The 70,721-nt window shown below is 45.9% G+C and overlaps 5 protein-coding genes and 2 long non-coding RNA genes across 11 annotated transcripts in view; 3 read left to right on the top strand and 4 right to left on the bottom strand.

Annotated features, from left to right (window-relative positions):
- Positions 1-1,276: 1,276 nt before the first annotated feature.
- LOC127301181 (uncharacterized) lies at positions 1,277-7,889 on the top strand. The gene is made up of 4 exons (XM_051331401.2): positions 1,277-1,690; positions 1,775-2,002; positions 4,648-4,829; positions 7,120-7,889. Exons 1-4 carry the CDS (start codon positions 1,339-1,341, stop codon positions 7,693-7,695), a joined length of 1,338 nt encoding a protein of 445 aa, XP_051187361.2. The 5' UTR covers positions 1,277-1,338; the 3' UTR covers positions 7,696-7,889.
- Positions 7,890-32,696: 24,807 nt separating this feature from the next.
- On the top strand, positions 32,697-35,595 carry LOC139831683 (uncharacterized). Its single transcript, XM_071821001.1, has 6 exons — positions 32,697-32,925; positions 33,016-33,035; positions 33,109-33,243; positions 33,417-33,690; positions 34,571-34,578; positions 35,533-35,595. Exons 1-6 carry the CDS (start codon positions 32,697-32,699, stop codon positions 35,593-35,595), a joined length of 729 nt encoding a protein of 242 aa, XP_071677102.1.
- Positions 35,596-42,247: 6,652 nt separating this feature from the next.
- On the bottom strand, positions 42,248-47,190 carry LOC127301175 (MND1-interacting protein 1). Its single transcript, XM_051331398.1, has 2 exons — positions 45,631-47,190; positions 42,248-43,085 (listed from the first exon to the last, which is right to left on the bottom strand). The coding sequence occupies exons 1-2, from the start codon at positions 47,026-47,028 to the stop codon at positions 42,558-42,560; spliced, it is 1,926 nt and encodes a 641-aa protein (XP_051187358.1). The 5' UTR covers positions 47,029-47,190; the 3' UTR covers positions 42,248-42,557.
- Positions 47,191-47,428: 238 nt separating this feature from the next.
- Positions 47,429-52,717, bottom strand: LOC127301178 (uncharacterized). 5 transcript variants are annotated; one of them, XR_007851899.1, is made up of 6 exons: positions 50,780-52,717; positions 50,537-50,651; positions 48,651-50,446; positions 48,262-48,472; positions 48,079-48,160; positions 47,429-47,750 (listed from the first exon to the last, which is right to left on the bottom strand). It is a non-coding gene; the product is annotated as an uncharacterized lncRNA (long non-coding RNA). The 5 variants fall into 5 exon arrangements; XR_007851898.1 differs by having other exon boundaries at positions 49,252-50,446; XR_007851897.1 differs by having other exon boundaries at positions 48,262-49,668; positions 49,920-50,446.
- Positions 52,718-55,199: 2,482 nt separating this feature from the next.
- LOC127301180 (uncharacterized) lies at positions 55,200-57,439 on the top strand. The gene is made up of 2 exons (XR_007851900.2): positions 55,200-55,494; positions 56,125-57,439. It is a non-coding gene; the product is annotated as an uncharacterized lncRNA (long non-coding RNA).
- A 2,993-nt stretch (positions 57,440-60,432) lies between these two features.
- Positions 60,433-65,168, bottom strand: LOC127301176 (uncharacterized). Its single transcript, XM_051331399.2, has 4 exons — positions 65,017-65,168; positions 62,978-64,007; positions 61,258-62,122; positions 60,433-60,802 (listed from the first exon to the last, which is right to left on the bottom strand). The coding sequence occupies exons 2-3, from the start codon at positions 63,944-63,946 to the stop codon at positions 61,265-61,267; spliced, it is 1,827 nt and encodes a 608-aa protein (XP_051187359.1). The 5' UTR covers positions 63,947-64,007; positions 65,017-65,168; the 3' UTR covers positions 60,433-60,802; positions 61,258-61,264.
- A 2,850-nt stretch (positions 65,169-68,018) lies between these two features.
- The window catches only part of LOC127301177 (uncharacterized), a 6,591-nt gene continuing 3,888 nt past the window's right edge, over positions 68,019-70,721 (bottom strand). Inside the window, exons 3-7 of the mRNA XM_051331400.2 lie at positions 70,074-70,155; positions 69,633-69,808; positions 69,384-69,521; positions 69,158-69,297; positions 68,019-68,623 (exon numbers count right to left, since the gene is read on the bottom strand). Coding sequence (XP_051187360.1) covers positions 68,388-68,623; positions 69,158-69,297; positions 69,384-69,521; positions 69,633-69,808; positions 70,074-70,155 — 772 coding nt within the window. The 3' untranslated portion in view covers positions 68,019-68,387. The remainder of the gene's footprint in view (positions 68,624-69,157; positions 69,298-69,383; positions 69,522-69,632; positions 69,809-70,073; positions 70,156-70,721) is intronic.

Raw genomic sequence — 70,721 nt, 5'->3', positions numbered from 1 at the left:
TGGACTTCGCTGTTGTGCGTACCAGCAAAGGGAACGACGATCTACAACTGCTTAGCAAAAACACTTGTATGGCAACAAAAGCCTCCTCACATATATGGCACGAGCTACTGTCTGGATACCAGCAACCTTTGATTTTTGTTGATCTACATATGTCAGTGGTTGTGGGCTTGTGCCAACAATTAGGGATTCAGTTTTGGTCTCCGCAAGCGCCAACCATCTTAGTCCCATCATGTGTGGACACCGTTTATTTTTCATTTTGTAGCAGATCAAGCTCGGTAGAGAAGAAAAAAATTTACATATTGGAATTTCTTTCTAAATTGTTATGAATAGTCTTTTACATCTTTGAATTTCTTTCAAAAAAATTGTCCCTATCTGTCTATAGTGGTAACGTTTTGATTTATATTTCATTCTGATACTTGTCAATTATTACCTATAAAGCTTTGATACATAACAGAGACCAAAACAAGGATGAAAATGAAAGCTTTGACAGGCATTTCAGGACGCTCTCCGACTCTGTATTCCTCAAGAAAGTATTGATACTACTACCGTGTGTGAATTATCCGAAAAGTTGATTTTTTAGGGCCTCTTTCTTTTAATAAATGTGTCGTGGTTTCATCAGTTTCAGTTTAGTATCTGCATTTGGTAGCACGTTTTGTGTGTCCTACGTATTGAGGATGCCCGTCATCAGAGCCATAATTGGAGCTGAGCGACGAGAGCCAGAGTTCTTACCTGTAAATTTTTGGTAGAGGATGCATACACGCAACCGGAAGCAAATTGAATTTCCTCAAAAAATTAAAACTAGTGACATTTCTGGAAATAAATAAAAAATCGTATTATCAAAAAAATTAGGAGTGCTGTTTCAGAACATGGTAGCGAATGCTCCCTCTATTTTAAAAAAAATTGCATCTTACACATATTTTGATTTTTTAAAAAAAAATTGAAACGGAAAATTTGTAAACATACATTTTCACCTCCTCACAAAGTTGTTTCATAAAAAATCGACTTATCATGTGACGTGTGTAAAAAAGATAAAACTTAGTGCTAAAAATAATGTTTTTTACAAGATAAATCTTCTTTTTTTAAAATATTAGTTTTTCAAATACACGTATATTACGAGGATGTACATGTAAAATATTTTTTAAAAAAAATTCCGACATTTTCACCCCCATCGTCGAACAAATCCCCCTTTTGCTTTCTCTCGCCGAGACCACAAGGGAAGGAACCCTAGCCGCCGTGCATCGCCACTCCCCTCCTCCCCAACCCGCCTCCGCCTTTCTGTCAAAAAAAAAAAAAACCCGCCTCCGCCTCCGCCTCCTCAGAGCAAACCCTCGCGTGGCGATGGCGTCTCCTCCACCAGAAGAGCAGCTCCCGATTGCATCAGGTGGAACTGCTGTGCACGACCTTGCCGCTCACGGCGACGGCTACGCCAGCGATTTCACGGATCCGCCGCCAGACCTAGGCGGCCCCGCGATGAACAATATCGAATCCTGCTACGCTTCTGAGATCGTGAGCACACATGAGGTTATGGATGACGATGAGCACGACGCTGAATACTATTGCGCTGCCATAGAGGGTATCCCTGATGAGGAAATCGATGAGTCTGATGAGGACATCGATGAATATGAGGAGGCTGAATATGATGAGGACGACACCCAATGGAGAGGCACGGACAGTGAGACAAATTGCCCAGGTTACTAACTGTTCCTTCTGAAAAAAGTGTCCTTTTCTACTAATAAAGAGCTAAAATTGATCAACTGCTGATTTTATCCTTTAGGAAAGAACTACTCCAAGGAAGAAGTAGGTGAAATAGTGGACAAATGGCTTTACAGTTTTACAAGACAGTTTGATGAGTGCTTGAAAGTGCGTAAGGTAATTCTAGCCCGGGGTGATAAGAATGCTCGTCTTCCTACTTATCCTTTGAAAGTGCTACCTGAGGTAACACATGAATGCATTGACGGGCGCTGCTACCACCGTGAATACATGACCCATGATACTTCCACGAGTAAGGGCCACTTAGTAATCTGCACTTGTGCTATTTATATATATATATATATATATATATATATATATATATATATATATATATATATATATGGGAAATAGCCAGCTACTCACATTGCTAGCTATGCACACCCATCCAACCATTAGATCAGCCTATAGTGCATTTTCCACCCTACATCTAAACTAACGGCGTCAAGGTCGAAACTCGAAACTCAATTATTTTCCCAACGCGCGGCCACAGTCCCCCCGCAGCCAGTCAACCACCCGCACCTCGCCCAAGCACCTCCACCTCCAGATCCCACCTCGAGATATCCCGTCGCCGGCCCGACTCGCTCCCTCACGGAACCCCTCCCCGCGCACCACCAGCGTTCCTCCATGGCAAGCTGCACCACCGAACCCCGGCCGATTCGCCTGCGCGCCGTCGGTCGGGTGCTCCATGTGCTCCCGGAGGCGGAGGAAGATGGGCCGGCGCAGTGATGGCTTGGGCACCGCCGGCGACGAGGCGCCCTCCCGTCCCGAGCTGCTCCAGGTCGCGGCCCCAACGAATCCATCGCCCCCGCGGGGCAGAGCGCAGGCCCAGATTATGTGAGGAAACTACAGCCTTCTTCCCTGGCGTTTCTTCAACCCGCATCTCCGAAGGCGGCGGCGTCCTGCGCGTGCACGTGTGCACAGCGGGCGGCGCGAGTCATCCCTTCTTGGCCTCCCCAGCACGGAGCTCTTACCGCTGCCCACACACTCCAAATCCCGTCGGATGCGGGGAAGAAGTGGAGAGGGCGGGCCGCGCTGGAGCCTTTTCATCCCCCGTGCCTGTTGTGCGGAAGATGCCGAATTGCCGATGGAGCCCTTCCGCGGGGCGATTCTGCCACCAGGGGCATCTGCATCAGGAACCAGTTCCGTCCTCTCCGCCGTCGCTGGCACACCAGTGACGCCCAGCTCCGCGCTCCTTTCAACAACGGCCCGACAGTGATTATGCTCCACGACATGGGCATGGGCAGCCTATTATTGGTGTTAGTTTGGATTTCTATTCTCGATCTGGATTTGTTTATCTTTGTGATTTTTCCAATGTTGTTCAACGATTGCGGGAATCAGACGGAATCACGCCCATGTGATTTTAGTAGTACTTGGTGAGTTTCCATGATGAGAAGGGGATTTGGTTTCAGTTTGTTGGTCTCATTCTTTTCCTTTTTTCAAGAATTTCCTTTTTTGTTGCCGATCTAATTTTGGTTCTTCCCTGGAGAGAACATGGGAACCTTTTCTGGGCGATCGGTTGCCTTTCATATTCATATAATCTCGTGTTCCTGTTTTGCTCTGTTCCTTATTTTCATTGCCATTGGTGGTGTGGTGCGATGCTCGCGGAGTTGGGGTACAGACCTTGAGCACCAGCGCAGAGTGGGCACTCTAGATTTATGTCGCCTGCTCTGTTGCTCCATGGTTCTGAGCTCCCATAACCATCAGCTCAACTTGAGAGGCGGTTTCTGGGCGGGGCGGCAGGGCGGCGGGAGCGTCCGATACAGCTGGTCCTCCGCTCGTTCCCTCCCTACCTTCGGCGGGATCTTGGATAGAGGTTTTCCAAATTGTTCACAGGGTTGTCCAGATCATGTCTTTTGGTTGGATGTTAGAGAATTTTGTGAGGATTGTTTCTTGTAAATTTGCTGGTTCATTAGAATCAGCTTCACACAGGTTCATTTTCCTCATCTTACATGTTGCTTTGATTGTTCTTCAATCTGTACCGCGATTGTTTTGTTTTCCAATTTTTGTTGTCGCTCAGACCAATATATGAGGTCATGATTTTTCCATGCTCCCCTCCGTGTCATGTTTCTCTCCATCTCTCTTCTTTATGAGTTTCAAGATTCATGTTTTTTCACAGCACGGTTGTTCTTGGAGGATGGAAAGATCTACCAGTGATAATGATGCTATTCGGGTGTTTTAGCTCGTGATGTAGGTGGCGTGGACAATTTTGGCAAAAGATGTAACCTTGCGCGCCTACTGGTTGACGCGCCACTCTGCGCCGGCCGAGGTGACACTGCCGCCGGCGTCGTCCTGCTCGCACAATGTTATTGCTGCTGGGCAGGAGCAGGATGCGTAGCAATACCTGATTGAACCATGAGCTTCTATCGATATTCTTGCAGATCCCCATCCTCAAGAAAACCTGACCAGAAAAGCTTGTCAAAATCCCATCTCCCCTCCATGTAAAACACAAGGCAAATTAATGTAAAATCCGGGATGCACCACGTACCCTTCTTGGATGTTCAGGTGGTCGAGCTCCTAGCGATCCCAGCCACCGACATGGAAACGTCGGGAGCTGCCAGCACGAAGCTTCACGCGTCAAAAAAATTCAAAAACAAAACCATGACGCACGCCAGGAGTGACTGGCCTTGTCCTGCCATGCATTAAAAAATCATGGCCTTGTACTGCCATGCATTAAAAACATCTGTCATGTCCTGTAACCACGACCAAGGAAATAGGAGGATGGATTGGGGTAACGGCGGTGGCTGACGGACGTTTAGATCGCACGAATCGCTGCGGAAGATCCAATGATGGTTACAGCGTGTGTAGCTATCACCCTAGTTAGAAAATCCGCGTCGATATATATATATATATATATATATTTATTTAGCAACTTACTTTTGTCCTCTATATTTGCAGCTGCATCAATTCTTGGGTATCGCAAGCCAAAATCCATGCTACAGGTGTTCTCTTTGCGTTTGGCAAGCTATGAATCTTATCCCGTTAGTGTTTATGGAATATTTGCTGTTAGAGACGATTTGGAACCGCGGCGGAATCTAATCTTTAACTGTCCCAGAGATGCTGCTGTCACGATTGACAAGGTAATTAAGGCCTGATTTGTTTTCATAATGGTTGATTCCTGAACATTGATCTACGTCCATACCAGCTTTATGTCAATTAGCTTCTTCTTTGCTTGTATCCATTGAAATTGTGCTTTGTAACAGGTTAGATTTTCTTTTAGGCCTCCATTTTTAAGGATCGACCCATTATAAGATTCATGCTCTAAACATTCTATGATCACATTGACATACCATCAGATTCCAATATTTTATGATTACACAAAAAACATGCAAGACTGGTCATCATAAGCTTCCTTTATTTGTTTTTCACAAGACATAGGCTTGAAAAGGTCCTAAATCTAATCGGATGGTAGGGGGAGATGATCCTGAGGTTCCTACCTAGTGTACGTCTTTTTGCGATAAGAGATAATGTATGTGAATAGTAATTGAGCTTTGGATTACTCGACTTGTTCAAGTGTCTCAAATAGAACCCTATGCTCTGAATTTTCAAATCTTGGCTAAATTAAGTGGGTCAATCTCCATTCATGACCACATTCCCTTAGATTGTAGTATTTCTTCTTTTCAACTTAAAGAATTGCTGTAGAATTTGGGGGAAATTTTGGGATGCATTGATCCCTTGGGAACCTACGCGTAATACTCAAACTGGGGTGTGCTTACAATTGGACTCGTACGTAGGCATCATCCAACAGACTACTCTTTTTTGTAAGCACCTCGTCAGCCAGGTTCATGGGTTCATGTAGCACAACATCGCAAGCCACACCTCTTTTCTGCTTCACTTTTCTGCATCCACATGCCTCAAACAAACACTGTCAGCCACATGCTGAAATGTATAAATCTTCTCGACAAGTGTGGATGCCCATGCCCAGTACCACTTGGCCTCCCTCTCAGCTCCACTCCATCCTCTCTCTCCCTATGCTCCTTGTGGCAAACCAAGATCAGCAGCCACATCAACCTCAGCTCTTTGCAACAACTGCATGTAGATGATGGGAAATGCTATGGTTAGGGTTAGTAAGAGCAAACTCGAATTGGATTTGGGTAGTCCATGGACTTTGGACCTAAAATTCGATTAATCTTATTGGACTGGACTCTATTGGACTTGGACATCAATAGGACACACGATCCAGCAAGGCTGAGCACACTTTGGACCTAAAAATTGGATAGCCCAATATCCATTGGACTCGAGCCCTCACACGCTTGCTTTCGCGTAGCTTTGGGCAGCCGCCACTGTGTCGCACGGCATTGACCGCTGGCTCCACATCTGGCGCAGCTGCTGCACGCGCCCGCCCATAGCTACTCCTAGTCCCGCACGCAAGGCTGGTGTTTACACTACTATTAGCACATGCACGTACTGATCCATACTTAATGGCTAAGCAAAGTAATTAAAACAATAGCTACTAGCATACATGAGTTGTTGCACCACGCAAGAATTACACCTAGCTGCATACTTGCATGGACAGGCAAAAAGTTACTGCTTGATGATTCCCGCACATGTGTGCCGTCAAGGTCCATTTGGACCTTGGACTATCCAGTATTTAAGCTACTTGGACTGGATGGATTTGGATACAGTGAAATTTAACTTGGACTGGATATGGATGATTATGTTGGAGTGGACATTAGTTGGACATCTCACAATTTGGATTTGGACTTCGATCCAGTTCCAGGCTCCAAGAGCCTGTCTCTGAAACCATGTACAATATGGGGAAATTTTCTGGATGGATCGATCCATTAACCCCCACACCTACATTGGCCGCCAGCAGATCGCTATAAACTTCCCATTAGGACTCCGCTAGACTCGTATTCAACGCCCGTAAACTATGCAACACTTAACTGCATGCCGCAGTTCCTTTGCACTAAGGAGGTACGTTGCATTTGTGACTAGTTCCTAACAATAAGACTGGCATACACATGATCATTTGGTTACAACGTGCAAGCAACTAACCTACTTAATTTGACCTAAATGTGCAAAAATAGGACAGCAGTGATCTGAATATAAAAACTAGGATATCGTTCAACAGTGTCTAGTGGCTGAGAATGTAATTTACTCAAAGGTGAATGTTTGGTCATAAATGTTGAAGTGGGTGGCTAGATAAATGAGAGTGCCAAACAGAGAAAGTGTCATCAATGTCACAAGCACATGCTTTCATTTGAAAATAAATGTTGTACCTTTTGTATTCTGAAACAAAGGAGTATCACTCTATATTTGATTTAATCATGAGCTGGCATATTGTAAGTGCTTATTGTGTCAACAAATACTAATGTACCTGCAAATGGATTTTACTTTGGTCAGTACTGACGAGTTGTTAACTTGTAGGATTTCTTCACATTACCTCTTTGTAGCCCTTCTCGAGGGATGCATGTACTGGATCATGCATTACTGGAAGTTGATCTTTGGGTAAAGAAGGACGGAGATGGATCAGCTGACAAAAAGTTGCTCTCTGCGTACGTTGAGATTTATGTCCAGGCACGGTTTGATCTAATGCGAACAGGACAGATTTCTAGTGACAGTTGCAGCCTGGAGATAGATTACATGTTCCTTTCCTCGAGTGTTGAGGCTGTAATACAAGTCTACTCAAAGGTTGACCATCCTCATCATTTGAGATTCACGGCTTTCAGCAGTGGCTTTGATCATGAGATTGTGCTGTTTGGTGACAAATGTGTTGGGAATGGTAACATAAACCAGCATGTGGTTGTGGTGAAGCAGAAGGGAAAACTGGAAATTTGCTTGAAGCTGGAGAAACATGTGTTTCAGTGGACTTTTCAGGATGGGGTGGCTGGAACCATTAGTTCTCCGGGTAACTCGGTCTTTGAGTATGGCCAGTTTTTTGTGAGGGTGTTATTTGCTCCAAAGAACACACAGGCTAGGCCAAAGAGGCCTTCGTTTGCCTGAAGCTTAAAGGAGAACATGTGCAGAAGTCTCTAATTTAGTAAGCGCTAACGTTAAGGTTTAATTTCCCTTAAGATCTCGGTTTAAAACATGATATGTGTGAGGTCGGACATGTCTGCTGTCCTTTATTTTTATCGAACTTGTGTTGCTGAGAGTTGAAACTGCCTTGAAAATGTTAATGTACTGTACTTGCTTGATTCTCAGCGTCTTGCGGATATTGATTTTATTTTAAGCTGCAGTTGTCTTCAGTGAGATCTGATCATACAGAAGTTGAATTAAAATGAACTTCGATGTAAAGAATCCTAAAGAGCACTAAGCTCCCAGAATCCCAGCGCTTGTGGTGCATCTGGGTGTTGCTATCATCGGGCCGATTACTCGGAAATAAATCCTATACGACCTGGTCGCACACACCCGATGGCTAGTCAATGTCTGGACGCTGACACGTGGCAACGTGAAACTCAAAGCAGCTGGCCATATGGTTATTCCTGGATTCCAGATACCAAATCCCTATTCACACAAGGACCAAGGGCGCGTTTGGTTGCCTGCATCAGATTCCTGCACCACTGGCGTAGCGGAAAGGAATCTCCTGCCCGTTACAGACGGGTCATGGGCCATAAAAGCCACGTTGTTTGGTGGCTTGCATAGAGTATTTTCGGCCCTGTGGAAATTTGGGCTCTGTTTGGTAGATCGGTTTTCAGTCCTTGTAGCAGCACAGAACGGTGCCCCTGTTGTTTGGTTGTAACCCAGAATATGCTTCGTCTCAAAAAAAACCCAGAATATGCTTCTGCTTACCTCTTACCTTCGGTGGTGAGGTTACCAGCGATCAATAGCACAAGCAAGAACACAATTCACAGTTCAGACAAACTTAGCACTGGTCATAGTTTAAACACGGTCATAGTTCAGGACACAGGACGATCATAGTTCACCACACACCATACACGATCATAATTCAACACTAGACACAGACATGGTAGAAGTGACACAGAATCAGGTTAGCTTCAGACATGACTTTGGAAGACGGCACACCTGGTGGGCGTCGCCATGGTAACGACACATGATCATCACCTCAGTGCAGGTGTGGTCGAAGATGACTGTTGTGGGTATACTTCATGGGTGTACCATCGACAGTGCCTAGATCCGGCAAGCCCGGGTGGCCCACAGACGGTGATGAGGCATGTGGCCCATCGGGCGGCCCAGTTGCTGTTGATCATGCAGGAAGAAGTCCAGTCCAGGATCAGTAAGCCGGATCTGTACCGACATAAGAGTAACCCGGATCCATGGAGGCCCATGAGGAACCCGGATCCAGTACGATGTATATGGAAGGCGGATCCGTGACGTGCACGGCAAGATATTGTACCGTAGCTAGGCTGTCTGTAATCCGGCTAGGACTCTCCGTGTAAACCCTAGATCCGTGCGCCTTTATAAGCCGGATCCCGGGAGCCCTAGAGGCACAATCACAACTCATTGTAACAACGCGAAAGCGCCCAGATAATTCCAGACAAGCAGCAGTAGGCCCTGTCATCGTGCAGGTGTTCCGAAGCTGGGTAACTCGCGTACCACCGTCCCGTGTGCACTCCGCCCTATGGCCCCTACTTCTTCTCCCCCTCGTGAGGATCCCTCCTCCGGGGTACCGTCGATTAGGCAACGACAGTTGGCGCCCACCGTGGGGCCTGTGGCGTCTGGAGGCCGGAACCGGGAGGGTTCCGCCATGGGAAGCTACGACGACACCATCGCTGTGGGACGCGTCCTTTACGCCGGAAATCTGCCGATCGTCCCTCCGGATGAGTGCTGGATTCCGGCTAGGACAAACCCCGTCAAGCTCTCCATCGTCCCTATAGGCGGCATACACATCTTCATCGGGGAAACCGTCGATTCCGACGGAAACCCACTGGTAAGTAACGCAGACGCGACCGCCGCAGAGCTGGACGCTGTCGCGAAGATCCGATCTGAGATGCAGGAGCTTCCCAAGGAAGATTCCGCCTTAGATCTGGAAATTTCAAAGCCCACCCAATCCGCCCCTGAGCAGGAAACAACGGTGGAAGACCAATGCAGATCCGCCTGGGTCTCCCAGGTGTTAGAAAAGCAGAGGTGCCACTTCGTACACTTCTTGGCCCATACCGCCGGAACCGCCCCTCAAGAAGCCGGAGCTGGTCCTGAGCAGGTAGAGGCACCGGAAACGGCGCAGATCCGGATCTGGCTCAGCTGTCGGAAAAGCGAAGCTCCGGTTGAAGAGTCGATTTTGGGCAATCTGAGCCCAATTTCCGGAGATACCTCCTCCATGGAGTCTGATGACTTCGTTCGCAAGATAAGGGAATACGGATACAGTGATCAGCCCGAAGTCGACTCCGCCCAGCCTAAGCAGGTTCTCGCAACGATAGCAGCGCAGGGACAAACTGGATCTGAAGAGCCAACCAGCCAATCTGACCCTCAACCATCCCAACAAGGATCTCCAATGTCTCGGGTGCGACCCCACAGGGATCCTTCCTCGGAGGAAATCCTGTCAGCAGAAGAGATGGTCGCGCGAGCAGTCCTTAACACACCTATAACCCCGGGCGACGCCGCAGATCTGGAGGCCCTAGAGGCTACTAGAAAGGAAATGCTGGCCACAGCCAAGAAGCTCGCCGGTACCGAAGCCGCGTTAAGGGAAGAGAGGGCAGAAGGCTGCAGGATTGGCGGAAAACTTCGACAGACAGGACCGCGAGATCGCTGCCACACTCGAGCAAGTCAAGAGCATGAGGGCTGAGTGGGAAGTAAAAATGATCTATGCGCAGGCGGAGGCCGATCGAATTGTTAGAGAAGCAATTCCGCCTCGCAGGATACCCTTCAACACGCCCGCAGAGCACCAGCCGCTGGAAACCCCAAAGGACAACATGCAAAAAGCTGCGGAATTGCTGAAGAAGAAGGACGAAGAGGTTGATATCAACTATCTCCGCACACTTGTCGCTTCAGCAATGCAGCAGCAAAGCAAGGCGGATACTTCGCGCAGGTTGGAATCCAATCCGGATAACTGTGTATCTACCGCGCAGAAGGACGCCCGCGCTGATCGGCATCCCGACGATGAATCACACACCGGATCCTCGGAGCGCAGAAGAAGGAAAGCCAGGGAACACCCAAATCCGATCCCCGTACCATCAAAGACGCCACCGTCAGATCCAAGAAAGGGAAAGGATGCAATGTACTCTGGACGAGACAAATACCGCAACCCCTCTCCTCCGCCCAACGGTTACCCGCGACCCCCTCGCCGCCGTAGTCCAGCCGGAAACACCAGGCCCCCAGGGCATGGTGGGATTGTTATCCGCGACAACGTGCTGCCAAGAAACAGAAATAGGGAGCGCCCGCCGGAACCTCGCCGGAACCAGAACAACGTTCATGAGCCCGAGCCCGAAGGAGTCGGAATGAGGACCGTGGTCCGAACCTCGCCGGAACCGCGATCCGTAACCTCGTCGGAGCCATGACCCGAGCCTCGCCGGAGCCGTGACCCGGAACCGCATCGGAACGACCAGGGCAGCCAACGCCAGGGCGAAGGCAGCCACAGGAGCCGGAGCCAGCACCTGGAAGGCCGAGGAGAGTCAGAAGGCGGAAGCAAGAAATCGCACCGCCCACCTCGCAGGTCTCCCTCACCACCACCTAGCGGTGGAGTCGGAGGTGGAGGCGGAGGCAACGGTCGAAGATCTCGCTCTCGCTCAAAGTCTCATCGCCACGGCTCACGCGACGCACGGGATCGCCTCAACGAATACAGAACCGACTACATTGGTCCGAAGTGCTTTGGCAGGATGATTCGAGAGGAACCAAAGCCAAGGATGAACCTCAAGCTACCCGGAAACCTGAAGCATTATGATGGCACCAAAAGGCCGGATACCTGGATTGAGGATTACTACAATGCTGTAACCTTCGCCGGAGGAACCCCTAACATCGCCTGCCGCATGCTTCAGTTGTACCTTGTAGGTCCAGCCCGGATCTGGCTCAGCGACCTCGAGAAGAATTCCATCTTTTGCTGGTTCGACCTGAAGAACGCTTTCGAGAAACACTTCAGGGGCACCTACAAGAGACCTGCCACAACAAGCGACCTGCAGGCATGTATCCAGAAGAAGGGCGAAACATCGAGGAATTTCCTCACCCGATGGTTGGCATGCAGAAACGAGTGCGAGAACGTCGACAACCGCACAGCAATGCACGCCTTCATTGGGGGCTTGCAGCGAGGAGGATTGCTACGGCACAAGCTAACTTGCATGGTCAATGCAAATCAACTGACGTTGGACGACATGATCACCATCGCCAGCGATCACATCGCCGCGCCGATGACGACGCAGGGCGGTGATCTCGCAGCCACGGCAATCCCCTTGCATCGGCAAAAGAAGAACCGTGACAACGGTAGCAACAGCAGCCATAAGCGCAAGAACCACGATGACCAGAAGAGTGGCGGATCCGAGATGATCGCCATGGCGTTTCAACGCGGAGGTTCAGGAGGCGGCAGAGGACGCGGACGCGGAGGCGGAGCCGGCAGGGGTCAGCAGCATACCTCCGAGGTCACAGCTGGCGGATCCCGCGCCCCGCAAACCTATGAGGAATACAGAGACATGCCCTGCCTGGCCCATCTGGATCCGGCTACGGGGAAGTCCACTCACACCAACCGCAACTGCAAGTGGGTCAATGATCTAAAGAACGACCCGGAGGCAGGATACAAGCGCGCCCGGAAGCACCGCCCACGCGGCAAAGGTGGCAAGGGCAAGAACAAGGACAAAGAAGATGATAGTTCCGAGGCGATGGATGAGGATGATAACTCGCCGGATCCCAAGGCAGGAGCCGCAGGTAAATCCAATCCATTCGACAAAAAGAGCGTGGGGGCTTACCACACTTTCCTCGGAACCCCAACAGTACGCGCCTCCAAGTCAGCTACCCGGATCCTGAACGCCATAGTTCCGGCTGTGCCGCAGTACGTCAGGTGGTCGGAGATACCGTGCACATTTGATAGGAAGGATCACCCCGCAATTGTGCCAAAAGAATGCTACGCCTTGGTTGTAAGTCCCCGCATTGATGGGTATGACTTCTCCAAGTGCCTCATGGATGGCGGAGCCAGCTTGAACATTATGTACCTGGAGACTCTAGAGCGGATGAACCTCACCAAGGAACAGCTTAAACACAGCACCACTGAGTTTCACGGTGTGGTTCCGGGTAAGAAGGCGAACTCCCTCGGCAGCATTACACTTCCCGTGGCTTTTGGCGATGTTCATAATTTCCGCGAAGAGAAGATCACGTTTGAAGTTGTGCCCTTCAAGAGCTCCTACCACGTCATCTTCGGCAGGCCCACCTACCACAAGTTCCACGCAAGAGCGTGCTACATCTACAACAAGCTCAAGATTCCGGGTCCTAAAGGTATGATTACCGTATCCGGAGACTACAAAAAGGCTCATGAGTGCGAGTTAGGCGAAGCCGCCTTCGCAGAGTCTGTGATATCTGGAGAAGAGCTGAAAGGCTACAGAGCCGCGGTGGATCCGACTGAGATGCAGACCACCAAGAAGCAGATCTCCGAGGAGAAAACCTCCTTCAAGGCCGCGATAGAAACCAAGAAGCACGACCTCATCAAAGGCGACTCTTGAAGGAGATATGCCCTAGAGGCAATAATAAAGTGGTTATTATTTATATCTTTATGTTTATGATAAATGTTTATATATCATGCTATAATTGTATTAACCGAAACATTAGTACATGTGTGATATGTAGACGAACAAAAAGTCCCTAGTATGCCTCTTAAACTAGCTTGTTGATTAATGGATGATTAGTTTCATAATCATGAACATTGGATGTTATTAATAACAAGGTTATATCATTATATGAATGATGTAATGGACACACCCAATTAAGCGTAGCACAAGATCTCGTCATTAAGTTATTTGCTATAAGCTTTCGATACATAGTTACCTAGTCCTTATGACCATGAGATCATGTAAATCACTTATACCGGAAAGGTACTTTGATTACACCAAACACCACTGCGTAAATGGGTGGCTATAAAGGTGGGATTAAGTATCCGGAAAGTATGAGTTGAGGCATATGGATCAACAGTGGGATTTGTCCATCCCGATGACGGATAGATATACTCTGGGCCCTCTCGGTGGAATGTCGTCTAATGTCTTGCAAGCATATGAATGAGTTCATAAGAGACCACATATCACGGTACGAGTAAAGAGTACTTGTCAGGAGACGAGGTTGAACAAGGTATAGAGTGATACCGAAGATCAAACCTCGGACAAGTAAAATATCGCGAGACAAAGGGAATTGGTAATGTATGTGAATGGTTCATTCGATCACTAATGTCATCGTTGAATATGTGGGAGCCATTATGGATCTCCAGATCCCGCTATTGGTTATTGGTCGGAGTGAGTACTCAACCATGTCCGCATAGTTCACGAACCGTAGGGTGACACACTTAAAGTTGGATGTTGAAATGGTAGTACTTGAATATGGAATGGAGTTCGAATATTTGTTCGGAGTCCCGGATGAGATCCCGGACATCACGAGGAGTTCCGGAATGGTCCGGAGAATAAGATTCATATATGGGAAGTCATTTTATGTGAATTAAAATGATCCTAAGGTTCTACGGAAGGTTCTAGAAGGTTCTAGAAAAGTCCGGAAGAAATAAGGATGGAAGGTGGAGTCCCAAAGGGACTCCACCCATCTTGGCCGGCCAACCTAAGGGAGGAGGAGTCCCAAGTGGACTCCCCACCATGGTGGCCGGCCACCCCACCAAGGAAAGGGGGGAGTCCCACTCCCCCTAGGTTTGGACACTTGGAAGGTTTTGGTTGGGGTCTTATTCGGACTCTTTGACCTAAGCCTTGGGGCTTCCACCTATATAAAGAGGGGGAGAGAGGGGCTGGCCGGCCACTAAAGCCACCACCATGGCCGCACCCCTCAAGGGTGCCCTAGCCGGCGCCCCTCTCCCCAAACCCTAGCGGTCTCTCTCTCCTCCACCTTATCCCGCACGCTTAAGCGAAGCTCCGCCGGATTTCTCCACCACCACCGACACCACGCCGTCGTGCTGTCGGATTCAAGAGGAGCTACTACTTCCGCTGCCCGCTGGAACGGGGAGGTGGACGTCGTCTTCATCAACAACCGAACGTGTGACCGAGTACGGAGGTGCTGCCCGTTCGTGGCGCCGGAAGCGATCGTGATCAAGATCTTCTTCGCGCTTTTGCAAGCGGCAAGTGATCGTCTACCGCAGCAATAAGAGCCTACTCTTATAGGCTTTGAAATCTCTTCAAGGGTTAGTCTTGATCATCCCCTCGTTGCTACCGTCTTCTAGATTGCATCTTGGCTTGGATTGCGTGTTCGTGATAGGAAAATTTTTGTTTTCTATGCAACGTTATCCTACAGTGGTATCAGAGCCGTGTCTATGCATAGATGGTTGCACGAGTAGAACACAATGGTTTTGTGGGCGTTGATGCTCTTGTTATCTTTAGTTTGAGTACTTTGCATCTTTGTGGCATAGTGGGATGAAGCGGCTCGGACTAACTTTACATGACCGCGTTCATGAGACTTGTTCCTCGTTCGACATGCAACTTGTATTGCATAAGAGGCTTTGCGGGTGTCTGTCTCTCCTACTATAGTGAAGATTCAATTTACTCTTCTATTGACAACATTAGTATCACCGTTGTGGTTCATGTTCGTAGGTAGATTAGATCTCTCTCGAAAACCCTAAACCACGTAAAATATGCAAACCAAATTAGAGACGTCTAACTTGTTTTTGCAGGGTTTGGTGATGTGATATGGCCATAATGTGATGATGAATATGTATGAGATGATCATTATTGTATTGTGGCAACCGGCAGGAGCCTTATGGTTGTCTTTAAATTTCATGTTGAGTAGTATTTCAAAGTAGTTGTAATAGTTGCTACATGAGGTGAACAACCATGAAGACGGCGCCATGAACCTTGACGCTACGCCAACGATGATGGAGATCATGCCCGTTAATGATGGAGATCATGTCCGTGCTTTGGAGATGAAGATCGAAGGCGCAACGACAAAAGGGCCATATCATATCACATATGAATTGCATGTGATGTTAATCCTTTATGCATCTTATTTTGCTTAGAACGCGACGGTAGCATTATAAGATGATCCCTCACATTAATATCAAGATAATAAAGTGTTCTCCCCTCGTATGCACCGTTGTAACAGTTCGTCGTTTCAAAGCATCTCGTGATGATCGGATGTGATAGATTCAACGATTCACATACAACGGGTGTAAGCCATGTTGCACACGCGGAATACTTGGGTTTGCTTGACGAGCCTAGCATGTACAGACATGGCCTCGGGACAACGGAAACCGAAAGGTTGAACACGAGTCATATGGATGATATGATCAACATGTTGATGTTCACCATTGAAGCTACATCATCTCACGTGATGATCGGTTTTTGGTGTAGTGAATTTGGATCGTGTACCACTTAATAACTATGAGGGATGTTGTATTAAGTGGGAGTTCATTAGTAATTAGATTAAAACATGAACTAATTATCATAAACATAGTCTGAGTAGTATTTTGAATTAATTTTGTAGTATTGGCATCCGTTTACTACTATGCGCTAGTCTTGTTACTGAGATAGAAATACTGTTAAAATCTGATTAGAAACTTTACGGATTGGTACCGTATTGTTAAAGAATCAAGAATTGATTAAGTCCTATTGCAAACTTTTAGTAAACCTCACATTGTTGATTCAAAGAGCTATGGTTTCAATTAGTACCTAAAGTTATCTTGTCTCCGTGAAACTTGAAGTTCAAATTTGTTTGAAAAGTAAGGAGCTGAAAATTTAGTTTTCAGAAATAATCAAGGTATGAGATATAAGTGATATCTAAGACCTTATTGCAAGATGATAGAATATATTTTGGTGAGACTACATGAACTCATAAGTTTTATGGGAATGTACGAAGGTTGAAGACGCAAGGCGTCACAATCCTCCAACTATTGGGGCACTAACGATATTCACATATCCATGAAGTGACCATCCTTAATATGCACCGTTGCTAAGACTCGTCGTTTCGAAGCATCACGTGATGATCGGGTGTGATAGATTCTACGTGTGCATACAACGGGTGCAAGCTAGATTTGCACATGCAAATACCAAGGTTAAAACTTTACGAGCCTAGCATGTACAGACATGGTCTCGGAAAGTCATCATGATATGATGGATAAAATTATGAGTGAAATTGTTCATCATATTACAAAGTTACTAATAAGTGAAATATGGAACACTTGTCATATGATGATCAATTTCAAAGTAAGAACCTCAAGGTTATTGGTATTTGACCAACAAACCTAGAAGTTAATGATGTTGAAGTGTTTTTCTGAATAATGAGGAAAGCTAAAAGAGAAACTGCAAAAGATATTTTGGCAAAAAGAAAAGAAAAGACTAGAAAGTCTAGCTCAGGTGTATATAAATGATATACATGTTATGGTTGTATTCCTAGTTAAGTCACACTATGAAATTCTTGGGTATTAGTACTATATCGGTTGGTATGAAGTGTCATACAATACAACGCAATACAAGAATACAATGGCCTAAGTGACTGACAAAGAATATGATAGAAATGCACGTCTGGAACAAAATAAAGTGTTATTATGTCCGTCGTTGGCATTCTATCTAGCCCTTAGAATTTATAATAAAGAACTTAATAATTGTTATTTTGCTCTGGTCAAATGAAAACAATGAGTTGTTCAAATTATGACATTACTCCATATATGATGGATAAGTTATTATAAATCTTAATGGTGAAACACACATACATAACACTGACGCTAAAATGCCATACGGCAAATGATTTGAATTCCACTTATTAGTGGAACCACCATTTAGGTCATGTTAGAAAGGAACGCATGAAGGAACTCCATGCAAATGGATTTTTGGAGTCATTTGATTTTTGAATCATTTGGCGCTTGCAAAATCTTTTCTAAAGAGAATGATTAAAATACCATTCATAGGCCAAGAGTTGAACGGGCAACAAACTTAGTGAAAAAATACATAATGATGTATGTGGTTCACTGAGCATAGTTGTGTGCGGGAGATTCTTCTACTTCATGAAAACTTTCAAACAATGAATTGAGTATATATGTGGATATATTCAATAAGGAAAAGTTTGAAACATTTGAATGGATTCAAATAAATTTCAGCATGAAGTGGAAATCATCGTAATAGAAAAGACAAATATCTATGATTGGATCATGGTGGAAATATTTGAATTACGAGTTTTAGCGAACATCTAAGAGAGTTATGAAATTGTTCTACAACTCACGTTTCTTGGAGTATCATAGTGATGAAGAAGTATCCAAGAGATGTATCCAATACTTGTTGGGTCAATGATGAGATAAAATATTGATGTCATTATATTTTTGTGGATTATGCTTTAGTGACTACCGCTTTTACACTGAATAGAGCATCATCATGATCCGATGAAATGACACCATACAAGTTATGGCATGGGTATAAACCCTAATAGTCCTTTCTTTAAATTTTGGTCTAAGAGTTTACAACCAAAATCGGATGAATGTCTTTGTTGGTTATCCCAGAGAATTTAATTGGGAATTCTTCCCACGAGACAAAGACAAAAGTGTTTGTCAATGTTTCTTATTTCCGAGAAATTGTTTCTAATGAAGTATTTGAGTGGGAGGACAATATAATTTGATAAGGTTTATGAACCTGAGCATAATGATCAGAGTAGCACAACATCGGAATTAGTTTCGGAAGTGGCCACGACGATCATGGCTCCCATGACTACAAAGTGTTTTAGCCATGGAGATCGAAGTACATATTGAACCTTGTAGGTATGGTTTACTTTGTGATCAAATAAATGATTTGTGGACAAAGGATTGATTTTGAACAATGATAAACCAACTACAAACAAAGAAGTTATGATGGGCCCTGACTCCGTTAAAATGGCCATGCGCCATGAAATCCATAATAGATGAATACTTTTTGAAAGTAAATGGATCTATAGACTTGGATGAAATATCTTTGAAGAAGCTCGACTTGTCGAAAAATTGTTTACGACAAAGTTCAAAGAGTTGACTACGATAAGATTAGATCTTCCGTAGCAATGCTTATAGTCTATGTGGATTATTCTAGTAATCACTACATATTTCTTTTATGAGATATGCTAGTAGGATGGCAAAATACACTACTTAACAGAAGTATGTATACAAGATACAACCAAGAGTTTTGCTGGTCTGTGGAATACTAGATAGGTATACAAGCTTCAATTGGATGAAGTAAGTATCACGGAGTTGGAATCTTCACCAGATGAAATAGTCAAAGAGTTTTTGATTTCATCAGAAATGATGAAGAGGCTTGCATTTGCAAGAAATTAAGTGGGAGCACTGAGACATATTTATAATACTTTATGTAGATGACATATAGTTGGTTATAAATAATGTAATTATATACTTGATTAAAAGGTTTCATTGAGAATTAACTTCAATGAAAGGATATGGACTGAAACAAATTTAGTGTCAAGATCTATGAAGATAGATTGAAACACATAAATAAGTTTAAGTCAAAGTACATATGATGGATATTGAAGTAGTTCAATATAGAAATATTAAGAAAATGTTCTTGTCATGTGAAGGTTTAACAAGACTTGAGTGTATCTGACACTCAATGAGTAAAAACACATGAGTGATTATAGATCACGAATAATATGTACACAATCAGATATCATGTGCTATAAAGTGTTATGAGCATATACCAGAATGATTCATATGATGATCATTGGACGACAGTAAGAATATCCTTGAGTACTTTAGAAGAACTAAGGATATATATATATATTTTTGTATGAAGAAATGACAAACAAATCGCTGTAAGGTGTTACACCGATATTGGTTTTGTCACATATAAAATATAATTTCAATCTCAAATTAGACTAAGTGTTGTTTAAAAGGTAGCACAATGAGCTAGAAGTTGTCTATGCTAGATTTAGAAGAGTTCTAAATATTGTGACGGATTCTACAAAAGAAGGCAGAGTATGTCATTGTTTTGACAATGACAAAGGATGTTAAGTCAAGAGGTTCTTTGAGAACTTGGTGTAGTTCCGAGAGTCAGAACTTTGAAGCTATATTGTGTGTGACAATATAAGTGACATATTTCAGACAGCGGAATTAAGGTTCCACCAGAAGATCAAACATATATAATGCCAACTCATTTGGAAATGAGTGATGCGTTGAGACGCAAATGAAATTACAAAATACATACGTTTCTGAGCGTGTCAGATCCGATGACTAAAAAAAAAACCTCTCCCGTGAGCAATACATGATAAAGCACCAGAAGGCCAAGGTGTTATATCTTTACAAATGTAAACTAGATTATTGACTCTAGTGCAAGGGGGAGACTGAAGGAGATATGCCCTAGAGGCAATAATAAAGTGGTTATTATTTATATCTTTATGTTTATGATAAATGTTTATATATCATGCTATAATTGTATTAACCGAAACATTAGTACATGTGTGATATGTAGACGAACAAAAAGTCCCTAGTATGCCTCTTAAACTAGCTTGTTGATTAATGGATGATTAGTTTCATAATCATGAACATTGGATGTTATTAATAACAAGGTTATATCATTATATGAATGATGTAATGGACACACCCAATTAAGCGTAGCACAAGATCTCGTCATTAAGTTATTTGCTATAAGCTTTCGATACATAGTTACCTAGTCCTTATGACCATGAGATCATGTAAATCACTTATACCGGAAAGGTACTTTGATTACACCAAACACCACTGCGTAAATGGGTGGCTATAAAGGTGGGATTAAGTATCCAGAAAGTATGAGTTGAGGCATATGGATCAACAGTGGGATTTGTCCATCCCGATGACGGATAGATATACTCTGGGCCCTCTCGGTGGAATGTCGTCTAATGTCTTGCAAGCATATGAATGAGTTCATAAGAGACCACATATCACGGTACGAGTAAAGAGTACTTGTCAGGAGACGAGGTTGAACAAGGTATAGAGTGATACCGAAGATCAAACCTCGGACAAGTAAAATATCGCGAGACAAAGGGAATTGGTAATGTATGTGAATGGTTCATTCGATCACTAATGTCATCGTTGAATATGTGGGAGCCATTATGGATCTCCAGATCCCGCTATTGGTTATTGGTCGGAGTGAGTACTCAACCATGTCCGCATAGTTCACGAACCGTAGGGTGACACACTTAAAGTTGGATGTTGAAATGGTAGTACTTGAATATGGAATGGAGTTCGAATATTTGTTCGGAGTCCCGGATGAGATCCCGGACATCACGAGGAGTTCCGGAATGGTCCGGAGAATAAGATTCATATATGGGAAGTCATTTTATGTGAATTAAAATGATCCGGAAGGTTCTACGGAAGGTTCTAGAAGGTTCTAGAAAAGTCCGGAAGAAATAAGGATGGAAGGTGGAGTCCCAAAGGGACTCCACCCATCTTGGCCGGCCAACCTAAGGGAGGAGGAGTCCCAAGTGGACTCCCCACCATGGTGGCCGGCCACCCCACCAAGGAAAGGGGGGAGTCCCACTCCCCCTAGGTTTGGACACTTGGAAGGTTTTGGTTGGGGTCTTATTCGGACTCTTTGACCTAAGCCTTGGGGCTTCCACCTATATAAAGAGGGGGAGAGAGGGGCTGGCCGGCCACTAAAGCCACCACCATGGCCGCACCCCTCAAGGGTGCCCTAGCCGGCGCCCCTCTCCCCAAACCCTAGCGGTCTCTCTCTCCTCCACCTTATCCCGCACGCTTAAGCGAAGCTCCGCCGGATTTCTCCACCACCACCGACACCACGCCGTCGTGCTGTCGGATTCAAGAGGAGCTACTACTTCCGCTGCCCGCTGGAACGGGGAGGTGGACGTCGTCTTCATCAACAACCGAACGTGTGACCGAGTACGGAGGTGCTGCCCGTTCGTGGCGCCGGAAGCGATCGTGATCAAGATCTTCTACGCGCTTTTGCAAGCGGCAAGTGATCGTCTACCGCAGCAATAAGAGCCTACTCTTATAGGCTTTGAAATCTCTTCAAGGGTTAGTCTTGATCATCCCCTCGTTGCTACCGTCTTCTAGATTGCATCTTGGCTTGGATTGCGTGTTCGTGATAGGAAAATTTTTGTTTTCTATGCAACGTTATCCTACAACTCTTCCAAGCAGGTTTCGGTCGGAGCCAACATGGACCCCAAATAGGAAGACGCGCTCGTCGAGTTCCTCCGCGCTAACATGGATATCTTCGCATGGCAACCTTCTGACATGTCCGGAGTACCTAGGGAACTCGCCGAGCACTACCTCAACATAAATCCGGGGGCCAAACCAGTGAAGCAAGCTATGCGACGCTTTGGAGATAAGAAGCGCCGCGCCATAGGAATGGAACTAGCAAAGTTACTAGAAGCAGGTTTTGTAATAGAAGTTATCCACACCGATTGGGTCGCGAATCCCGTCCTTGTACCCAAAAAGAACACTGAAATACTAAGAATGTGCATCGATTACTCTGGCTTGAACAAACATTGCCCGAAGGATCCGTTCCCCTTGCCGCGCATTGACCAAGTCATTGATTCAACGGCGGGGGCGGAACTTCTGTGTTTTCTTGATGCGTATTCCGGGTATCATCAGATCCGGATGAAGGAATCCGACCAAAAGGCGACTTCATTCATAACCCCGTTCGGTACTTACTGCTATGTTACTATGCCTTTTGGTTTGAAAAATGCAGGTGCTACTTACCAACGTACGATGCAGCGGTGCCTGAAGGACCAAATTGGCCGGAACGTGCACGCTTACGTCGACGACATCGCGGTCATGACCCGGAAAGGATCCGACTTGATCAGCGACCTCACAGAAACCTTCGACAACCTCCGCAGGTACAAGATGATGTTGAATCCGCTGAAGTGCGTTTTTGGCGTGCCAGCCGGAAAACTCCTTGGCTTCATAGTCTCACACAGAGGCATTGAGGTTAACCCGGAAAAGATCAAGGCAATCCTGTGCATCAAAAGGCCAACTTGTCTCAAAGATGTGCAACGACTAACTGGTTGCGTCGCAGCAATCAGTAGGTTTGTTAGCCGTCTTGGCGAGAAGGCGCTACCTCTGTACAAGCTGCTAAAGAAAACAGACAAATTTGTCTGGGATGACGCAGCTGACGCAGCTCTTCGGGGGTTGAAGGAAATACTTACCTCCCCACCTATCTTGGCAGCCCCAGCAGAGTCAGAGCCAATGCTCCTTTATCTGGCAGCTACCAACAAAGTCATCAGCCTCGTCATCGTGGTGGAGCGAAAGGAAGAAGGTCATGAATATGACGTCCAAAGACCTGTCTACTACATTAGCGAGGTGCTGACGGAGTCAAAACAAAGGTACCCTCACTTTCAGAAGCTAGCCTATGGTGTATTCCTAGGCAGCCGGAAGCTGAGACACTACTTCCAAGAGCATCCACTAACAGTTGTGAGCAAGGCTCCGCTGTCAACAATTCTCAACAACGCTGACGCAACAGGACGTACGGCTAAATGGGGCATCGAATTATCCGCCTTCGACATCGCTTACAAGCCCAGGACTGCGGTAAAATCCCAAGTCTTGGCAGATTTCGTCGCAGATTGGACAGAAGCTCCGGATGCAAGTCTGGAGCCGGAACCAGAGACATGGGTCATGCACTTCGATGGATCCAAGCAGCATCAAGGCTCAGGAGCCGGAGTCACCCTGAAGTCCCCTACCGGAGAAGAACTGCAGTATGTTCTGCAGATCCACTTCGAAGCTACTAACAACATGGCGGAATATGAGGCTCTACTACACGGTCTGCGCATCGCTAAGGAAATTGGGATCAAGCACATCATATGCTGTGGAGATTCCGACCTGGTGGCACAACAAGTAGCCGGAACCTGGAACGCCAGAAACTCCGTCATGGCGGCCTACAGAGACGAAGTTGATGAGATCGCCAAGTGCTTCCTCGGATACGAAGTCAAGTACGTCAGGAGAGACGATAACACAGCGGCAGACATGCTATCCAAGCTCGGATCCGGCAGGAGGCAAATTCCGCCTGGCATTTTCCTGGAGCATCTCCGGATACCCTCGGTGAAGGGCGCTAACCCGGAAAACCCAGAGGTGGCAGTGTCTCCGGCTAGGGAAGTGATGGCTATCATTCCGGCTTGGACACAGCCTTTCCTGGACTACCTCATCGATCAGAAGTTGCCAGAGGACGAGGTCCTCGCACGACAGATCGTCAGACGAGCCAGAACCTACACAATAGTTGATGGACAGCTCTATAAACGAAGTGCAGCAGGGGTATTTCTTAAATGCGTCTCCAATCAAGATGGCATTGAAATCCTCAGAGAGATCCACGCAGGGGATTGCGGGCATCATGCCGCTCCCAGATCACTCGTTGCAAAAGCTTTTCGGTTAGGTTTCTATTGGCTTACAGCTAAAGAAGACGCTGATAAAATAGTCAAGACCTGCCGAGGTTGTCAGTATTACGCTACTCAACCAAACGCTCCAGCCCAAGAGCTGAAGACCATACCTATCACCTGGCCATTTGCGGTCTGGGGGCTCGATATGGTTGGTAAGTTAAAAAGATCATCTCCTGGCGGTTTTGAATACCTCCTGGTCGCTGTTGACAAGTTCAGCAAATGGATCGAGGCTAAGCCAGTGAGAAAAGCCGATGGTGCTACGGCACTAAAATTCGTCTGCAGCCTCGTGATGAGATTCGGCATCCCACACAGCATAATCACAGATAATGGCACAAACTTCGCTCAAGGAGAGTTAAGGGATTACTGTGACACAATGGGGATTCGACTGGACCTTGCATCTGTGGCTCATCCACAATCTAACGGTCAGGTTGAAAGGGCTAACGGTCTAATATTATCAGGAATTAAGCCGCGCCTTGAAGAACCGCTGCGACGAGCAGCCGGAGCTTGGGCTGACGAGTTGGAAGCTGTTCTGTGGAGTCTACGAACTACCCCTAACAGATCAACAGGGTTTACCCCATTTTTCCTGGTATACGGATCCGAAGCCGTGCTTCCCTCCGACATCATCCACGACTCACCGCGAGTTTCCGCCTACAATGAAGAAACAGCTGATGAGGCCAGACAGCTATCTGTGGACCTGATCGAGGAAGCTCGGAACTTAGCTGACCAGCGCTCCGCCATCTACCAGCAGAAGCTCCGACGCTATCACAGTCGTCGAGTTCGGAAACGCTCCTTTATGGCAGGGGACCTGGTCCTCCGCCTTCGACAGGTGAAAGACCATAAGCTGCAATCTCCATGGGAAGGACCCTTCGTCGTTAGCAAAGTGCTTCATAACGGGTCATACTACCTTGTTGATTTCCGCGAGCTAAGGGATAGACCTGCTAATTGGCACCGGAAACGCAAGCGTGAGGATCCGGATGACATCTACGATGAAACAGATCGCCCCTGGAATATCGCACAGCTACGTCCTTTCTACACTTAGCATATTTTTTCCGAGTTACAAACTCTGTAATAGTTATACATGATCAATGAAATAAAGCTTATGGTTCACTCTTTGAGTCTTTTACCTCCTTTACTTGTTCATTTTAGATCGTGTATGTTTTTTCCGACTAAAACCGCAGAGCTGGATATTTCCGCCTAGGCGTGTATGAAAGTTGTGATTTCCAAAACCGTCCTTTAGGGCGTAAGCTTAAGTTTTCTGATTAAGTTGTTATCTGTTGCGAACTTGTGGATTCCTAGTAGCGATTTCCGGCACCTATGCCTGGGGGCTTGTTTCCGCGGTTATTGACGGATTGCCATTGGGCTTCGTCGCCGCTGGCGAGCGTTTCCGGCTAAGGTCTTCCGGCTCGCGGAAGGTCAAGCGAGTAAGCCGGAAAACAATGAAGTCAGCACTTGCTTTCCGACATAAAACGAAACATGCACATAATATTACCGGATAGCAGGATAAGTGTTTCCGCCCCATGCATAATCGTTTTGTTCCTAGCTACTTAAGAATTTAAAGTCTTATTACAAACCCTCGCTGGGGCCAAAATGATGCAACTTGTTTCATTGTTTAAAACAGGAACTCTACTCGGAGTCCCCCTCTTCAGATTGCTGGTAGGTGGAGCCGTCGTCGCTGTCACCAGATCCGGCTTCAGAGTCGTCTCCAGAGTTTCCTCCGGAATGCTCGCTGCTTGACCCGGATCCTTCCCCATAATACTCTGGCTCGCCTGCCTCCTCCTCTGCATCGGAAAATCCTTCGGGCAGATTGTGCTTGTTATACCAGAACGAGTGATCCACTCGCCTGACAAACAATTGCTCATAGCCTTCGGTTTCCGCGAGGAGGGCACCCATGTCGGAACTCTCGGGGGCTCCGCGTGCAACGTCCGCCAGGTTGAGCGAGGGGAAGTGAGCCTTGCAGGTGGCCAAGACTAGGGAGGCGGCTCCGCGTGCTGAAGACTTCTGCCAGTCCTTGATGAAATCCGGCACCTGTCGCATAAGCTTGGTCATCGTATCGATGACTGTGGTTCTGGCCTTCTTCAGCGACAGAGCCGTGGCGATTCCGCGACAGGCTTCAAATAGCGCGTCAATTGAAATCCGCGCTTCATCGTATGCTTCCGTCCTCTTAAGGTTTGACTCTTTGGACCACTCAAAGCCAAGGCTTGCTGTGGAAGAAAGAGGTTCAGTTCCGTCAGAGAGAAAACATACAAGGTGGTCGGAGCAACGACGCGGAAAAATGCTTACGGAAGATAAGTTTGTCAATGGCCTCCGCCTCCTCCTCCAGAACTCTGTTCTTGGATATCACGGAGAGCACGCGGCCCTGGCTTTTCTCCAGCTTGTCAATCAGCTCCGCCTGCTCGCGGGCATGCTTCTCGGAAAGTTCTTTCCTCGCCTCAGTCTCCTTGCTTGCGGATTCTTGCATGAAGGTTCTGAGGGACTCGTTCTCCGCCTCAAGCACCTTGACCTTGGCGGATAGTTCATCAAGCGAGGAGTGCTTGGCAGTTTCTTCTGAAAGCAGAGTTGCACATATTATGCACCCTGAACAACTATGTCAGCACAAAAAAGTGAAGATCCGGATCTCGTACCTTGAAGTCGGGTCTCAAGCAGCTGGATAGCCTTTTGGCTATTTTCCGCGTTCTGGCGCAGCCCCTCGATCTCCGTGATTTGCTCCAGCACGTGCACGCGCAGATCTTCGTGCAGTTTCCGCGTGGTCTGAGAAGCAGCAGAGAGTTAGTCGGATATTAAAATCTGGGGGGCTGGCGAAGATTTCAAAGTCTTGGATAAAAATTTCAAATTTCCGCCTAACAGTATATTTTGGGTAAGCATCGGCTAATACATGTTACACGGAACTATATCACCCAATGCTTGGGGGCTAGTATTACCTGCCGCACTTCCTTGTGCTTGGCGAAAAAATCCTTCAGGCTGTCCTCCAGTTCCGCGAGCTCTCGCATCTCCTCGTCCGGCTTTCCCCATACCTTGTTCAGCATCGCGGAAACTTCCGCGTGACGTTGTGCAAGGGTAAGCTTTTGGAGGGACGGAGTTGGTTGGAGGTTGACTCGAGTCGCGTTGGTAACTTGGAGGAGCTTAACTTTTTGCTCTTGTTCTTCTCCAGTAGGCCCCGCGAAAGCGGAGCTTGGCTGATCTGGCGGAGGAACGGGTGAGGAGGTCCCCTTGGCGGAGTCGCCATGGTGGGCAGGATCTTCAGGAAGGTCATCAAGGTCGATGACGTCTTTCGGATCCGGCTTGCTGGCAGATGAAGCCTTGGGCGGAACTTCCACCTCAGGAGTAATTGGAATGGAAGCCGGAGATGGCTTGGCTTTCTTCTTGGGGACCCTTGGGGCCTTGGGGGGCTGGCTTCCGGAGCTTCAGAAATGACATAAAAGCATAAGTACGAGTTTGAGCGTAAAATCAGAACTTGGATCTCGGAAATAGACGCTTACCCGGAAGGCTTGAAGAAATGCTGGATGGCAGGCTGCCCCTTGTTGCTGATATTAATCAGCGAGAGGCGCTTCTTCTCCGCCTCCGCTTTCCGGGTAGCCGCAATGCTGAGTGCTTCGCGGGGGCGTTTCACATAAGGGCTGGAGGGGGCTGGCTTCTTCCTCTTCGCAGGACGCGGGGCTTCAGGAGCTTCCGCCTCCGATGCGGCTTCCGGATCCGCGTTGCCGGTGGATGGGACTCGGAGGAGAGTTCCGAGTTCATTTTCCTCAAGCGCCTCGAGCTAATGCAAAGTTAACACTTAGACAAAGTTTGAAGAAAAACAATAAACCAAAGTCAAGACGACGTACCGCGGTTCCGGATCCCTCCGTGTGGATGTCTTTGTTGCATACGTGAACGTGGAGTTCACGTGGGATTTTGATGAGGACCCGGATCCTCTTGTCGATGGCGTCGGCGGAGAGATTGTCTTTGGTGGCGCGCATTGGATCGTCGCGCCCTGTGTATTCAAACATCAGGCGGTCCCTGTGTTGCAGCGGCTGGATCCGCTTGGTGAACCAGGAAAGGGTTAAATCCTTCCCTGTCAGCCCCTCCTCCGTGAGCTTGCAGATCCGCCTAACAGCGCGGGTCAGCTGAGGCGAGTCGGAGAAGTGGGGGCAGTGCGTCCATGACGGAAGCTCGGTGGTGGGGCAGTTCTTGAAAGGCGGCAGCTTCCTGTCGCTCGCGGGGTCGGAGACGTCCTTCAAGTAGAAGAAACCCCCAGACCAGTACCTCGCGGATTCGTGGCGGTCGGTGGGGGGGTAGACGCGGCCCGGCCGGATTATGAAGGTGACGGAGCCGCAAGTCGCCAACTCGGAAGTCTGGCGGATCTTCTCCTTCTTGACAGAAAAATAGTATTGGAAGAGGGGAAGCTCTGGAGTTACCCGGAGGTGGCCTTCGCAGAGAGCGACGTGGTTGCTGATGGCGAGCACGCTATTCGGAGATATGTTGTGGGGTTGGAGTCCATACGTCTTCAGAATCTCCCGAAAGAAGTCCGAAGGCGGAAATGAAAATCCGCGCTCCACCAGTGCCTTCGTCAGCACCATCTCGTCGTCCTTTGGAGCCGGAGCTGGTTCATGTGGAACTGACCTCCAGCTTCCGGGTTGCAGGAAGCCCTCCGCCTCGAGGTTCTTCAGCTCCATCTCGGTGGTGGTACAGGGCCACCATTTTCCCTTAGCTTCGGAGTCGCGCTTGCGAGCTTTTGATTTCTTGGCAGCCTCTTCCGCCTGCTGCTCCGTCTGACCCGCCCCGGAGGTTTTCTCCGGGTGAGCAGAGGTCCCCTCAGCCTCCTTGCCGGAATCCTTTGAAGGATCCAGCCTGACTGGAGCGAAGGGAGGAGGGGCGGAGGAGATTGGCGTTGCCATGATTGGTTCCGAGTTCGGAGGTGGAGTCGTTGAAGACATCTGAAGAAAAAGAGTTTGGCGGAAAATGTAATTTAGCCGGATCCAACGTCATCTTCCCCAGGTTCATCCCTACCAACTACGGCGCGGAGGTGAAGCTCGAGGACTTACCGTAATGGCGTATGCGGTGGTCGGAGCTGCCGGCGACGAGTTTTCCGCATGGTGGCTCGCCGGAGTTAAGAACACGAAGAACACTGCGGTGGTGGGCTCGCTCCGGTGATGCTCCGGCGACTTTTTCGGCACGGCGGAAGAGCTCACGGGCGGCGCTCGGCAGAGAGGTGAATAGGGGGGTGAATGGGGGTAAGGGGTTTCGACGGCGGATATTTATAGGCTGAAGGGATAAGATTCGTGCTCCGCATCCTGTGGTCGGAACGCAAGCGTCGCGCCGTTGGATGCGTGACACGTGTCCCAAACCCTAAAGGTAAAAATGGCTAGAGATAAGTTACCGCACAAATCGCGCGAAAATGGCGCCAGAATTGGCGGAACCGTTTGAGTCTTTTAAGATTCCGGGTAATTGCGTGAGGATAAGTTGGCTCTCGTTCGCGAGCAGGGAGTAACCCGGAAATGTTCTTTGGAACGTCGATGGATGAAGTCCCGCAGGATGAGAGCATTTTCCGGCTGTAAGTTGGAAAAAGAAGAAAATGCAAAGTTGGAGTTCTTCAAGTTTCTCCGCGTTGCCAACGATGCCGGAAACTTAAGGTACAAGCATGGCGGAAACTGCAGGTGAAACTCGGAGAACTCTGGGGGCTACTGTTGTGGGTATACTTCATGGGTGTACCATCGACAGTGCCTAGATCCGGCAAGCCCGGGTGGCCCACAGACGGTGATGAGGCATGTGGCCCATCGGGGGGCCCGATTCTTTGTTGATCATGCAGAAGAAGTCCACCAGGATCGATGGCCGGATCTGTACCGACATAAGAGTAACCCGGATCCATGGAGGCCCATGAGGAACCCGGATCCAGTACGATGTATATGGAAGGCGGATCCGTGACGTGCACGGCAAGATATTGTACCGTAGCTAGGCTGTCTGTAATCCGGCTAGGACTCTCCGTGTAAACCCTAGATCCGTGCGCCTTTATAAGCCGGATCCCGGGAGCCCTAGAGGCACAATCACAACTCATTGTAACAACGCGAAAGCGCCCAGATAATTCCAGACAAGCAGCAGTAGGCCCTGTCATCGTGCAGGTGTTCCGAAGCTGGGTAACTCGCGTACCACCGTCCCGTGTGCACTCCGCCCTATGGCCCCTACTTCTTCTCCCCCTCGTGAGGATCCCTCCTCCGGGGTACCGTCGATTAGGCAACGACAATGACCACATTGTACTGGAAGGTGGACACCTTCTTGAAGATGAGAAATTGGCCTATATGCAGCTGATGAGCGACGGCGCAGGCCGCCCACCCCTGGTCGATGTATGCGTCATCGCCTTCTCTCACCGTAGTCATCCTCCAGTAGCAGCCAGTGTTGGTGGTGACGATGATGTTCGAAGGGATTTCTTCGAACCACCTGACGAGATCCGTAGCCGGTTGAAGGTGGGCATGAAGACGATGCGCAGGAACTGGTTCGGCCCTACATCCGGCTGGAAGTGGCCGATGTTAGCCACCCTTCGCTTCTTCGACGATCCCTCCTCGGGGGTCTCAGTAGGTGACCCAAGCTTGAGCTTCTTAGTCTGCCACAATAACACATGGCATTAGAGGTGTGCCTGCTCACAAGTATATAGATGAAAACGAACATTGAAAACATGTGATGCCTCATACATTGGCTCACATGACACCTCAAGGGACTGCCCTCAAACTAAGTCTAGTGTGCAAGTAATCACACACACACGACTAAGTTTGAGGGCAGCACCTTGCCTTCCAGTGTGCAATTGTTCAATCATTGACCAATGCACTAGACAAACAAAATGAGGCCTCATATATTGGATCACACGGCAGGCAAAGGGACTGTCCGCAAACTAAGTCTAGTGTGCAAGTAATATGACACACATGACTAAGTTTGAGGGCAGCACCCTGCCTTCCGTTGTGCCATAGTTAAATCATTGACCATTGCACAACTGAAGAAGTACAAACATGCAAATCAAGGTAGCATATGTCTCATACAATGAGCACATATGGAGGAGATGTTTGATCTGAACCAATGGCATGGTGATGTTCAGTCATGCCATAGGTTCTGATCAATCATCTCCTCATACTATGATACCCGGTTACAATCATCGGCCTAGTTCAATCAGAAACAACACAATCTAGAACAAACTAGCGCGACTCATTCCACACAGCTATCTGAACATGCTAAACCCAGCACAAAAAACCCTTCCCCTCTTTGCATGCACAGTAAGATCTGACGGTTTTAGTAATCCACGGTCCGATCTAGAAGGATCTACCGCAATCCGATATTAGAGTAACATATCTAAGCAAATCCACACCGTGAAAAGCAAGAAGTGGACAAGAACAACAAGAAATGGGGAAGAACGCCTTGCAACATCAATCCAAACGCTATCCTAATGGAAACCCTAGCAGATCTAATGTGCATGTCGTCGCAAATGACTGAGATTGGCATGTTCTGGCACAACGAGTACCAAGGTGAGAAGGAGAGGTCGTTACCGCCATTGTTCCGGCCGAGGACGAGCCGACCTCGAGATGCCGATGAAGACTGCAGAGCAGGTTGCGGCCGATGTCGCGGTGCTGTTCGCTGATGTCTCCTCCTCCGGTACCGGTACTCCTCTGTGCGACGGATTGGTTGGCGGGAGGGGAACCGCCGGGTGATGTGACAGTTTGGGGAGGGGGGGGGGGGTCGCGACTGAGAGGAAGGAGAGGGAGCGGTGAGCCTAATTATGGCGCGTGTTCCCGAAGGGACGCATCGTTTTCGCCTCCCTTCTCCACGCGTGCAGGCTTCTGGTCGCAACGGGCCTGGCTCTGGAGAAACTGCCATTCCAGACGTTCCTCCAGGGCCTGCCCCGGGGTGTTTTAAAACCCGGTTCATCCAAGAACGCAGTGAACTGTAGACATCTAAACGGACCGAAATTTGTTGAATCGATGGGAACCAAGGTCCATTCAGGCTAGCAAACGCACCGCAAACCTTTCATGCCCGTTCAGTTGAATCAAGCATCTATGGTTCAGCGGTGTCTCTTCATGCCCGATCCAATCGAGTTCCGATGCGTTGATCCAACCCATGTCGGTTTCAATCAGTAGGCAGAAGTAAAGATGGGCACGACAGCCCACCACCGCGCCCACGGCCTTAGCCCGTTCCCCCACCTCCCTCTCCCATGACGAAGCACTGGCAAGCGACGGTGATGCGCTGGAGCAGATTGGGTGCCGCGGCTCTGTACAGGGACGTTCATTACCTCCCGTGGTCGCTTGATTCATGTCCATCCCGCTAGCCCAGGCAATGAATCTGCGATTTGCTGGATGACTTTTGGCCTCTGGCCGTTCCTCCCCTCTCTTTTTAAAGCATCTTCATTTGTTGGCGCTTCTCATGCCGAAATTCGGTGCTATTTAGTGTCGGATAGATGAAACTTTTGATCTGGAGAGACCCATTTTCCCAGCGAGCGACCCCAAACGAAATTTTAAAAAATATAACGAAATTAGATTAAATCTCTCACCCGCCTCTACCTCGGAGTCTGGAGGCTCCCAGACACTGCCGCCGCCGTATCACGGCACGCCACCTTTCCCAACTTACGGGAACTCGGCCTCTGCTTCGGTGTCATGGAGGACAGGGATCTCGCCTTCCTACTTGAAAAAAGCCCAGTTCTGGAGGTCCTTGTCATCGTGGGAAGCAACCCTGGAGTGCGCCTCCGCCTCGTCAGCCACAGCCTGCGGCGCATTCAGTTGATTTTTACCTACTTGGAGGACATCAACGTCGTGGATGCCCCTCTGCTGGAGAAGATTCTTCATTGGTCGACTTCTGGTGGATATCGACCCAACCTGAGGAGGGGTATGACATGCCGATCCACGATCAGTATTGGCCATGCACCCAACCTTCGTACAATCGGATACCTTTAGCCTGGAGATAATGAGATTGAAGTTAGCAACACAGCCATCGTGGTACATGTGTATCTTCTTTTTTTGCGAAAACATGTGTACTTTATACATTAACTTCTATTTGGGTGCATTGCAGGCTGGGACCAAGGATAGAATTGTCCCCAGTGTCCAGATCTTGGCCATAGAGCTGCAATTTGGATCGCTCGGTGCTCTAAAGAAGGTGCCTGCCTACCTCAGAAGTTTTCCAAATCTCGAGACGCTCCATGTCCAGGTAAAATTTGTTTTTTCTTAGAAAAAAGGTAAATTTGGTTTAACTTAACTCAACTTGCAGACTTGCTGGATTGAGCACTTACATACTTAACATGGAAAAAACTTATGATAAGATTAACTGCTGCTGCATGATGTACCCTCATTTATATATTTGTGCGCCGATTTCATTTGCAGTCCCGCACAGCTAAAGAGCCCACTCGCAAGGTCAATCTCAAGTTCTTGCAGGAGGGTGGTCCCATTAAATGTGTCATGCAGACGATGAAGAAGGTGTTTTTCTATGAGTTCCAAGGCTCGAAAAGCGAGGTTGCTTTCCTCAAGTTCATCGCTGAGAGAGCTCAGGTCCTGGAGAAGATGGTGGTTGTGGTCGCCAGGAAATGTTTCTCTTCGGGTGATGATCTGAATGCCAAACTGAAGCCTCTGACCAGTGCAAAATGGAGCAGACATGATTGTGAGCTTCATCTTTTCAAGAGCCCACTCAGTGGAGGGGGAGCTCCATCTTTCTGCCACCAACTAGCATCTGCATTTGATCCTTTTGATTTGACCTACTATCATGAATCTTTGTAGTAGCACCTACAGTTTTGTCGGGCTTGCAGCTGCTAAATACATGCATTTCGTGGGATTTCTCTAGCAAGCTTTGCCCTGCTTCCAAAGATTGATATTACATATCACAATTTTCACTATTTAAGTATGATGTGGATGTATGCCACAATGTGTCATGTCATTCGTAATACATTTTCCTTAATTATGTTCCTTGGAAAGCCTGTTCTATCTTACTTTATGTCATGTTTTACCTTTGTCTGTACCTTGCAAGTCAATTGGCAGCAGGGCTATCTAGGAGTATGGATTTTCCTGATATAGACAACCCCTGTTCTACCTATTACGTCGTGCAGTTATTGATTTTTGCATGGTTTATTTGCCATACATAGGTCCGAGCTAGGTACTTCGAAATTGCTGTGGAATTCCTCCAGATCATGCTGTAGGGCCTTAATGCTGCACATTATTTATTCAAGTTTAAACTGTCTGTCATATACTATTCTTTAGGTAAAGAACTTTTACTTGGAGCGTATTCTGTACTATATCATAGCTTCCAGTCTGTTAGACATAAATACTATGCAGTGTGGCTTGAACCCTAGGCAAACCGTGAGGCTTATTACCATTTACTTGTCTTACTTTATGTAGCTTGGTTATTTAGTTTATCGATTGCTGCAAGATAGACTATTTGATGTTTCATTTGTGCTCCCCAACCTCATAAGGTTTCTTATAGTCGAGATGTAATTTCTTCCTTTCACTGCAGACTGCAATTTAATTGTAGTTTCTTTGTTTGGTAGGTACAATGGTACACATAACCTCTTAGTCCTTGCAATAAGGTTCGCTAAATCTAGAACACAAATGAAATTACTAAGATGAAAGTAATGTTAACTGTAAGAACACAACGGTTTCTGTAATATGTTTGCACAACCTGAACCTGTTTACGCCCTTAAGCATTAGTCAATTGCATGTGCATTTCCTAGTTCTTGACTTCTTGTTACAAAGATACTTAGTTTCCAGAGCCGTACAATATATCTTGGTAGAAGAAAAACACAGTGATAATATAGTTGTGAATTGACATTGAAGTGCCACAGAGAGCAGTGTTGATAAATCCTGCTGTTGTCGGGTTCAGTTTTAGGTGTTATATTTCCGTCAGTTTCGTCAGAGTACACTTAGCAAAATGACTCATTGCATACAACGAACTCATACGCAAACTTCCTCCAGTATTAAGTCAGTGTATTAGGACCAAAGACCAGAATCACTACTCTCTAGTCTCTAGTGAATTCTTCTGTCTCGTACAACAAACTCATCATCATCCTTAACTCGTACACCAACTCATCAATACTCATACGACAAACTTTCCAGTACCCCCTAAACTATGTTTGGTCAAAGTCAAACTTCGTAAAGTTTAATCATCTATATTGATAAAAATATAAACATGTACAACAAAAAAATTATTTTTAGAATTGTTATGAAATATATTTTCATGTTATATGTATTTGATATGGTAGATCTTTGTATTATTATCTATATTTTTTATCAAAATTTGCACAATGTGACTTGCACGAAAAATTATGCACAACATAAAATAGGTAGGAGAAAGTATTAGCTAATATACGGCAGAATCTACTACTCCGGAAGCTGGCTAAATGCTGAACAGACTCATTGCAGAATGACAATTGTTTTTTTTTTGAAGGACAGAATGACAATTGTTTATTTCGCATGAACTGAACATACTACAACACTTTCTGTCTAAATGCAGAACAAGAACTGCCGCCGCGACGTGCTCGTGCCTGGAACTGAACATACAACACTGGCTGTCTAAATGCTGGATTGATACGCATCACTGAAGAAGTGGAGCTTTGGAAGCTATCGGGTGCGGTAGGGCTGGGCAACATTTGGAGATAGGACTCTACACTCTTTTTCGGGCGTTGTACTCTCTCGGCATGCTCATGATCGTCCTACCATTCTAGCATGTCTTGTACCCGCATTCCCTCTAGAATGCCGGAACCGATGTAATCCGCTTCTTTTTCTTCTAATGCAATGACATGCAAAGCGTGTTCGCAAAAAAGTACGCCTTGTGCTTCCTCGAGCTGGGGCGGCTTTCATCCCAGCGAAACATGGCGCTAGATTTCCTTGATGGACGGCGCTGGGCGTTCAACGTCCCTCTGACTTAGACTCAACACCATTTGGAGCTCGGGCTAGATGGACTCCTTCCTTTCAAATTTCGATAAGGTTAACTAAAACAAGATCTAGATGTAGTTAGTGATGTATAATGTATTCTATCCACCTACAAAATCTGGTGCAAAATACGAGTTCTTGGCTAACACAAAAATAACAAAATCTGACAAATCTTAGAGGTTTGAAAGTTTTAAGATCCACAATTTTATCAATTTTTCATAGAACAGAATACAGAGTATTTTGTGTTAGCTTTTTGCACAGTGGTATAATGATATAATCATCATTGTCTACATCTAGAAATGCCTTTTCTGTTTTTTTTTCCTTTCAAAAATGGGTTCCATGGCTCTGGTTCCACTTGTCCACACTCATGAAGCTACTTCCTAGATTGTACTGCCAAGATTTTTCACCATGGCTGAGACCATGGCCGTGCTGGGCTGGAACGGGGGCAGCAAGTACAAGAAAATATCCTTAGTAGTAAAACCTATCTCCCAGAAACAGACTGCTCGTAACATCGAGTACATCTTATTACCAGAAATTTCCACACATTACCGGACCAAGAAGAATATCAAGCAGGAACACTACAGATGGAACACATCGGTTGTCCATAAAAGAGTTAAATTGACTCATATATCCCGAAGAGTTCCTCTGTTACCGTTCGACCAAAAAAGGTTTGAATGTACCCATATACCCAGACACAGCTGCAGCATTCAGCAGAACAATGTATCCATGAGCAGCTGAAGCAACCAGGGTAAAACTTATGAGACGGACCGGCGACCTATAACACTTTCTTCACAATACCCGAGCGCCACCGCTTACTAACACGTTGCCGCGACCAGGGTGGCAACTTCGGCGGGGCTCGTCTCTGCTCCGCCCGCCCTGCGAGACACCGCCGCCACAGGAGAGGGTGGCGGAAGCTGCGAGCTAGCTCTGGTGGCTGGCGGCATCGAATCGGGACTCATCGCGCCGAGATCTGGGGCGTCATTGGAGAAAATGGAGATGGCGCGTAAATCGGCGGCGGCGGTGGTTGGGCGTGTAGAGGAGGTGAAATCTCTGTCGCGCGCAAAGTATGGGCTCACGTTCAGTTCGGCCGTTCGACCCCTACTACAAGTAGGGGTCGAGTTGCGTTTTCGGGCTGGCCTCGTTTACGGATCGGCGCCATTTTGGAACCGAACCCGTAAACTTGCGATTATTTTACAGGTTTTGCATGTTTACGGATCTGTTAGAGATGCTCTTAGGGCTCATTTTAAACATGGTAGATTTATGATACCTTTACACTAAATAGTTCAATTGCAGCGGAGATTGGAAAATCTATGTCTTCATATGCCACTACAGGAACCAGTCAAGGTGCTGACGGCCACCATCGGCACAATACTCTTTCGACACAGCCCACTTGGCCGTTGGCACAGCTCCAGGTTGGCCCGGCGGAGGCCTAACGGCCGTTAGCCTAGGAGGGTCCTGTGCCGACACAGGTGCATCATTTTTCAATTTCTTCTTCAAAAAAAGAATCAAAAAATTGAGGTACTTTTTTGAATTGTTTGACGGTTAAATCTCTAATCATACTTAATATTAGGTCGAATTAGTTATTAATAGTCAAACTGGCCATCCTCAAATTGCTCCCATTGAGAGCACGTTTAACCTTTTCGTTCTTTCCGGATGAGCTTTCGGCAGAGGAGCTATTCTTTGTTGACAATAGTACCATATCAATCATATTAACCCTTGGGCCATGATATCACACTTCTTTTTTATTTGAATTTCAAATAATTATTTGATTAAATAATAATAAATACATTATTGGTTTTTAATAATAAATCATGAAACAACAAAATATTTTTTAAATTTTTTCGTCAAAATCTAAAACCTAAAAAAACTTCTATATCCTTTTTGATTTTGAGGAAGCTAAAAAAATCGGTAAATAGCCATAGGCCGCTGAAATTGGATGTAAAAATTTTCGTAGATATATTTTCATATAAAAACGTTTTCATCGAAGGTCATGTGCAACCAGAAAAGCTGTTTTATCGAAACATGACGCCATTTGCATAATGTATCGAAACGCATGTTTGTTAATTTTCCTGACAGCTAGAACACATAATACATGACCATCTCAAAATATTTTATTTTCAAACTTCTAACATTTTCTTATATAGTTTTGAAAAATGAAAAAAGCGATTCCAAGGGGTGTGCGTGGAAGAAAAATCTTGTGCCAAGCCGTCGGCATAGGGCTGAAGAGGAAAAAGGAAAAAAAAAACATGTGCCGACGGCTAGACCAGGCCTATGCTGACGGCCTTTTGTTGTGCTGACAGTGGCCGTCGGCACAGATTGCCCTATGACGATGGCTTTTCCTGTGCTAATGGCTTGCTTCGCGGCCTGTCCTGTTCGAACCCTGTGCCGATGGCTCCGACAAAAAGCCATCGACACAGGAAAAGGCCGTTGGCACCTTGACGTTTTCCGGCAGTGAATGAACCATTAATATGTTTGCCAAGTGTATTACCTTGAATACCCAAGGCAGCAGTGGTGGTTGATTCATCTTTATCTCATAAAACACCCTAAATATAGGGTATGGGGAGGCAATATGCGCAAGAAAGATAACCTGTTTCTTGTCACATGTAAGGTGGCGCGAGAACAAAGCGACTCAAGTGCTACGAAGAAACTGGGAGAGAAACATAAACCGTTGCAGGCATCAAACTAGTTTCAGGCTAAGAAGAGTGTTGGCGTAGAAATGTGGTTAACGGGCTTCCTTCCAAGTTTGAGCGCTAGAGCACACTCACTTTCTCGTTCCTAGTGAGCTTTCTTTGAAGGTTTTGAAGATGATCCAGCAGGCAAGGCAAAGTGCACAGCAAACCGAATTTAGCCGCCTGTGTAACAAATGAAATGTAGTCCCTGTGTTCCTAGCACATTGTTGGTTTTTATCCTCACTCTGACACTCCAGAGAATACAAAGACTTTCTCGCCCTCTGACAAGCCGGCCTACAAGCCTAGTATGCAAGCTAGCTAGCACATCTACCAGGCCTTCCCGGAAACTTCGCAGCGACGCTTCGTAGTAAAATATACTCCGTATATATACTACAAAAATAATGCTGGGACCTTCGATGATTGTTACCATCTAGCATGTGATTTTATTAAAATTCAGTTTGAAGCTTTGAACATGTAACTAGGAAAGCCAATAGTGTAGCTCATGAGTTAGCAAAAATGGCTAGAGGTTCTGCTCATGAGTTAGCTTCTATCCTACCTCTTCTATTAGGTGATGTAACTCTAATTTCGAATGAAAGTAAGCTTGCACGTGCAACGCACGTCTCAACCAATGTTCTTTATAGAAAATTATATAGTTTGACAATAAACCAATCATCATTTGCTTATGTATCATAAAATGGGATGCTCCTATATATAATATATTTAGTTGACAATAGTCAGTCTCCACGCCTAGTATCAGAATGAATAGCTCCATCAAAATTTACTTTCAACAGGACAGCCAGGTTTCTTACATTGATCAGTTTTTTTTTGTCAGTTTTGTCTTTTTCTTTTCGAAGTACGGTTTCGATTCATGTGTCCAAAGCCGAACCTGTGATATTGTAACTCTCACAAGCTTCAACTTTATCCTGGACATTGACTTTGTGCATTCTGCTCCACCAAAACCAGGAGCAGCACATAAACTGCAATTCTTTTTCCTTCTCAAGGTGAAGAACAAACCTGAGCATTTCTTTTGCAGAGCTAGCATCACACTGATCTAGTCTCCACTCCTCCAGCGACACGGGGCCCATACCGCCCTCACTTTACCATTTCAGAAACAGGTAACCAACATCTTCAGTGAAACGACCATAAGCAACCAGTATCACAATCAATTCATCTTCAAAGAAAATCTGTTATGAGAACTGAAGAATTTTTGCTAGACAGGGTAGCGCCCAAATCTTAACCGTCAAAATAACTTTTGTCTTATGTATTTTTTCCACCCTGTCTATAAGAAGATAGCTTGTTCCGTCCGGCCATGGTTAAAAATACCTGGTGATTTTTGTCTATCTAATTTCAGTAACTTAATTGCTTAAACATGACGGTATCCTATCACTTGGATCATTTCCCTACGTCTTGTTACACACTGGTTAGTGCTAAAATTACACTACAAAGAGAAAACATAATATTTGAATATCAGTGTTACAAAATTTTGCACAGGTGCTTCATTTCCTATAGTCATAAATGACCCAACTTATAAGCCTTTTATATTTATATAAACAATACATCTTTTCTGATATACCATTACAGCAAACGTCCCTATACGCAACTTCGCTTTTCCACACTATGCCATTACAGATCTTAGTCATTAGTAAGGGAACATCAAGCGAGACTGATTTGCACTTACTAATTGTTGCATTAAGATGTAAGTAACTCAATGTGCAGCTATAACGCATCATCAACCCTGTCGGCTGACACTGCTATTAAAAAACAAGCTACATGATTGAAGAGATAACTTAGAAACGCACACCTGCAGTCTTGTGTCATGGGCTATCTGCCTATCTCCCTTCTGGTCGACTAAACCTGAATTTATGCCTGAAACCTGGATTTATGCATGAAATTCAACGATACTATAAGCATGAAATCTGAATCACTATATACATAAATCAAACATCAATATATGAACAACCGGTAATTGAGTAGAAAAAATGTGTGAAAGAAAGTAGTGGACACCAAGATACGCATTGCTTACCCCTACATATATGGTCAACAACCGCACCACTGTTCGTCTTACCTCCTCCTCACTTTGCTCCCCTCATCTCTTATACTATCCACTACCATGCCTCTGCCATCAGTCCCCACCAGTCTCTGTCCTCTCACTACCAAAGTAGAAAAGAACACAAAAGGATGTGTGTAAATAAAAGAAATAAGTTGGTGAGATTGTTAGTCTAAGGAATTTAGCAGTAATCAAACAGATTATAACCAAATAAGAGAAATATGCACATGCTGAGTACTATTTTTCTGGTGGTGCTCTTCCACGAAATCCAACAGCAGCCAACTTTTCTTCGGTGGCTTCAAGCATAGAAAGCTGGTAGAATATGAAGCAAAAAATGATTTAATATGTTAGTCGAAACCGAACTATACACCAGATAAAATAAAGATTACAAAGTTCTCCAAGCGACTAATAGTCGAGGTTCGGTGGATTTTATTTTCTAGGTAGTGCACATGGAAGAGGAACTGAAAAACCATATGAGGAAATTACCTACAAGATGTAGATGCAATCCAACCTGATCCCTTGCGCTTAGCAATTCCCTGAAAATGTGAAACTTCACAGGATCCGGCAATACATCACTCAGAGTCTGTGAGGCTTAAATCTGTAGTTAGATCACACACTTGTCATGTGCAACATAATGTCTCAGCGTGGAGTATAAAAGGAGAATCAGCCAATCTATCAGCTACATAAAGTATTTATTTAGTTAACCAGTGAGTATTTTGCAATACTTACGCTGTTAGGTAACCACTTATAACATCATCTGACCCATATCGTCGACTTGCATAAGGCCTCAGGGCATCGCCTCTGACCGCCGGTGTTTGTGAAAATGCCTTACAGATGGCAGGGTCGGGGGCTAGATAGCGGATGGCCTAAGCGGGGAGGTGGAAACGAAATCAGATGGCATCGTCAGCCTAGCTGTGAGAGGAGGTTGTGGAAGGCGTCATCGCCAATGGCGGCGACACTGGTTGCCGCCGGTGGCGTAGCGAACATGAGCAGGCGGTGCGGGCATGGAGGTTGCGGAGTAGGGCCGACGCGGCAAGCGGGTGTGGTGTGCCCTGTGCAGCGGCCGCGAGCAGGCCGGTGCGGGCATGGAGGCGATGGTGAGCGGCGCGATGGCAGGGCGGCGGGCGAGATCGTGTTGTTCAGTTTTTCTTGGACCTAATTTATTTCGGAGCATACGGGGATGGTGGGCGTGGAGAGCGGGGATGGAGTCACGGAAGGTACGTAATTTTTGGGCGAGGGACGGGGAGAACAAATGAATATGGATCGTTTGATCCGTTCGGATATACGGTCGAGATCTTATTTTCCTACGTAACTTCGTGCCTTTATAAGTAGTAGAGATAAGGAGGTTGAAAATTTGTCAAAATAATAAGTAATTTTTCACCTTGGCGTCGTAAAAAAATACTCTGCAATGCTTCCGCCTGTGCTGGGTTGGAACGCAGCAAGTACCGAGAAAATATCCTCGTCGGTAAAACTTGTTTTCCAGAAACAGCCTGGGCATTATCTTCACAGAATTTTCCACGCCACAGGAGACTGGACCAACAAGAATACCAAGCAGGAAAACTACAGATCACACACATCGGTTGTCCATAAAAAAGTTCAATTTTGACTCATATATCCCGAAGGGTTCCTCTGTTCCTGTTCGACCAAAAAAGGTTTGAATGTACCCATATACCCAGACACGGCTGCAGCATTCAGCAGAACCATATATCCATGAGCAGCTGAACCAACCAGGGTAAAACTTATGAGACGGACCGACGACCTATAACACTTTCTTCACAGTATAACGGAGGTAAAAAAAAACGGCAAGCAAAGGCGACCACAAGTTTCAGCGTTCTTTGCCCCAAGAGAAACCAAGCCACAGCAACAGCATCACCACCGCCACCCGGTGCCTCAGCTGGAGCTGGCACCAAAAACCCTGATCCTCTCCTCGATCTTGGCGTTGCAGGTGGGGCAGCGAACCAAGCCTTTCTCCTGATGCTGCTTGTTGCAGCCGACGCACAAGACCTGGTGAGCGCACTGCAGCAGGATCACGCAGGCCTCCTCCTTCTTGCAGATCACGCAGTCCCTGCGACGGCCTGTCTTCTGGACAGGCGGCTCCTGCGGCCTGTTGGATGCAGGTGGTGGTTGCCGCTGGTTGGCCTGCTTAGGTGCCCGCCCTGTATTTCGATCAGCCATAGCAGGAGAGCGGGTTGATGGAACCGTCGACCCGTTTGCACCCAATGACTTCTGCAGACGGGATAATTCATCCTGGAGCCTCCTGAGGTCATCTTTGTAGCACTGGGACTCCACTTCTGTCTTCCGGCGAATTTCTTCTAGGCGGCGATCAGCATCAGCTTTGGCAGATTCCCGCTTCCCACGTTCCTGCTCCGCAAGTGCCAAATTGTCTTCTGTGGCCTTTGCGTCTTCTCGAATTTTAACCTGCAAGCCAGACACATGTTACAAATAAATCTGTCAGACAACGGAGCAACCACAGTACACCCATATTGAAGTGTTAAATCAACACTAGGTACATTTCATTCCATCATCAACATAGCTTGTTACCCCAAAGATGCATACATGCAGAGTGTTAAATACAACCAATGCTAGCAATACGAAAAATAGACCGACAGAATGAAGTCTGCATTTAAGCATGCGTAAAATAGACAGGAAATGTAGAAACAACCAACAAACACGCAAAAGATTAAGTGATGCGATGTTTGACAGCAAAGAAAAGAACTGACGGCATAAAGCTATGATATCACACTCCCATAACTAGTTACATAGTACTAATTAGTTGTGCTTTTACCATGCAACATATTATTCTACACTTGTATTTTAAATACTAACATGTTCAAACAGAACATGAATAGCAACAATATCCTTCAAGATATGTAGGCCTAGCACAACATGGAAATTTGATGCACCAAGAGAAGACACCATTAGTGGAGACTCTCAAAATCAAGTTATAGTACAAAAGTATTTGTGCAGATAATGGATTAACCAATTATATTATAAACCAGAAAACAAGAATAACATGTTTGAAATCCCCAACATGGATTTCTGAGATAAGTAAACTAGTTCGATTCCAATAATAATCTGCATATATAATAAACTCTGATGGAAAATAGAGGGCAAAGGTTTGCAGTAACAGGTCAAATTAACATGAAGGGAAGAAGCATGAAATGTGGAGTAAAATAAAATAGAACTACAACTATCAAGTAGCCCTCTACTTTCCTAGTAACAAGGTTAAACCTGCGCATACTGGGACGCAAACGTAGAAGCTAGGATCACTATCCACATTACAGCCTTGCTGAAAGCGTCATTATATTGAACTGTGTACCTCTTTGAAAAAACTTAAATGAGTCTATTTTTAACTTTCAGTTATAAGCCAACTTATAATTGAACAACTGGTGGAGTCAATATTCAAATTTTGAGGTCCATTAGCAGCTAAATAGCATTAACTATGTTCTAGCTGCAGTATCTTATTTCTGATCCGTATCGCAATAAATATAAATTAACAGATGGAAAAAAGGCAGATTAGCACCCGAGTCTATAACATAGAAAGAAACAACAATTTAATAGTTGACAAAATAAGGCACAAAACAATTTTAAGTTAAAACTGCCCAAAACAACTTATATTGGCTTAACAAATGCTATGCCCCAGAGCAGAGCCAAAATTTGATAAAGCGTGTGGAAAATCCTAACAAAACACATTTTAGGTATTCCCTTGTCCATGTAATGAATATAACGAAAAGCTACCATGCACTTCTATGTTATATTATTTTTCAACTATCAAATGCCTCTATACTAATTTGCTGATTTAAGAAAGCAAATTCGGTGAAGAAACTGAGGGAGGCAGTCCAATATGATTCACATGGTTACCGGGGAGGCTGGGACACAGTATTACCAGGCTAAAGAAGAAGACCAAAATACACACCACAAGCAAGAAACTTTTGTGGCAGTGTGGTAAGCTTATTCTGTGTGTTGTTCATGAATCAAGACTATGGATGTCACTACACTATTTTCAGTATGATCATTTTTATGAAATAATGTATATGATTCTGACTAATAAGACAAATCATTAGTAAAAAAATGTAATAATTCTGGACCTAGCAGCATAGCAAAAGAAAGGACGCCGATCGCGGCATCACGCGCGAATGTGCGAAAAGCATTACCACGGCACAACAGGATCCAGACCGTGCATGCAGGCGGCACGAATGTGCGAAAAAAGTTACCACAGCACGACAGGATCCAGACCGTGCATGCAGGCATCAATAGAGGCAGTTTTCCCGCGAAAAAAATAATGTTGGCAGGGCCCACAGGATTTAAAACCTGGCAACCTATTACTTGTGTTGCGCAGAGCGACTCCCACGTAAACGTTTTTCCGTCATAAATTCCAAAAGAAGAAGTAGCAGTTACTGAGCAATAGCTCACAGTTATGGATGAATGCTGATGCTGCCAGCTGCATGATATCAAAATTTAATACACGGATGTATGATACCTACACCAATGCAGATCAATAAGTCACAGGGAAGTGCAGTAACTACCAGTTAGCGTCAATAAAGCGTACATAATCAGTGACTGTTTGTTCACTACAAAGTCCAATCATCCTGTTTTAATCATGGAACAGATTATCTAAGCCACTTCCAGTGTAAACAGCTATGGGAAGACAAACAATATGCATGCCTAAATACTCGACTTCTTAACAAATGTGGTTTTAACGACTAGTTGTATTTTCTATAAGAGGACTCAATAGGTTGTCAGGATTATCACTACTTTATTAAACTGTATGCTGCCTAGATGACCAGCTAAGCAAGATACGTAAAGGTCATTTCGCTACTGCAACTGTAAATTATCTAAACGCTGCAATCTCTCGTAGTGGGAAAGTTGTCGCCTATGAGTACCTGCTAGCAAATAACAAGATAGATGCACATACAGCACTAAAGCAACAATCATGATGTGCTGTGCAAATTCATTCGCGTACCTCCATATTTTTTATAGACTTGTTGACCCCAGCAAGCTCCTTGTCTGCCTGCGCAATCTTTGCCTTGCATTCAGTGATCTCCTCATGCAGCTTGGCCTTTTGGCGCTCCCACTGGTCAAGCTTTTTGTTATCTTTCTTCTCTTTCCTCAGCAGCACCTGGCATTGCCGTTCAGTCTCTGATGCACTCAGCTTGGCAGCTTCCATCTCAGCGCGTATTTCTGCATTTTCCATTTCCAGCTTCTGCACGCTCGCATTACTGCGGTCAAGCAACCCACTCTTCTTCTTCAGCTCATTCTCCAGATGGGCGAGACGCTTGGACGTCTCATTCTCTGTGGCCTGCTTGTCATTATTGCGCCGCTGGCTATCCTCACGCTCCATGCGCAGCACACGCAGCTCAGTGAGATCATTGCCTAGCTTGCGAGCAGCCTGCACCGCCTTCTGCTGGGCCCACTCCTTGCGCTCCTTGAGCAGCTCCTCCATCTCCCGTGTCTGCTTAATGAGGTCACGCACCATCTCATTCTTGGGATCAGGCTTCTCAGCAGGAGGATCCTTCTTGTCAATGTCCAGCGACTCGAGCTCCGCCGCGACAGACTCGATGAGGTCTTCAGTGGACACCTTCATCGCAAAAGACTGCTTGGGCTGCCCATCCGGGACAGCAATGCTGGACCGTGACCAAGTGGTCTTGACGCAGGAGGACACCCCAGCCACGCTGTCTGAATTCGCTCGCATCGCAAGCCGCATGAAGGTTTCAGGGTCAAACATGTGGTTCTGCGGTTCCGCGGTGGCCGCGGTGGCATGGTACTGGCAGTGGCCGCCCTGCCCTGGGGCAGTTGCGGCGGGCAGAAGCCCATCTGTGGGGGACTTATCGGTGAAGGCGGCCCCCATGTTGATGGCCTGCTCGAGGCGGAGGTCGTTGGAGAGGAGGCACCACATGGCCTCGACGCGGGAGAGGGTGGGGCGGCTGCTCTGGAGGAGGCAGACGAGCCCCGCGAGGGAGTACTCCTCGAGGCGGCGGAGATCAGCGAAGCCGCCGGACCCGCCGGCGAGTTCCGGATCCGAGAGGAAGGCGCTGGCGTTGGCGATGATGTTGGCGACGGGGTCGTCGAGCTTCCCGTAGCAGTGGCCCGCGCGGAGGACGGCGCGGAGCGCGGTGTCCTCGTCGTAGCCCAGGTCGGCGAGGCCGGCCAGCGCCGCCGCGTAGGCCTCCTGCAGCCTCTTGTGGAGGCGGTTCTCCAGCTCTAGCTCCGTGGAGCGGCCCCATGGGGAGACGTCGTCGGAGGCCGGCGCGGACGGATCGGACTCGGTGGTGGGGTTGAGGGCGAGGACGGCGGCCGGCGTGCGGACGGGGCGGCCCTTGCGCGCGGCGCGGGACCCCCGCTCGCGGGGCTGGCCGGCCATGGGAGGGGAGACGGCGGGCGGGCGGCGGGGTTTAGGGCGGCGGCGATCGGCGATGGGATCGGAGTTAGGGTGGGGTTTGCCGGGTGGGCGGCGCAGCAGAGAGCCGGATACCAAGTCGATGGGTGTGCGTGAATGGTGACCGGGTGTGGGGTGGAGTGGTAACGGAAGGGGAAGAGAATGGGGATCGCTTCCTTCTGGGCTTGATGGGGGCCCTGGGCTATGGGTTTTAGGGCTTCCTAGGAGAGGCCTCATACACTTCACCAAAGCTGCCATGGTTTCTTGGTATCTACTTTTCGCCTCTTTTCGTCATGGTTGTCGTCGATTATTTAGATCCACCTTTCACAATGTGGTTATCGTCGCTCACGAAACCTAACTTGTCCGGGATAAAACAAATAAAACATACAAAAGCACTTTCTCATATAACATTATAACATCGTGACAATTCATGCTTCTACCGTTTCTCCTTTCCAAGTATCACGCGCATGCGCAACAACCAATTTATTGGAGGGAATTTCTCATTCATCTACCGAGCTCTGCCAAGACTGATCAAAATAACCCAGCTCTAATCTCTCCAGCATTATCACAAATTCAATATATATACCCACTTCGTCTTCCTTTCCATTTGTTCCTCCTGTGTGTGTCACTCCTCAACCTTTAGCTTTAGCACCGCAGAAGACCTCGTAGTGTTATCGATGTAGGTCACGATGGTGCACATAACACACCTAATGATCCATTGATAACAGGATGTCACCATAAGCAAAAGAGCGGAAATTTAATAAACATAGATCATTCAATATTGCATGACAATGAAATTAATCTCTAGAGTGTTGTTGATACTCGGTATTGTCTCCTGACTTCTTTCATTAGAAAATCTCACCCCGAGTTTAGAAAGTTGTAAAGAAATGGAGAGTATAATACTTGGTAATCGACCAAAATATGCAGTACCGCACCCAGGAAGTAAATAATATATAGTTGAGCAAGAATATTGACCAAAGTAATTTGATATTATCTAACAACCAAGAGTAGGAAACGGCCCAAAAGGGCAGAGACCTCGTTGACGACTCCGTTGCCATTGTCCATGTGATTCAGTAGTTCTGTGTTTCTCCTTCTGGATGATGGACTTCTTTGTCTTCTATAAAGGAAATACAGAGAGAAAATTATATTTGTAGCAAACAAAGGACAAAACCATTCTCAAGCGAATATTAAAAGAAAACCAGGATCTAAGTGGCTCACCGTGTTGTCGACCTTGATGGAGAAATCGAAGAAAGTTTCTTCAAATCCTCCTGCGGTGATGCAGACACATAAGAGGAATGAAATCAGTGAGTATGTTCTTGAGGCATTTAGGAGCAAGCTCGTCGAGGTTCGTGGTGAAAGGTTCTAGATCCTCAAGGAATGGCAATCAGCTACTGCTGCTCGCGTTCTAGCAAACCTGCACAAAATTAACCTGGATGGAGGTCAGCAACAAATGATTTAGATCAACATAACCCATCACCCAGTACAAAATATTAATAATCTTTTCATCCCTATAATTTTTCGAACCTTGGTATTAGAGCAAAAAAGCATCAATATTTTTTCCATTGCACGGAAGAAAAGACAAGTAAGACCATAAAAAGTGGTTCAACCTTTAAAATATGGGTAGAACGCTTTAATATAGCTTGAAATCACTTTGCTGCTTCTCAAATATATATACTGTCATAGAAAAAGATTTAAATAATACAAACAAAAGAGCATTACCACCATGCAATGGAAATAAAACTAAATCTTTAAATATTAAATGAGGAATGCTCCTTTTGCACATCACATAGTTACTGTGTATGGACATAAGAGTGCAAGGAAGAAAGGGCGTTTACAGAATGGTGTCATATTCTTGTGATGCACCATCACAAATACCTTGTATATAACTATAGCTGATCCACAGAATTGAGCAAAGCCCTATTTGTACAACTGAAGTAAACACAAAGGAAGATAATGATAGTTTGACTATATTTGATCTGGAATCTGCTCATGGCAGACTCTTGCAGTCACTTAGCTAGTAGTCATTGCATAAAGAAACACAAATCTCAACTGGAATACAAAATATCTTGCAGCGTGCTGAATATTTAGCAGACATTAGCGACTATTCAATAAAACGACCCATCATAAAGTGTAAGACGTTAAAAAAAGGAAATTAGGGGCTATCTTGAAGTGCGCTGAATATTTATCATGCATACTACAACAACTCACATTGATGATAGGTGTATTTCGGGAGATACGGGCCCACGGGTTGCCGCCAACGGTAAGCGTGCGGATGGGTCGTGCCGCTGCCGGCGGGAGGGGTAGGCCGTGCATGCGCACCCACTCGTCCCTAGATTCTCCCAGTCCCGAATACACTTTACGGGCAACTTTTAGATCATATTCTACGGCCAGAGTATTAACTTGTTGCTCCTAGTCGTGAGTACATTTTTTACCAAACAAGCAAATGTTAAGATAGCTTCAGGCCTAGTGTTGCTTATAACATACACAACATGTGGATCAACAACATAAGTTGCAGAAGGAGTGTAGGATTAAGGAACTTATATTGAGGGGAATTTCCACGAAGCATGTGGACATCTTATTATATGCTCTAGGTAGAAATCAGATTCCTCCCATCCCCAGGCAATCCTGCACACAAGGAAGAATTTTTTAGTATTCACAGAGGAAGGCGGATCTTAACAATCAACCTGATAGTTCATATGGATATTTAATTGACTTCAGCCTCTTAGAAAATCATCATGTTTTTCTAGTGAGCAGTTAAAACCAGCTCAGACATGTAAGATTAAACATGCCATAACATTAAGATTCCGAGTTAAATGAAATGATGTGTAAGACCAAGCAATCTGAACAAAGACAGGAAACAAAAGGCAAATGTGTACCTGAAACATGAATGAAGTTTACATTCAGGGATTGTGCTAGCAAAGATAGCTTCTCAGCTACATGTATGAAATATGATATACCACGTTCTTGAAGTACCAGACTTACAAAGAAACATCATGTCAAAGGATTCAAAGGCACTTGATTCGAGAAAATAAAAGATTATAAGGATAACAATAAAATACCACCGCTTCACTGACCTGTTCATCACCCATCAAGTTTCTACATGTTCCCATAGGAAATGAATTTACTCTATGAAGAAAATAATTCCACTAATTTACACATGTGAAATAAATAAAAAACAAGAAAAGCATGCCTACTGTGCCACGCCTGCCTTTTCTCCCGGAGGTAAAATCACAATAACCTCGCGCCTCAGCACCATTTAGATGCATGTTCGAATGCAGAAAGAAAATGTATGCTTCTCAACTCGGCGCTGCATATATACTGCATCACCGTCGCTCTACAAAGCTCTCAAGGAACACATCCCGCTACTTTGTAAACTGGTGTCAAGTGTCGATTGTCCACTAACCTGGACAACCATGCAGCATCAAACCAAGCACACTGAAGGGAATAAGGTGAAAAGGGATCTCGCGAATATCAACAGACAATCATTCATTACCTTACAGCGATGGATCATGCTAGTGAAACCTAAGCTTCTTACTGAACATTTGCAATCTAGGCACAGTGAATGGAGAATAATCCCCACCCCCTTCAGAAGTGCTGCACCTTGAGTCCTATAAGAATAAGTGAATAACTCAGTATTACTGTTGGACTAAAAATTATTCTGCAGGATCCATTTATTGAACTTGGGTCAGAATATGAACAAAGCCGAAGGAAACTCAATTGCCCAGTCATTTATTACCTTTATGTGAAGGATCAGTGACAATGAAACCTAAGCCTGTACGCAATCTCCGCACAAGACTGAAGCTGGGTACAATAGACTTCTTAATTAGCTCGACACAATAGTTTCAGACTTTCAGTACTCTGCCCCAGCATAAACTTGGTGGCAGGTATAGGCTAATCAAATAATAATCCTCACTGCTTCAGAAATGATGCACTTCAGTAACAATTTGGTAAGCATTCGCGTAGAGTGTAACCCAAATCAATCATACGATAGCATGAAGATTACATCCATACTATTCTGAAATAAAAATGCACCACCAACTAAGATATCTTCTCAGCTACATGTATGAATATATGATATACCACATGCTTGAATGACAACCCTTACAGAGAAACATCATGTCTAAGGATTCAAGTAAGAGGACTTAAAGGCACTTGATTGGATAAAAAGAAAAAAATTAAGGATAACAATAAAATACCTCCTCTTCGTTGTGAATGATGCCCACTGTATTGGCATGTTCAGTCCTGCTGCTTCATGCGAAAAAGAGCGGAAGAATAATTCCATGATTCCAGCCTCAGTTCTTGCGACAAGAAATTACCCTGTCAAAAACAATACCCACTATATTTCTAATGTGGTAGCAAATAATGCATTGCAGCAGAAACCATACATAAATTATCAGTAGATCAAATGTTATTTTGAACATTTCAGAAAAAGGTTCAAAACTATCTAAAATCTGACGACTAACAATCAATCTTTTGTGGCCATATTTGAGGTTAGCAAATTCATAACGTCATATCAATCACAGACTCATGACTCTCAAATGACCATAGAGTTTAGAGAACATGCATATAAGATACTATCTCTGAAATGAAACTGCATACCAGATCATATGGTGTATACAGAAGTTAGGCAAACATAGGCTGATGATTTAGCACTACAAACACTGAACATATCTAATATCTGCAGTTGACATTGTGAAAATGGGACTTACAACATTAACCGATGATGGAAAAGATAAATAAAGCTCGAGCAAAAAGAGACCACATATTATGCCATGTTTTACAAAGATATATCTGTACCCATGTTTTATTGAAATACACATCAAATCTTCAAACCATGAATTAACATAGGAGAGGGGACCTGGCAGTGGCATTGAGCTGTGCTGCGTCAACCCCTCGGCGTAGGAGAGGGGATCACGGATGGCGTCCCACAGGAGGCGGAGACTCGCCTGAAGATGGCGCGGACCGATAAAAAAATACAGAGAGAATAATACAGATTTGAGGCTACTGATAGGAAACTGAAATTCCATATCTCATACACGGATCAGTACGGCCGTACTGTGGAGGTTGGTGATGGCGTTGGAGATGCCGAGCACAGTGTAGACGCCCCTGCCGCTCACGGACGTGTCCTCACTGAGGAGGCGCTTCGCGATCTCCAGCTGCCACACAAAGAGGCGACAGGGAGGGAGAAGGCTGGGCGGCCTCCAATCCATCTCAAGGTCGTCCGGCGTCCGGAGGGATGCGGAGGAACGGGAAACTGCGGAGGCACGTGAGGATGCCGCTGTTCGTGGAGCACAGGATGTGCACGACCTAGTCCAGGTCGATGGTGGGGTACAGGTCCGGGATCCATGGCGGCGAAGATACGTGATCCATGGCGGCGAAGAGATGGGATCCATGGAGGCGGGGAGCTCGGCCCGGATCCATGGTGGCAGGGGGCAGGGCGGCGCTGGGCTGCTAGAGGGAGGCGGCGGCGGCGGCGTCCGCGGACTCGGATGAATCCTGCACGATTGGGCGAGGAGAGAGACGAGAAAAATTAGGGCCGTAGGGGCGCCACATTTGATTGGGAGGTTTGACTAAGTCGAGTTTTGGTGGGAGGGCAAAACAGTCCAAGAAAATATGTAGGACGAAACCTCTGACCGGAGGAAACAGAGGAAGTTCTTCCTTTTTAGATGGTAGATAGATAGAGATAGAGATATCTATATCTACTAGGAAATTTGCCCGTGCGTTGCAACGGAAGACGCATTGTTTAAACATTGTCATGAGAGCGCAACCAACAAGAAACAATGATGCATTCTTGTCCCACATGAAGGTGCATCCACCATTGCCTATGATCATGGCAAGGTTCCGCCTCAACTCCGTCAGGATGTCCGGTCGTCAGTGTGGTGTCCCACAAGGCGGCAAGTGTGACAGCCTCCATGAGTGTGTGGCCTAGAAGATGCCAATGTCGGTTGAATAGGTCGTCTAGTCAATGTCCAGGGGCCCAATGTTGCCCCAGACTCCTGCTCCTCATCTACCCAACAATTAGACCAGCAATATTAATATGCATAATTATTTAAATATGAGGAAGTAAGTTGCATACCAGGTTGATGCTCCAAAAATTCGGATCCAATAATACATGTTTTTTATCTGAGAAAATATGAACAAAAAATCTGATCCAAAAACCATAAAAAAACAAGATCCATTCAGAATTTCCATCGAAAAACTCATATATTCAGATTCGATTTAGGAACTCCTTGGTTGTTGGTTGTGGGGCGGTGCAGCGGTGAGTATCAACAGAAGATTTCATTGGTTTCTGATTAGCCGGAAGCAGCTCGTGTGGCTCGGAGACTCGCTGAACGCGCCACGATAAAGTGGTGAGTTCCACGACCCCGGCAAGAGTCGCGAGCTCGTCAAGATGGCCTTGTCAGATTCCTATTGTATGAAGGCAGTTGTTGAAGCCTCGACTGGTGTTGACCCGATGATGCAGGGCTTCCCTGCGTTGCAGAACTTGGCTAGCCAGTGAGATTTATTATTACTTACCTTTGTTTGTCATCATAACACAAAAGAAAACAAAAAGGTCTGATTCGCTGAACTACATCTCTTCGATTCAAGCCATTATATGTCGACCACATCTCAACTGCTATGTACTCAAATCCTGGTGCAATACACGTGTGTAGTTTACAGAGAAATCGTTGATTTAAACATGCAAGTTTACATATCCTGGTGCAATACACGTGTGTAGTTTACAGAGAAATCGTTGATTTAAACATGCAAGTTTCTTGATGGCTGCAGCTCCCTTGCCGATCTTAGTTGGCGTGTAACCAACGAATCGTTGTCTCACTGGGAAGTTCTTAGCAACTTGATCGTGCTTCCCGTAATGCTCGCGCGCCGTGCCGCGCGCATGAAGTCGGTAAAAATAATAATAATAATGATAAAAGAAAGTACCAATCTCCCCTTCGATTCCCCCTCGTGATATCAAAAACAGCAGCGTCTCGCAGCCTCGAGGGCAGGAAAACATACACACGATGCCGACACCGGGTGCAGCCAGAACCAGAATGATGGACGTGATCGATGGTGGCGCCGGCAACCATGGCCTACGCGCTCGGCCGCAGTCCGTCTTCCTGAAACTTCACATTACCGGAATCTGTTGTAGAGTTTCAGTCCCCGAGGCGGAAATCAACCCTGCCAGCGTGGCGTCGATGTGGTCCATAAAGGTGAGCTGCGTCCCGTACAGCTTGAAGCGAAATTCCAGCGGCAGGTTTATTCCACGCGCGTTGTTCGGGAGTATGATATATCAACGGGCTCACGCCCCCTTTCCTCTGGGCAGCATGTTTATTCCCGGGCGCTGGCACTTCCCAGGTTGGTCGATCTCCATGGTGAAGGATATCACCGACATAAGCATCCCAGCGCCGCAACTGAGCCACCATAACTTCAAGGCTGCGTCGTCCGCGAGCAGAAGATCGACCTGCCTTACGCGGTTTCTAGTTCTCCGTCCGCAGAGGCCGCGTCGACCTGCCGCACGCGGTCTCACGTTTTCCGACCATGGCGGCCGTTGGTGGCGGCGGCTCATTGCAAGTTTCAACGCGCCAACGCCGTTGGCGGCGACGCCGTCGCCATCGATTTTCTTCATCGTCGCGATTGATTAGGCGTAGGCAACGGAACAGGTTGCTTTTATTCACCTGGTGTGGTCCGAGGATTCGATCTCGTGTTGTTATCCAACTCGGTTCGTACGGAACTCGTTATGATTACGTTAGCTGGATGTAGATGGGCTGATGTTGGGCCGCGAGGAAGAGATGGTGTGATGCACATAGGAAACTGTCTCACGTAAAAGGAAACTGCTCTAAAAAAATCGTAAAAGGAAACTGCTCTCGAGAGGGTTATTGACGGTAATTAAGGATACTGAACGTCTGAACCCAACACGACTTGCCGCACACACATCGATTAGAAACCGGAGCGAACAAGACTCACCCGATGGTACATACGAACGAAAGCGTATTAAGCGACGGACGAAAACATATTTTGACGGACCGAACCGTGGAAACACTTCTCCCTTTATTATTAGGTATAGATACCTACTAATAAAGGAAGTAAGGTTTCTCCCCAAAATTTTCGTCCGTTTTTATATTATCCATACTTTTCAATGAAAATTACTGTTGCTGCCACCGCTTAGTTAACGTGATAAGAATTTCGGTCCAAATAATTCGGTCGAGCGGCCCTTTCCCTCTCTCTGTTTTCCTCTCTGTTTCTCTCCCTTCGGCCGCCGAAGACCGGCCTCCGTCCATCCCCAACTCGGGAAAGAGGCCCCCGCCGCCGAGAACCTAGCGCCGCCTGTCTCCAAATCCTCCTGGGCGAGAACCCGGCCTTTCAGAAGTATTCAGGAGAGTGCAAGCGGAGGTGGTTCCCCCACAGCGCCGGCGCGCTCGGTTTCATCGGGTCCGTCGCAGAGGTGGCCGTGTGTCTGCCTGCCGTCACGAGGTATGTTCCCATCCCCTGCTCAATCGTTGGAGAGAGATTGTGAGGTGATACAGAGAGATGGTCGGGGCGAGCTCGGATCCATCCGCAGGTGACACTTGGCCTGAAGTAGATTGGCGCGACGGTGCTGCTTGCAGGAGGTTGTGGATGGCGCATATGGGAAGAGGAGAGGGAAGGGCACCCGAGAGGAGGCGGGGGTGGCGCATCTGTGCGGCATGAAGGAGCCCATGCTCGGGCGGGCTTGGCTGGGCAGAGAGATGCGGCCATGGTGCTTGCGTGCCCGTGTGCCTAGGAAGGGCTGCTTTGGAATCTATTGTCTGTTGTTTGATACCTTGATCGATGTAGATGGCATATAGAGAAAGATACAGGTTGTGTGAGAAGCTAGCTGATGCTGTTATTACATGTAGTACTGAAATTTGCTAGAGACGAGAGAAATTTTAACTGATATTCGCTACAGTAGATGATTGCTAGCTGCTGCTGCTGCTCTTACATATACAGGAATTTTTACTGAATTTTGCAAGACGATTGCTTGTATACAGTATTGAATTTCGTTAGCCGGTTGCTAGCTTGTACTAAATTTTGTTTGATGATTCCATGTACTAAATTTTGATCCGCTGTTTATTTCTCCCGCAGATGGACAACTTACAATTGGGCAACAATAGAATTTTAGCGATGATGAATGCGGAATTCGGATACATGAATTAGAGCGGCACACCAGATTATAGCCCAATGGGAGAACAACATAAGATGGCAAAATGTTTCTGGATATGCAAAACCAAGATTCAGAAAGAAGCCTCTGCAAGAGGAGACAAATTGGTTGGCGAGAACATGGTGCTCAAGCTGATTAGTTATGCGACATGTCGCAACCTTCATGACATGTCCCACCTGCAGGGGGAGCTCGCGAAGGCCAGGGCTGAACTCGCGGCGGCGAGGGTGGTGATGGCGGTGGCGCACCCGGGCGCCGTCATCCACCCCATCAACTATGAGGACGACGACGACATGGGCTTCCTCCCCAACGACGCGGATGTGAGCGACGCTGCTCGCGTCGTTCGAGAGCCTCTTGAAGCGGCCGTAGGCTACGGCGGCGGAGGCACGCCGCCATACACGCGAAGGAGGCGTTCGCTGAGGAGCAGACGACCATGTACGGCCGCCATGCCGATTAGCTAGAGGTGGACGCGGCGACGGAGACATGGGCGATGGTGGCGGAGGTTGCGCAGGGCAGGGCTGAGGCGGACGCAGACGCGGAGTCGGTGGCGGCGCCCATGTCCCACCTGCAGGGGAAGCTCGCGAAGGCCAAGGAGAAACTCGCGGCAGCGAGGGTGGTGATGGCGGCGGCGCACCCGGCCGCCGTCATCCACGCCATCGACGACGAGGATGACGACGAGATGGGCTTCCTCCCCAACGACGAGGATGTGAGCGACGTTGCTCACGTCGTTCGAGAGCCTCCTGAGGCGGGAGTCGTCTGCAGGCTCTAGCGGCGGAGGCGCAAACTCGCGGCGATGCGCTCCGACCTGGCGGAGGTCGCGTGGATGGTCCGGGACCACACACAGATCGATTGCGAGAACCGCGAGCTACAGAAGGACATCGTGGCGAGGGACGAGGTGGTTGCGGCAGTGGTGAGGGACAAATCCCGCTACCACATCGACCTAGAGGCAGTCGCGAAGGAGGAGGTGGCTCGCGCGGAGGCTTTGGAGGAGTACGCGCGCGTGGCAGCGGAGGAGGAGCTCGCCGCCAGCCCTAGGAAAAACTATATAAAAATTAATTGTAGCAACTTTTGGTGTTCTCCCAGTGCAACACGGACACTTTTGCTAGTTATCATCTCATATATGCATCTTATTTTAGCATCATCTCATCATCCTTCTCCATAGATGTTGATAGCTATCATCGACATGGTGGTTCTGTTGCCCAAATATCTTTTGTCAAGTGCTTATAGTCACCTTCTATCTCATTTTTGTTGGTGCCGTTGCTCTTTAAACCTAAACTTTCCATACATCGTCTATCTCGTCAACCCTATTTTGGTCTTACTCATCACTTGGATTCGTCGGTGGGCAACGAGCCATCTTCCTCTATATCATCCTTCACAACAGATCTCACTCACCGATTTTGCTCCCCACCGGTCAACCGACTCATTGGAAAATATGTACATCCTGACGGGACCCATAGTTGACATTGCTTGCCGCCAAAGAAAATAAGGTGGAGAGTATACTCTGGAGGCAAAGAGTTTTATTTCATTCTTTATAGTTTTAGAAGTATGTGTGTGATTACCGAAGGAAATACTTGCCTTAATTAATGATAACCAAAAAATATTTTAGTTTTCAAAAGGAATTTTCTATTCAATCCTTTTAGTTTTAGTTACTAGGAATAGAAAGCAAGGTATTATCTCTGAAGTATTCTAGTTGGATAAGCACCGAGTAGTATGTAGTGGTAGTCGAGGTGGAGACCGGAAACTAAGAGAGAACAACTTTGCCCATGAGCTTAAGAGGTATCATGCTACTTGTTTTGAGGCTTGTGGAAGGTTACTATCATTCATGGTAAATCTTAACTTGTTGCTTCTAGACTATCCCTTGTTGTTCATCTTCTCCTTGCATATCATCTGTCTTGCCTCTAGGCCCATGCTTATTCTTGTTCATAATACTTCTGCCTTGAACCACTAACCGTCAAGGAATGGATGTTTATAAGGGACTTTTCGGCACTTGTCAACGCCTTGCATATTATCCCAGAAGATAAGATCAATTTGTGAACATCTTAGAGCATGTGCATTTTATCGATCTCATATATGCATCTTGTTTTAGCATCGTCTCATCATCCTTCTTCATAGATGTTGATAGCTATCATCGATATGGTGGTTCTTCCCAAATATCTTTTATCGAGTGTTTATATCCACCTTCTATCTCATTTTTGTTATTGCCATTGCTCCTTAAATCTAAACTTTTCATACATCATCTATCTTGCCAACCCTATTTTGTTCTTACTCGTCACATGGATTCATCGGTGGGCAGCGAGCCAATGAGTCATCTTCCTCTATATCATCCTTCACGATGGATCTCACTCACGGATTTTGCTCGCCACCAGTCAACCGACTCATTGGAAAAAATATGTACATCCTATCGGGACCCATAGTTGACCTTGCTTGCCGCCAAAGAAAATAAGGTGGAGAGTTAACTCTGGAGGCGAAGAGTTTTATTTCATTCTTTATAGTTTTATAAGTATCTGTGTGATTACCGAAGGAAGTACTTGCCTTAATTAATAATAACCTAAAAACTATTTTAGTTTGCAAACGGATTTTTCAACTCACTGCTTTTAGTTTTTGTTACTAGGAATAGAAAGCAAGGTATTATATTTGAAGCATCTAGTTTGATAAGTACCGAGTAGTATGCACCGGTAGTCGAGGTGGAAATCGGAAACTAAGAGAGAGTGCGAACGACTTTCCCATGAGCTCAAGAGGTATTATGCTACTTGTTTTGAGGCTTGGGGAAGGTTACTATCATGCATGGTAAAGGTTAACTTGTTGCTTCTAGACTATCCCTTGCTGTTCACCTTCTTCTTGCATATCATATGTCTTGCATCTAGGCCCATGCTTATTCTTGTTCATAATACTTCTGCCTTGAACCACTAGCTGTCAAGGTATATATATTTGTAAGGGATTTTCCGGCAGTTGTCATTGACTTGCATATTGTCCCAGAAGATAAGATTAATTTGTGAACCTCTTAGAGCATGTAAGATGCAAGTTATTAGAGAGGTGTTTAGCTGAAGGAACGGACTTCTTGCCACGTAGACAAGCATTGGTGTTTATTTTTAAGGATGAGTGCTTGTGCATTTTAATAGCAATAACTACATAGTGTTTTAATAAGCACCTACAAATAGGTCTTTGCATTGGAAGATTTACAATTCATATAGGTGCCTAGTGATGTGGCAATACTCTCTTTATCATTAAGCGCTAACACATAAGCACCTTTCATTGTACATGCCCTTGAAGTAGCTTCTCCGTGTATACTCCAAAAATGGAAAGGATGCATATGGTGTAAACAACCTTAATACTTAGGTCTCGAACGTCGGTGTAGTTGTGCTAATAAATAAATAGATGACATTGCAGAAAGCATGTAATAAGACTTTGGCTGCTAATGCACAAAGATATTTTCAGAGGTAAGATAGAAATAGTATTATTAGATATGTCATTAAAAAATCTAGTGTGCCTTGTGTTACAAAAAAAATCAAATAGATATCAAATCTAGTGCACCTTGTGTGTTGGAAACTTTTCCTCACATAGAAGATACATCTATTTGTGCTTAACGATGTTTCCCCTATGTCTCTTCTAAGCCACAGATTTTTTTTCTCGTTTATGCCTCCCCCAAATCTAAAAAATCACCATTTATACTTTTTGAGAAGCCAAAAATTGTAAGTCAGGAAGTTCAAACATTTTGTTTTATTTTGTGGTTCGATGCAAAATTTTGGGTTGGAGCATCTAGGCCAGAAAGTTGGAACCTTTCTTTCATGTGAATTTGATGCTGTTTTCTCTTTGGTTCAAAGCTTGTGGGGCTAGGGATGCAGCTTGTATCAAGTTTAGTGCAAAGTTATGGTCACTGGGGGTGGCTAAATGAACATGAACTAGAAGTTCAAATCGTGGTGTTGTTAGTAGAAAATTTACTAGCCTATGCAATCGAAAGCTTTGCCACGCATTATCTGTTTTTGCCAGTCAGGTACCTGTTCATCCACTGCACAAGGAATACACAAACATATCTCGAAGGGTGAATAGGAGAAATGTCACCAAGTTTCCTGGTTTTGACAATGAATGGCAACTCATTAACTATTGAGCGCTCAGTCATCTGTGAAACACAGATTGAAATTCTTGCAATTTCAAGATGCATGTTTGGAAGGAGCTCTTGCACCTTATAGAATAGCCCCCAACGAGTACTACTGTAAGAAATTTAGAAACAACAGAGCTTAAAGGTAAAGTTCATTCACAAATTGATAATTTTCCAGATAGAACTAAGGTACTGTTTTGTTCATTTTACAACACCGAACAAGAGCAAGACAGACATTCTCAAGAGTCACGGCAACTCAGACTGACCAAAAGACATGGTGACGGCAATGCATAAATTTTATCCTTGCTCTCCATGGGTACAATATGATGACACTAGAGTTTACTTTCGAAAGCTACATTTTCTTGCAAGCTTCAGTAAGCAGACTCATCTAGTTTCCACAATTTGCTTTGGTTGCGCAGCAGACCAGCGGCTGAAGCTGTTGCTGCTGCTTCTGACTGGCAAGCACAATGAGAGCAAGCTTACCGGATAACAATTAACACCACCAAAACCTGGAAGAGGAAGCGAAAGATCGGATTAGGAAGGCGCCACGGTTGCCAGTATTTTTATACCAAGCATAATGTAACAACACCTATTTAAAGCCAGGAAAAGGTAAACATGAGACGGTGCTAATTGATATATGTGTGCAGCACATAGTAGTAGATTGAGCACTGTGTCTGTTAGCAAAAGCATTCTTCTCCTAAAAAATATCTTGTGGTGGCTATGGTACATACAACTTTTAGTTACTATTCGTTGAAAAACTAGACCCTGCTCACCATTTGCTCACCCTCCACCAGTCCCACTTGTAGGATAATTAGTGGACGATGAAAAAGGTTGCTTAATTTTCATACAAACGTACCATGGTCATTCTTAAACTCTTTTAGGAACTTTCTTGCATGTACTGCATTTCTTGTTAGAAGTAAAACACAGTTGCAAAAAGAAAAGGGAAACCTTGTTTTATGCGAACCTGTTTCTCAGCTTTTCTCATATGCGTCTTCTCGGTGACCACCACTCTTCCATTCAGTTTCATCATCTGCTTCCCTCCGTTCATCATTTTCACCATCGCTTTCACTCACCGTCTCCCACTCGGAGTCATCAGCCTCTTGACCAAAAGCATCACTAGCATCTCCCTCACAATGGATTCCCCCATGTTTTAGCGATGATTCCCTGAATAACCAAGCTGCACGCATCTGCTTCTTTACCAATCGCTCGGCATAATCAGGAACCTTGTTTTGCCTCAAGGACAGATCAGGATCATTGGACTGAGAGCATTCATTTATAAAGAGAATTGCATCCAGCAGGCTCTCTTTTGCTAAACCGAGCATATCATATGCTTGAGCCCTTCTCCACAAACTTTTGGCATGTCGATTCAAAGGACTATGAAGACACAATGCACGGGTAGCATCACTGATGGCAGCCAAAGGTTGCTGCAGGAGAAGATAGCACTGAGCTCGGTTGCTATGAAGCACCACCCTTTCTTTCTTAGATTTCATTGGACACAATGCAAGTGCTTCGGAGTATTTGGCTGCAGCTCCTTCAATATTTCCTGAAGAGAACAGAGAATTTCCTTCCAATTTTACAACCAACGCTGCAGCTTGTTTAATATGAAGATCCTCCTTTGGCATACTCTTTTCTGATTTCATTTTCTGCTTGAAACTCAAGAGTTCATCAATTTCTTCTTTGGTGTGACTACTAATTGAATTCCGTGAACTCCCGTTTTGTTGCATACATTCTTGGAGGACTGTGACTATAGTGTCCCCCAGCTTCTTGTAATCACCGAGTGTGGAAATATCTGCTAAATCTATCAATGTTGGGGCGATTTTATCTATAACCTGTACACAGAAAAAAAGTGACTAAAGCTACATAAATAAAGCTTCACAAACTATTAGAGGTTGCATTCAAACCGGACTAGTGATAACTAAGTGTTTTTTGGCCAGTAATCAGCAAAAATAACCATTAGGAAGTAGCTTCAACGAAAAGAAAGCGGACATAGCTTGCAGTACACAATATCTGAAATGTTGAACAGTTTGACATAATTGTACCACTTAAAACAGAAAACAGATGCAGCATGCCACTTCCTAATACAGAACTGAAGCTGAACATCAGTATTCAAAATTATCAGCAGTTGGTAGCTCAAAATACTCAACTCTTCATTTCCTTAAGAGTTATGTAACTTGCAATTAAGTCTAAGGAAACTATTGTTATAAGTCCGAGGAGCAGCACATACTTCTAACTTTCCTAAATTGTTTATCAAACAGTAGCTCCACCAAGCTATTTCATAACCACTCAGCGTGTATGTGTCCGCTAAATGTACCGTGCACAGGGAAAGTAGTGACCAAAGCTACAAGAAACAAATCTAAACAAATAGCTATAGCTTTCCAGTTCCTAATATATAAAGTGAAGCTTAGCATCCGTGTTCTAAATTTGCCAGATTTTGGTAGCTCAAATTTTTCTTGTAAGAAATCATGTCAATTGCATTTAAACAGTAACAAAACTTCTTGTTCTCAGGTCCAAGGAACAACATTGTACTTATCAATGTCTTAAAGCAGTTCAAAAGAAATATAAACTGGCCATTTCAGTTAGGACATGAGAATGTGCACCAAGTTATTTATAAATACACAAAATTAGAATTCTTGGTCATGCTAAAGCATCCCTTCAAGCATTGAGTAAAATGTAGAATGTCTTACCTTATGATATGTACTAGGATCCTGCATTAACCACAGTAGACAATCAACGGCCATGTATTGCCAGTCATCTGAAGAACGAGCAATGTTGCATAAAGCTTCAAGGACACTAGAAATACTAGCAACGTGACCTCGGCCAAGCTTGCTCTGGCAGATTGTTCTTAGCAAACCAACACCAGCAGGCGAGTTCTCATTCACAAGTCCACCCCACATACCGGGTAACTTAGCTAGAAATTCAGGCTTGCAGATATCATGGAGAAACTCAGGTTTAAATGCAAAGCAGTTTATGAGCTGCAAAGACCAGCATTGCAGTTGGCTAGCCCATTCCTCAGCTTTACGAGATTCCATTTCAGCGCCACCCATGCCACGTGTAAGAAGATCACAGTGGTAGCCAAGTCTGCGATCTACGAACTGGTAGAAGTGAGAGTACACAATTTCTAGCGAGCTTGAGGCAAGTTGGATGGCAAGCTCAAGTACTTCTCCATGATCAGCAACAGCAGGGAAAGTACTAGGGTATGTAGCCAGATGCCCCAAAGCTCGAACGGCAACTCTTTGCTCCACCCAAGTCAGCCTACCTCTTAAGAGTTCAACTAGCGGAGGTATCACTCCGGCACGAACAGCACGCTCTGCAAACTCCTCCATGTTCATCGTGTAAGATCCGATAACATGCGCCGCGTAATACGGGATGTAAATATTCTGATCATGCGAGAGCCAGCGCCTGTTTTTCAGGCCCTTCCATATCAGAGCGGCCATGCACTCGAATATCCCCAGGTTGATGAACTCGGGGTCATTCGGGTGCGCCATCGCAGTGTTCCAAAGGCCGCTGATAGGGAGAACCTGGCCGTCGTCATCTTGGGAAGGAAGCTCTCTGAAGAACTTCAGCACGCTCGCTCTCCGCTTGCTAGGGTTTGCCTCCTTCATGACGCAGAAGAAGCATCCGGGATAAGGGCAATCAGCAGGTATTTTATCCATCGCGAGAACAGGGTAGACCTTATCCAGTTGTGTATTCAGATCCTCCAAATCATGCTTCGAACTGCATCATTGAACAATAGTATCAGAAAGTTGAAAAACAAAAAATCCTCCAAGGACACAGAGCACGGTCTACAAGGCCATCTAGCAGCAAATAACTATAGCACGCTTTCTGGCCTACCTTTTATTTCCTTGTGCGTCACTTCTTAAGTTTGGCAGTCGAACAGGCGATAAATGTGCACTGTTAACTGGCAAAAGCTACCAACGCATTTATAGCAGCTAGCAACTCCTCCAAAGTAAAGCGAGATTCACCCAAATCTCCCGATACTACGTCGGGCATGTTCTACTCGTATGTGAACGGTAGTAGCGAGGGCTCACCGAACATGGAAACTCGTTATATTTTTTTCCTTTTGGCGGATGGGAGGGAGGCAGTTCCAGGCGAGCACGAGATGTTCTGTGTGTTTTTTTTTCCCGTGTTCTAGAAAAAGATGTCGTATTTTTCCTGGTATTATGTAGGATATATTATTGCGTCCCAGCTTCCTAGAATTCGTAGCAGAACTGTGCGATGAAATGACAAGTGCAAATTAAACTGACACGGACGCCCAACGGTGTAGTGAGCCAGCACTAAGTTGATCCATAATAATGGAAACTATGCGTGGGGGCTCGTCCCTCTAAACCTAATACCTACTGATCTCACGTTCTTGTCATACCCCTGGTTTGAATCTAGCTAGCGTTTGAATCTCCCACCAGGGGGAGAATCGCCAATTCGCCATGGAACCACACAGTGTCATCAAAACGAAAACTCAGAAACGGAACTGGCAAACCAGGCTCCGCTAAAACAGCAGCACCGCGTTCCCTTGCCGTTTATCAGCAAGAACCGAGACCCCTGCGGGGTGGCACGGTTTCTGGAGCCCAAACCCTACCTCGGAGGTCACACACTCTACCCCCAGCGGGATGCCAAGCGCGGAGCACCCCAGCCGCCCCCCCGGGAACTCGCACAGAGCTGGAACCCGGCAAAGAGAAGAGCGGCACTGGAAATTTGTAGGCGCGGGGGGGAGGAAAGGGGAACGAACCGCTGAATCGACGTCGGCGGCTGGAGCCCGGCCGCCCGGCCGCGGAGTCGTCGAATGTAGGTAGGTTGGGAACCAGCGCCGGAGGGTGGATCGGGCGGGCGGGCGGGGAGGGGTTCCCGGCTGGTCTTCCGGCGCTACTGGATTTGGTTCCGCTTTGATTTGATTTGATTTGATTTGAGTGAGAGTGGGGGGAGGAGGAGGAAAGGAAGGACGACGAAATAATCAGTGCGGCGTGTACCGGCGCTGGAAGCTGCAACTTGCGAGCGGGACCAGGCCGGCCCCAGTGTCGTCCTTTGTGTCGCGCCCATGCCTGCCTGGAGTGGAGCCTGGTCCGGTGCTTCCGCTACTGCTTCTCCCGGTTTACCCCTCGTGGCACTTTGGTAGCGTGGGTCCGAATAGTGGCTCATACCGCCTCCGCCCGTCCGGAGCGAGCCACGGACCAAAAATAGCATGTTATTTGGTAGGTCGGGCCGCATTGTTTACGTTGAAAAAGGTTTTATATTTGTTTGGTATCATCTAGGCATGTTCAAGGTCACCTCTTCTCTACAACTAGTACACTTACCATCCTATCATCTCCCATCACATAGAAATCAGTTCATGACAGTTGCAGACTAACGAAGCTAGCAGTTCACGAAATCAGCGCTAGCTAGTACAGATGGTAGTTCATAACGATACTCCATAACTACTACGAAAGGTAGTCTATCATCACGGGGTAGTTCAACATACAGGGATCAAATTGGGGTTCGAGAAACAGGGGAGCAAAGGGGGGGTTCTTCTTCTTCTTCTTCACTTCCTCCTCACTTCTTCTGCTCAGATGGTGGTGTTGCCTCTGGCTTTCCACATTGCGTCTACCCACTCTTTCCTCTTCTCCTTCCAGGCACCATTGCCGCATGCGTCCACGCCATGGCCGGTCTCTACCTCATCAAAAGTGATAACCTCTTCGAAGAACTCATCCTCGCCCCAACCCAGTATCCAGTTTTGAAGAATGCAGCAAGCGAGGACCAGCTTTACTTGAGTGTCAAAAGTGTGGAACGGTTTCTGGTTGAGGACTTTGAACCTGTTCTTCAATGCGGCAAAGGTCCTCTCAATGGTGACTCTAAGGCTTGAGTGTCTCAGATTGAACAACTCTTTCGTATTCTGAGGTCGGTGCATCGGAGAGAACTCGTTGAGGTGGTAACTTGTTTTAAGGGAGGTAGAATACCAGTTCGGCATGCATATCCAGCATCTCCAAGGTAGAACTTACCCTCAGGGATTTGCAACCCATCAGGCTTTGACAAGCTGTCAGCCAGGATGCTCGCGTCATGAGCAGAACCCTCCCACCCAGCAAGCACTAGGTGAACCTCATATCGAAATCCACAGCTGCTAGCACGTTCTGCCTGGTGTAGTGCTTCCTCCCGCGGAATGCTGCAGACATTGATCTCGGTACCTTTGCAGTCACATTAGTACCATCAATAGTCCCAATGCAATCCTATCAAAAAATTAGCACACGGTCATGTTTCACCCTGAAATACGGGAACTACCTATAGATGTTCTTGATCTTGGGTGGTGTTTTCGTTGATGCTGGTTTGATAATTTCACCTCTGAGCTCCTCAATTGCGTACAACACTTGCTGGAAGTACCGAAGTACCGAGAGATAGTCTTCGTGGATCGCCTGAATGTGCTACGACTCTGAATCTCTGGTTATGACCCACGACATGAAGAAACATTGCGACTTGTTCTTCGACAGAGGTGTGGATGCTATCAACCAGCAGTCCTCTCTCCTTGAACGTTTTCACAAGTGCAAAGAAAGGGTTCTTCTCATCTAAAGCATCTGGATAGCCTGTACGTCGTTGGAGTTGTAGATGCAGTTTAGGTTCGCCGTCCTCTCCTAATCTTGTTGTAACATATGACCGTAACTGACACGAGGAAAAGCAGCATGCCTAACTACTCTCTTGTGCACCATCGGGATCCATGCTTGTATGCAAACGATGAGTGTTGCCGCGTGATGCAAGCTGGAGTTGGTCGGTCTACTCAAACAAGATCTATGCATTAGGAATTGTCTTATAGAACCCAACTAGTTCTACCAACATAAAATCTGACACTACAGTGGACCAGAGGAGTTTTCACTTACCTTCGTCATGGCGGATGATGGACACATCCGAAAGCCGCCGCAGATGTGCACAGGCTCCGCCGCGGCTGGAAACAAGGACCCTGGTCGCCGCAGACCGAAGAAGATGCGCACTGCCAGATCTGGGTCGCCGTAGGCGCCGCTGGTGCAAAAATTGGGGGAAGGGAAAATTTGGGAGGGAACTAATGGAGAGGGTAACCGAAAAGGGAGGTTACCTCTACCTTTGCCGCGCAACGCCGCTGGGATTTCGGCTTCTCCCGCCATGCCGAGTCGGAGCGCCCACGCGAACGGCGTTGTCGATTTTCATCTCGCTAGCCTATCCCTGGAGAAACTGTCAAACTGGGTGTTCCTCCCGAGCCTATCCCGGGAGACCGGGAGTGCTTTAAGACCCGTGTGATGCGACAACACGAAGGAGTCCAGGTAACCAAACGGCCCAAAAATTGCGGGGCACATGCGAGCAAAGGACGCCCGGTATCTCCGGCAATCAGTCCTCCAGTCCTGACATTGGAGTCTGGAAGATCAGCCCTCAACTAATTTCTTTGATATACTTCAAAAAAAAACTAATTTCTTTGATAGTAACTTCGACTAGTTGATAATGCTATGATATACTGGCGATCTCAGTGAGAAGGTTTCAGTCCCTAGTTAACTGAGCCCTACGACTTCTGCCCTGCTGATTGCCTGGTTCATATCACCTGCCCGCCACATAATTTATCAATTTATCACATCGGTCAGGCATCGAACAAAGGAAAACAAAGTGGTGTTACCACTGCAAAGCAGTTTATAATACTCCATTGCCAGGGTAGACAAGCTTATAACTGGATTAGGCATGTGCAGCATCACAACAATGATTAAATATGAGATGAGATAATACTCACTGAGCCGCGGCATTCCAAAATAACACCATTTCTGAAAGTACTTTTCTCATCATCAACACAAATGTGGGACAAAAAATACGTGGCATTTAAATCTAATCCAGTCACCGCCTCATCAGGCAGCATACAGAAACTTCAACCATGTTCCAACCCTGCTCTACGCGTGGTTTATTCTCAGCGTACAAAAAATATCCCCAGCATCAGCTCATTCAAGAAGGTTTTTCGCACGGTGCAGTTAACTGCTCTCACACAATGATACAGGCCAGCCACCCTTGCGTCGGAAAACGGCTTTGAAGAATGACAGCAAGGTGGAAAAAACGCAAAGAGCAGCTTTGACAATGCTATGTCGGTGGTAAGCACGAAGGATGGCCATGCAGGCCAACGATGTAATCCTACTCCTCGGTCTTCTCCTCCTCCTTGGGAATGTGGAAGCCTTCGATCTTACATGTAACCTCCTCTATGCCAGCCTTGGGTTTACCGTTTGCATCGGCTGCCTCCTCGGCGTCTGTGTTAGCTGGGCTCAACTGCCAGATTCGGATAGTGCCATCTTCTGACCCTGACGCATATGATTCACCCCCAGGTGCAAACCGGACGCAATGAACTGGGCCATGATGTCCTTTGTTACAAGCTGTACATCGAGAAAAATAATATCAGATGGTATGGTAGGATGAATAAGTGTAATGGAATAAAAAAAAGGAAACAAATAAGAGCAGCATTGATCGATCCAAAAAAGTATAAAATTAAAGCACCACCAAATCAATAACATTACAGTACGTCAACAACTCAACATAAATAGAATCAGATGGCTATGCATCAAGATGTACGAGAAACATGCCTAATAATGACAACAGGTGAAAACAGAAATAAATGATCAGGCACCAGTGACTACAAGATGGTCTTGTTGTGAAAGAACTGCAGAATTCTTTCTCAGACAAGTGCAACAAGAAAAGCCATATAAATGTAGAACAAAAGCTCAACATTCAAAGGAGATAGAACATTTCAGCTTCATGGTTAAGATAGACTCGGAACACACAATGAAGCTATAAATAAGATACCAAACAAACTTAGACCTTAGTGCTATAGTTTTATTTTGAATAATGCAAGACCACACTAGAACTGGAGACAAGCATGGACGGTTAAATGTTAAAATAGATTGACTTACTTATTTCTTCACCGGTGACGAAATCAAATACATGAACCCACATATCTTCTCCTCCAGCAATGAACTTGCTCCCGGACTTTGGTTCAAGTGAAGCCGACTCCACAGTAAACGACATATCATAGCTTTTAACAAGCCCAAAGCTGCAGTATAACCACCAAAAGGTGTTCTGGTAAGGAATTTATCTTATTCATATGATGCAGATAAATATCAACAGGAAATGACTTACGTATTAGCATCCCAAAATTTCACACTTGAGCCATCAGCTGTGGTGATGAACCTGCCATCCTGGCTTACTTCTGCACTAGTAACAGGTGCCTTGGTTTCAAGAGTTTGGACGATTTTTTCACTCCTCACATCCCATAACCTGTTAAATACCAAAGTAGTTATTCAAGATGCACTATACTATATAAAAAAGCATCTAGATGTTTAGGATATTCAATTGAGGCATTTCTTCCACAAAGACACGCAAACACACCTTACTCCACCCGTATCAGTGCAGGAGCTCAATATAGTTTGGTCATTATGAAGCCAAGCGACAGTTCGGATAGAAGCAGGTGATTTGGCTAGTTCTTTTGGAGCAGCATCTGGACGGTTCAAATCATATACACGCAAAATCTTTTCCATACCTCCAGTAAGCAACAGGTGGGTATCCTGCAGTGGCATTTGCAATTTAATTAGGTTTAGACTGCTCATATAAGACAACTCCAATTGGTTAAAGCACATAAAATGGTCCAGATTTCAATAAACCAATATGTTTTCTTTTAATACCCAATATATCTCCAGCAGGAATAACCAAGGAGTATTACTATTAGACTACATCAGGATTTAATTCAGTAGACCATAGAGGTGTGAAAGCAAGCAACATCCCGGACAAAAAAAAAGGACACAACAGGGCATCAGTTTGAACAAGCAATACCTTAGAAAAGGCACATGCACGGACTATATGCTTGTGTTCAAATGAATGAAGTTCATCTCCTGTTAGTGCGTCCCACACTTTACTGAGAAGAAAAAGGAAATGAATGTGTCAATGGCATATGTCTATAAAAGGATCAAGCTAAACTCAAGAATATAAGAGTAAGAACATCTTTGAGTGTTAACATCAAGAACTACTATGTTTGCTGGTTAGCTTATTTCTTGCAATTGTGCTTGTTCAGATTGTTTTGCACATATTTGCAGCATATCTTATGACATATATTGAATCCATTTTAGTAAGCGTAGTTTTGCTACTTGAATATCTATCTACTACCTCTGTTTAAGTGTTACAACTTTGTCTAGATACGGATGTATCTAGATGCATTTCAATGTGTAGATACATCAGTATCTAGACAAAGCTGTGACACTTAATTTGGAAAGGAGGGGGACATCAGAAGACATTTAAGAAAGCAGTCAGCATCCCTATGTATCTCATTGTTGGAAGGTATGGACTAATTTATCAACAAAGACGTACTTATAGATGCCCATTAACTCCTAAATTGACTTACACTTTTGCAGCAATGAGTCCAAGCATAGATGCAATTACCCTCTACCCTCTTTAGTTCAACAAAATGAACTATCTTTTATAATG

The sequence above is a fragment of the Lolium perenne genome, chromosome 5, assembly GCF_019359855.2.
Source record: "Lolium perenne isolate Kyuss_39 chromosome 5, Kyuss_2.0, whole genome shotgun sequence".
Lineage (NCBI taxonomy): Eukaryota > Viridiplantae > Streptophyta > Magnoliopsida > Poales > Poaceae > Lolium > Lolium perenne.
The sequence above is the reverse complement of the archived record's forward strand: the minus strand, read 5'-3'. Positions and strand labels throughout refer to the sequence as shown.

Excerpts from the sequence above, each read along its gene's own strand:
- LOC127301181 (XM_051331401.2), top strand. The coding sequence starts at position 1,339 with ATGGCGTCTCCTCCACCAGAAGAGCAGCTCCCGATTGCATCAGGTGGA. Across the intron at positions 1,691-1,774 it reads CAGTGAGACAAATTGCCCAG|GAAAGAACTACTCCAAGGAA; the intron begins GTTACTAACTGT and ends TTTATCCTTTAG. Across the intron at positions 2,003-4,647 it reads GACCCATGATACTTCCACGA|CTGCATCAATTCTTGGGTAT; the intron begins GTAAGGGCCACT and ends CTATATTTGCAG.
- LOC139831683 (XM_071821001.1), top strand. The coding sequence starts at position 32,697 with ATGGAGGACAGGGATCTCGCCTTCCTACTTGAAAAAAGCCCAGTTCTG. Across the intron at positions 32,926-33,015 it reads TCGACCCAACCTGAGGAGGG|TTAGCAACACAGCCATCGTG; the intron begins GTATGACATGCC and ends ATGAGATTGAAG. Across the intron at positions 33,244-33,416 it reads TCGAGACGCTCCATGTCCAG|TCCCGCACAGCTAAAGAGCC; the intron begins GTAAAATTTGTT and ends TTTCATTTGCAG.
- LOC127301175 (XM_051331398.1), bottom strand. The coding sequence starts at position 47,028 with ATGGCCGGCCAGCCCCGCGAGCGGGGGTCCCGCGCCGCGCGCAAGGGC. Across the intron at positions 43,086-45,630 it reads AGTCTATAAAAAATATGGAG|GTTAAAATTCGAGAAGACGC; the intron begins GTACGCGAATGA and ends TCTGGCTTGCAG.
- LOC127301176 (XM_051331399.2), bottom strand. The coding sequence starts at position 63,946 with ATGGATAAAATACCTGCTGATTGCCCTTATCCCGGATGCTTCTTCTGC. Across the intron at positions 62,123-62,977 it reads ATCCTAGTACATATCATAAG|GTTATAGATAAAATCGCCCC; the intron begins GTAAGACATTCT and ends TTCTGTGTACAG.